The sequence below is a fragment of the Stegostoma tigrinum genome, chromosome 50, assembly GCF_030684315.1.
Source record: "Stegostoma tigrinum isolate sSteTig4 chromosome 50, sSteTig4.hap1, whole genome shotgun sequence".
NCBI lineage: Eukaryota > Metazoa > Chordata > Chondrichthyes > Orectolobiformes > Stegostomatidae > Stegostoma > Stegostoma tigrinum.
The window spans coordinates 1361736-1433824 of record NC_081403.1 but is presented as its reverse complement, the minus strand read 5'-3'; the positions used below and the strand labels follow the sequence as shown (position 1 = coordinate 1433824).

General features: G+C 49.2%; 1 protein-coding gene across 5 annotated transcripts; it reads left to right on the top strand.

Moving 5' to 3' along the window:
- Positions 1-25340: 25340 nt before the first annotated feature.
- On the top strand, positions 25341-66696 carry LOC125450104 (golgin subfamily A member 6-like protein 22). 5 transcript variants are annotated; one of them, XM_059643281.1, is made up of 17 exons: positions 25341-25527; positions 32924-33128; positions 39163-39300; positions 40179-40283; positions 42115-42165; positions 43420-43476; positions 44372-44458; positions 46348-46471; positions 46740-46870; positions 46974-47027; positions 47666-47740; positions 48565-48840; positions 49354-49629; positions 54688-54975; positions 56337-56612; positions 64704-64964; positions 66068-66696. In XM_059643281.1, the coding sequence occupies exons 1-17, from the start codon at positions 25433-25435 to the stop codon at positions 66455-66457; spliced, it is 2889 nt and encodes a 962-aa protein (XP_059499264.1). In that variant the 5' UTR covers positions 25341-25432; the 3' UTR covers positions 66458-66696. The 5 variants fall into 5 exon arrangements, with proteins under 5 accessions (XP_059499264.1, XP_059499263.1, XP_059499262.1 ...); XM_059643280.1 differs by lacking the exon at positions 25341-25527 and adding an exon at positions 25750-25871 and having other exon boundaries at positions 54691-54975; XM_059643279.1 differs by lacking the exon at positions 25341-25527 and adding an exon at positions 25750-25871.
- The last annotated feature ends 5393 nt before the right edge of the window (positions 66697-72089 follow it).

Genomic DNA, 72089 nt, shown 5'->3' with positions numbered 1-72089 from the left:
TGACGGGTACCTCAGGGTCACTGTCATTACTAGTGAAGGGTACCTCAGAGTCACTGTCATTACTGGTGACGGGTACCTCAGGGTCACTGTCATTACTAGTGAAGGGTACCTCAGAGTCACTGTCATTACTAGTGACGGGTACCTCAGAGTCACTGTCATTACTAGTGAAGGGTACCTCAGGGTCACTGTCATTACTAGTGAAGGGTACCTCAGGGTCACTGTCATTACTAGTGACGGGTACCTCAGGGTCACGGTCATTACTAGTGACGGGTACCTCAGAGTCACTGTCATTACTAGTGACGGGTACCTCAGGGTCACTGTCATTACTACAGACAAGGACCTCAGGGTCACTGTCATTACTAGTGACGGGTACCTCAGGGTCACTGTCATTACTAGTGAAGGGTACATCAGAGTCACTGTCATTACTAGTGACGGGTACCTCAGAGTCACTGTCATTACTAGTGAAGGGTACCTCAGAGTCACTGTCATTACTAGTGACGGGTACCTCAGGGTCACTGTCATTACTAGTGAAGGGTACCTCAGTATCACTGTCATTACTAGTGACGGGTACCTCAGAGTCACTGTCATTACTAGTGAAGGGTACCTCAGGGTCACTGTCATTACTAGTGACGGGTACCTCAGGGTCACTGTCATTACTAGTGAAGGGTACCTCAGTGTCACTGTCATTACTAGTGACGGGTACCTCAGAGTCACTGTCATTACTAGTGACGGGTACCTCAGAGTCACTGTCATTACTAGTGACGAGTACCTCAGGGTGACTGTCATTACTACTGAAGGGTACCTCAGGGTCACTGTCATTACTAGTGACGGGTACCTCAGAGTCACTGTCATTACTAGTGACGAGTACCTCAGGGTCACTGTCATTACTAGTGACGGGTACCTCAGAGTCACTGTCATTACTAGTGACGGGTACCTCAGGGTCACTGTCATTACTAGTGACGGGTACCTCAGGGTCACTGTCATTACTAGTGAAGGGTACCTCAGGGTCACTGTCATTACTACAGACAAGTACCTCAGGGTCACAGTCATTACTAGTGACGGGTACCTCAGGGTCACTGTCATTACTAGTGACGGGTACCTCAGAGTCACTGTCATTACTAGTGACGGGTACCTCAGGGTCACTGTCATTACTAGTGACGGGTACCTCAGAGTCACTGTCATTACTAGTGAAGGGTACCTCAGGGTCACTGTCATTACTACAGACAAGTACCTCAGGGTCACTGTCATTACTAGTGACGGGTACCTCAGGGTCACTGTCATTACTAGTGACGGGTACCTCAGGGTCACTGTCATTACTACAGACAAGTACCTCAGGGTCACTGTCATTACTAGTGACGGGTACCTCAGGGTCACTGTCATTACTAGTGAAGGGTACCTCAGAGTCACTGTCATTACTAGTGACGGGTACCTCAGGGTCACTGTCATTACTAGTGAAGGGTACCTCAGTGTCACTGTCATTACTAGTGACGGGTACCTCAGAGTCACTTTCATTACTAGTGAAGGGTACCTCAGGGTCACTGTCATTACTAGTGACGAGTACCTCAGGGTCACTGTCATTACTACTGAAGGGTACCTCAGGGTCACTGTCATTACTAGTGACGGGTACCTCAGGGTCACTGTCATTACTAGTGACGGGTACCTCAGAGTCACTGTCATTACTAGTGACGAGTACCTCAGGGTCACTGTCATTACTAGTGACGGGTACCTCAGAGTCACTGTCATTACTCGTGACGGGTACCTCAGGGTCACTGTCATTACTAGTGAAGGGTACCTCAGGGTCACTGTCATTACTAGTGACGAGTACCTCAGGGTCACTGTCATTACTAGTGACGGGTACCTCAGGGTCACTGTCATTACTGGTGACGGGTAACTCAGAGTCACTGTCATTACTAGTGAAGGGTACCTCAGAGTCACTGTCATTACTAGTGAAAGGTACCTCAGGGTCACTGTCATTACTAGTGAAGGGTACCTCAGTGTCACTGTCATTACTAGTGACGGGTACCTCAGAGTCACTGTCATTACTAGTGAAGGGTACCTCAGGGTCACTGTCATTACTAGTGACGGGTACCTCAGAGTCACTGTCATTACTAGTGACGAGTACCTCAGGGTCACTGTCATTACTACTGAAGGGTACCTCAGGGTCACTGTCATTACTAGTGACGGGTACCTCAGAGTCACTGTCATTACTAGTGACGAGTACCTCAGGGTCACTGTCATTACTAGTGACGGGTACCTCAGAGTCACTGTCATTACTAGTGACGGGTACCTCAGAGTCACTGTCATTACTAGTGACGAGTACCTCAGGGTCACTGTCATTACTACTGAAGGGTACCTCAGAGTCACTGTCATTACTAGTGAAGGGTACCTCAGAGTCACTGTCATTACTATTGACGGGTACCTCAGAGTCACTGTCATTACTAGTGACGGGTACCTCAGGGTCACTGTCATTACTACTGAAGGGTACCTCAGGGTCACTGTCATTACTAGTGACGGGTACCTCAGGGTCACTGTCATTACTAGTGAAGGGTACCTCAGGGTCACTGTCATTACTACAGACAAGTACCTCAGGGTCACTGTCATTACTAGTGACGGGTACCTCAGAGTCACTGTCATTACTAGTGACGGGTACCTCAGGGTCATTGTCATTACTAGTGAAGGGTACCTCAGGGTCACTGTCATTACTAGTGACGGGTACCTCATGGTCACTGTCATTACTACTGAAGGGTACCTCAGCGTCACTGTCATTACTAGTGACTTGTACCTCAGGGTCACTGTCATTACTAGTGACGGGTACCTCAGGGTCACTGTCATTACTACTGAAGGGTACCTCAGCGTCACTGTCATTACTAGTGAAGGGTACCTCAGGGTCACTGTCATTACTACTGAAGGGTACCTCAGGGTCACTGTCATTACTAGTGACGGGTACCTCAGGGTCACTGTCATTACTACTGAAGGGTACCTCAGGGTCACTGTCATTACTAGTCACGGGTACCTCAGGGTCACTGTCATTACTAGTGACGGGTACCTCAGGGTCCCTGTCATTACTAGTGAAGGGTACCTCAGGGTCACTGTCATTACTAGTGAAGCGTACCTCAGGGTCACTGTCATTACTAGTGACGGGTACCTCAGTGTCACTGTCATTACTAGTGACGGGTACCTCAGGGTCACTGTCATTACTAGTGAAGGGTACCTCAGGGTCACTGTCATTACTAGTGACGGGTACCTCAGGGTCACTGTCATTACTACTGAAGGGTACCTCAGGGTCACTGTCATTACTAGTGACGGGTACCTCAGGGTCACTGTCATTACTAGTGACGGGTACCTCAGGGTCTCTGTCATTTCTAGTGACGGGTACCTCAGGGTCACTGTCATTACTAGTGAAGGGTACCTCGCGGTCACTGTCATTACCAGTGAAGGGTACCTCAGTGTCACTGTCATTACTACTGAAGGGTACCTCAGGGTCACTGTCATTACTAGTGACGGGTACCTCAGAGTCACTGTCATTACTAGTGACGGGTACCTCAGGGTCACTGTCATTACTAGTGAAGGGTACCTCAGGGACACTGTCATTACTAGTGAAGGGTACCTCAGATTCACTGTCATTACTAGTGACGGGTACCTCAGTGTCACTGTCATTACTACTGAAGGGTACCTCAGGGTCACTGTCATTACTAGTGACGGGTACCTCAGAGTCACTGTCATTACTAGTGACGGTTACCTCAGGGACACTGTCATTACTAGTGAAGGGTACCTCAGGTTCACTGTCATTACTAGTGACGGGTACCTCAGGGTCACTGTCATTACTAGTGATGGGTACCTCGGGGTCACTGTCATTACTAGTGACGGGTACCTCAGGGTCACTGTTATTACTAGTGACGGGTACCTCAGGGTCACTGTCATTACTAGTGAAGGGTACCTCAGGGTCACGGTCATTACTAGTGACGGGTACCTCAGGGTCACTGTCATTACTAGTGACGGGTACCTCAGAGTCATTGTCATTACTACTGAAGGGTACCTCAGAGTCACTGTCATTACTAGTGACGGGTACCTCAGGGTCACTGTCATTACTAGTGAAGGGTACCTCAGGGTCACTGTCATTACTAATGACGGGTACCTCAGGGTCACTGTCATTACTACTGAAGGGTACCTCAGCGTCACTGTCATTACTAGTGACTTGTACCTCAGGGTCACTGTCATTACTAGTGACGGGTACCTCAGGGTCACTGTCATTACTACTGAAGGGTACCTCAGCGTCACTGTCATTACTAGTGAAGGGTACCTCAGGGTCACTGTCATTACTACTGAAGGGTACCTCAGGGTCACTGTCATTACTAGTGACGGGTACCTCAGGGTCACTGTCATTACTACTGAAGGGTACCTCAGGGTCACTGTCATTACTAGTGACGGGTACCTCAGGGTCACTGTCATTACTAGTGACGGGTACCTCAGGGTCCCTGTCATTACTAGTGAAGGGTACCTCAGGGTCACTGTCATTACTAGTGAAGCGTACCTCAGGGTCACTGTCATTACTAGTGACGGGTACCTCAGTGTCACTGTCATTACTAGTGACGGGTACCTCAGGGTCACTGTCATTACTAGTGAAGGGTACCTCAGGGTCACTGTCATTACTAGTGACGGGTACCTCAGGGTCACTGTCATTACTACTGAAGGGTACCTCAGGGTCACTGTCATTACTAGTGACGGGTACCTCAGGGTCACTGTCATTACTAGTGACGGGTACCTCAGGGTCTCTGTCATTACTAGTGACGGGTACCTCAGGGTCACTGTCATTACTAGTGAAGGGTACCTCGCGGTCACTGTCATTACCAGTGAAGGGTACCTCAGTGTCACTGTCATTACTACTGAAGGGTACCTCAGGGTCACTGTCATTACTAGTGACGGGTACCTCAGAGTCACTGTCATTACTAGTGACGGGTACCTCAGGGTCACTGTCATTACTAGTGAAGGGTACCTCAGGGACACTGTCATTACTAGTGAAGGGTACCTCAGATTCACTGTCATTACTAGTGACGGGTACCTCAGGGTCACTGTCATTACTACTGAAGGGTACCTCAGGGTCACTGTCATTACTAGTGACGGGTACCTCAGAGTCACTGTCATTACTAGTGACGGTTACCTCAGGGACACTGTCATTACTAGTGAAGGGTACCTCAGGTTCACTGTCATTACTAGTGACGGGTACCTCAGGGTCACTGTCATTACTAGTGATGGGTACCTCGGGGTCACTGTCATTACTAGTGACGGGTACCTCAGGGTCACTGTTATTACTAGTGACGGGTACCTCAGGGTCACTGTCATTACTAGTGAAGGGTACCTCAGGGTCACGGTCATTACTAGTGACGGGTACCTCAGGGTCACTGTCATTACTAGTGACGGGTACCTCAGAGTCATTGTCATTACTACTGAAGGGTACCTCAGAGTCACTGTCATTACTAGTGACGGGTACCTCAGGGTCACTGTCATTACTAGTGAAGGGTACCTCAGGGTCACTGTCATTACTAATGACGGGTACCTCAGGGTCACTGTCATTACTAGTGATGGGTACCTCAGAGTCACTGTCATTACTAGTGACGAGTACCTCAGAGTCACTGTCATTACTAGTGACGGGCACCTCAGAGTCACTGTCATTACTAGTGACGAGTACCTCAGAGTCACTGTCATTACTAGTGACGGGTACCTCAGGGTCACTGTCATTACTAGTGACGGGTACCTCAGGGTCACTGTCATTACTAGTGACGGGTACCTCAGGGTCACGGTCATTACTAGTGACGGGTACCTCAGGGTCACTGTCATTACTAGTGACGGGTACCTCAGGGTCACTGTCATTACTACAGACAAGTACCTCAGGGTCACTGTCATTACTAGTGACGGGTACCTCAGGGTCACTGTCATTACTACAGACGGGTACCTCAGGGTCACTGTCATTACTAGTGACGGGTACCTCAGAGTCACTGTCATTACTAGTGACGGGTACCTCAGGGTCACTGTCATTACTAGTGACGGGTACCTCAGAGTCACTGTCATTACTACTGAAGGGTACCTCAGAGTCACTGTCATTACTAGTGACGGGTACCTCTGAGTCACTGTCATTACTAGTGACGGGTACCTCAGGGTCACTGTCATTACTAGTGACGAGTACCTCAGGGTCACTGTCATTACTAGTGACGGGTACCTCAGGGTCCCTGTCATTACTAGTGACGGGTACCTCAGGGTCACTGTCATTACTAGTGAAGGGTACCTCAGAGTCACGGTCATTACTAGTGACGGGTACCTCAGGGTCACTGTCATTACTAGTGACGAGTACCTCAGGTTCACTGTCATTACTAGTGACGGGTACCTCAGAGTCACTGTCATTACTAGTGACGGGTACCTCAGGGTCACTGTCATTACTAGTGACGGGTACCTCAGGGTCACTGTCATTACTAGTGACGGGTACCTCAGGGACACTGTCATTACTAGTGAAGGGTACCTCAGAGTCACTGTCATTACTAGTGAAGGGTACCTCAGGGACACTGTCATTACTAGTGAAGGGTACCTCAGGTTCACTGTCATTACTAGTGACGGGTACCTCAGGGTCACTGTCATTACTAGTGATGGGTACCTCGGGGTCACTGTCATTACTAGTGAAGGGTACCTCAGGGTCACTGTTATTACTAGTGACGGGTACCTCAGGGTCACTGTCATTACTAGTGAAGGGTACCTCAGGGTCACTGTCATTACTAGTGACGGGTACCTCAGGGTCACTGTCATTACTAGTGACGGGTACCTCAGTGTCACTGTCATTACTACTGAAGGGTACCTCAGAGTCACTGTCATTACTAGTGACGGGTACCTCAGGGTCACTGTCATTACTAGTGACGGGTACCTCAGGGTCACTGTCATTACTACTGAAGGGTACCTCAGGGTCACTGTCATTACTAGTGACGGGTACCTCAGAGTCACTGTCATTACTAGTGACGGGTACCTCAGGGTAACTGTCATTACTAGTGAAGGGTACCTCAGGGTCACTGTCATTACTAGTGAAGGGTACCTCAGGGTCACGGTCATTACTACTGAAGGGTACCTCAGGGTCACGGTCATTACTAGTGACGGGTACCTCAGGGTCACTGTCATTACTAGTGACGGGTACCTCAGGGTCACTGTCATTACTAGTGACGGGTAACTCAGGGTCACTGTCATTACTAGTGAGGGGTACCTCAGAGTCACGGCCATTACTAGTGACGGGTACCTCAGGGTCACTGTCATTACTAGTGAAGGGTACCTCAGGGTCACTGTCATTACTACTGAAGTGTACCTCAGGGTCCCTGTCATTACTACTGAAGGGTACCTCAGGGTCACTGTCATTACTAGTGACGGGTACCTCAGAGTCACTGTCATTACTAGTGAAGGGTACCTCAGAGTCACTGTCATTACTAGTGACGGGTACCTCAGAGTCACTGTCATTACTAGTGACGGGTACCTCAGAGACACTGTCATTACTAGTGACGGGTACCTCAGGGTCACTGTCATTACTAGTGACGGGTACCTCAGGGTCACTGTCATTACTACTGAAGGGTACCTCAGAGTCACTGTCATTACTAGTGACGGGTACCTCAGAGACACTGTCATTACTAGTGACGGGTACCTCAGGGTCACTGTCATTACTAGTGACGGGTACCTCAGGGTCACTGTCATTACTACTGAAGGGTACCTCAGAGTCACTGTCATTACTAGTGATGGGTACCTCAGGGTCACTGTCATTACTAGTGACGGGTACCTCAGAGTCACTGTCATTACTAGTGACGGGTACCTCAGAGACACTGTCATTACTAGTGACGGGTACCTCAGGGTCACTGTCATTACTAGTGACGTGTACCTCAGGGTCACTGTCATTACTAGTGACTGGTACCTCAGGGTCACTGTCATTACTAGTGAAGGGTACCTCAGGGTCACTGTCATTACTACAGACGGGTACCTCAGGGTCACTGTCATTACTAGTGACGGGTACCTCAGAGTCACTGTCATTACTAGTGACGGGTACCTCAGGGTCACTGTCATTACTAGTGACGGGTACCTCAGGGTCACTGTCATTACTAGTGATGGGTACCTCAGAGTCACTGTCATTACTAGTGACGGGTACCTCAGAGTCACTGTCATTACTAGTGACGGGTACCTCAGGGTCACTGTCATTAGTACAGACGGGTACCTCAGGGTCACTGTCATTACTAGTGACGGGTACCTCAGAGTCACTGTCATTACTAGTGAAGGGTACCTCAGGGTCACTGTCATTACTAGTGATGGGTACCTCAGGGTCACTGTCATTACTAGTGACGGGTACCTCAGTGTCACTGTCATTACTAGTGAAGGGTACCTCAGGGTCACTGTCATTACTAGTGACGGGTACCTCAGGGTCACTGTCATTACTAGTGACGGGTACCTCAGGGTCTCTGTCATTACTCGTGACGGGTACCTCAGGGTCACTGTCATTACTAGTGAAGGGTACCTCGGGGTCACTGTCATTACCAGTGAAGGGTACCTCAGTGTCACTGTCATTACTACTGAAGGGTACCTCAGGGTCACTGTCATTACTAGTGACGGGTACCTCAGAGTCACTGTCATTACTAGTGAAGGGTACTTCAGGGACACTGTCATTACTAGTGACGGGTACCTCAGGGTCACTGTCATTACTAGTGACGGGTACCTCAGAGTCACTGTCATTACTAGTGAAGGGTACCTCTGGTTCACTGTCATTACTAGTGACGGGTACCTCAGGGTCACTGTCATTACTACTGAAGGGTACCTCAGGGTCACTGTCATTACTAGTGACGGGTACCTCAGAGTCACTGTCATTACTAGTGAAGGGTACCTCAGGTTCACTGTCATTACTAGTGAAGGGTACCTCAGGGTCACTGTCATTACTAGTGACGGGTACCTCAGAGTCACTGTCATTACTAGTGAAGGGTACCTCAGGTTCACTGTCATTACTAGTGACGGGTACCTCAGGGTCACTGTCATTACTACTGAAGGGTACCTCAGGGTCACTGTCATTACTAGTGACGGGTACCTCAGAGTCACTGTCATTACTAGTGAAGGGTACCTCAGGTTCACTGTCATTACTAGTGAAGGGTACCTCAGGGTCACTGTCATTACTAGTGACGGGTACCTCAGAGACACTGTCATTACTAGTGACGGGTACCTCAGGGTCACTGTCATTACTAGTGACGGGTACCTCAGAGTCACTGTCATTACTAGTGACGGGTACCTCAGGGTCACTGTCATTACTAGTGACGGGTACCTCAGAGTCACTGTCATTACTAGTGACGGGTACCTCAGGGTCACTGTCATTACTACTGAAGGGTACCTCAGGGTCACTGTCATTACTAGTGACGGGTACCTCAGAGTCACTGTCATTACTCGTGACGGGTACCTCAGAGTCACTGTCATTACTGGTGACGGGTACCTCAGGGTCACTGTCATTACTAGTGAAGGGTACCTCAGAGTCACTGTCATTACTAGTGACGGGTACCTCAGAGTCACTGTCATTACTGGTGACGGGTACCTCAGGGTCACTGTCATTACTAGTGAAGGGTACCTCAGAGTCACTGTCATTACTGGTGACGGGTACCTCAGGGTCACTGTCATTACTAGTGAAGGGTACCTCAGAGTCACTGTCATTACTAGTGACGGGTACCTCAGAGTCACTGTCATTACTACTGAAGGGTACCTCAGGGTCACTGTCATTACTAGTGAAGGGTACCTCAGGGTCACTGTCATTACTAGTGACGGGTACCTCAGGGTCACGGTCATTACTAGTGACGGGTACCTCAGAGTCACTGTCATTACTAGTGACGGGTACCTCAGGGTCACTGTCATTACTACAGACAAGGACCTCAGGGTCACTGTCATTACTAGTGACGGGTACCTCAGGGTCACTGTCATTACTAGTGAAGGGTACATCAGAGTCACTGTCATTACTAGTGACGGGTACCTCAGAGTCACTGTCATTACTAGTGAAGGGTACCTCAGAGTCACTGTCATTACTAGTGACGGGTACCTCAGGGTCACTGTCATTACTAGTGAAGGGTACCTCAGTATCACTGTCATTACTAGTGACGGGTACCTCAGAGTCACTGTCATTACTAGTGAAGGGTACCTCAGGGTAACTGTCATTACTAGTGACGGGTACCTCAGGGTCACTGTCATTACTAGTGAAGGGTACCTCAGTGTCACTGTCATTACTAGTGACGGGTACCTCAGAGTCACTGTCATTACTAGTGACGAGTACCTCAGGGTCACTGTCATTACTACTGAAGGGTACCTCAGGGTCACTGTCATTACTAGTGACGGGTACCTCAGAGTCACTGTCATTACTAGTGACGAGTACCTCAGGGTCACTGTCATTACTAGTGACGGGTACCTCAGAGTCACTGTCATTACTAGTGACGGGTACCTCAGGGTCACTGTCATTACTAGTGAAGGGTACCTCAGGGTCACTGTCATTACTACAGACAAGTACCTCAGGGTCACAGTCATTACTAGTGACGGGTACCTCAGGGTCACAGTCATTACTAGTGACGGGTACCTCAGAGTCACTGTCATTACTAGTGACGGGTACCTCAGGGTCACTGTCATTACTAGTGACGGGTACGTCAGAGTCACTGTCATTACTAGTGAAGGGTACCTCAGGGTCACTGTCATTACTACAGACAAGTACCTCAGGGTCACTGTCATTACTAGTGACGGGTACCTCAGGGTCACAGTCATTACTAGTGACGGGTACCTCAGGGTCACAGTCATTACTAGTGACGGGTACCTCAGGGTCACTGTCATTACTAGTGAAGGGTACCTCAGAGTCACTGTCATTACTAGTGACGGGTACCTCAGGGTCACTGTCATTACTAGTGAAGGGTACCTCAGTGTCACTGTCATTACTAGTGACGGGTACCTCAGAGTCACTGTCATTACTAGTGAAGGGTACCTCAGGGTCACTGTCATTACTAGTGACGAGTACCTCAGGGTCACTGTCATTACTACTGAAGGGTACCTCAGGGTCACTGTCATTACTAGTGACGGGTACCTCAGGGTCACTGTCATTACTAGTGACGGGTACCTCAGAGTCACTGTCATTACTAGTGACGAGTACCTCAGGGTCACTGTCATTACTAGTGACGGGTACCTCAGAGTCACTGTCATTACTAGTGACGGGTACCTCAGGGTCACTGTCATTACTAGTGAAGGGTACCTCAGGGTCACTGTCATTACTAGTGACGAGTACCTCAGGGTCACTGTCATTACTAGTGACGGGTAACTCAGAGTCACTGTCATTACTAGTGAAGGGTACCTCAGAGTCACTGTCATTACTAGTGAAAGGTACCTCAGGGTCACTGTCATTACTAGTGAAGGGTACCTCAGTGTCACTGTCATTACTAGTGACGGGTACCTCAGAGTCACTGTCATTACTAGTGAAGGGTACCTCAGGGTCACTGTCATTACTAGTGACGGGTACCTCAGAGTCACTGTCATTACTAGTGACGAGTAACTCAGGGTCACTGTCATTACTACTGAAGGGTACCTCAGGGTCACTGTCATTACTAGTGACGGGTACCTCAGAGTCACTGTCATTACTAGTGACGAGTACCTCAGGGTCACTGTCATTACTAGTGACGGGTACCTCAGAGTCACTGTCATTACTAGTGACGGGTACCTCAGAGTCACTGTCATTACTAGTGACGAGTACCTCAGGGTCACTGTCATTACTACTGAAGGGTACCTCAGAGTCACTGTCATTACTAGTGACGGGTACCTCAGGGTCACTGTCATTACTAGTGACGGGTACCTCAGAGTCACAGTCATTACTAGTGAAGGGTACCTCAGGGTCACTGTCATTACTAGTGACGGGTACCTCAGGGCCACAGTCATTACTAGTGACGGGTACCTCAGGGTCACTGTCATTACTAGTGACGGGTACCTCAGGGTCACTGTCATTACTACTGAAGGGTACCTCAGGGTCACTGTCATTACTAGTGAAGGGTACCTCAGGGTCACTGTCATTACTACAGACAAGTACCTCAGGGTCACTGTCATTACTAGTGACGGGTACCTCAGAGTCACTGTCATTACTAGTGACGGGTACCTCAGGGTCATTGTCATTACTAGTGAAGGGTCCCTCAGGGTCACTGTCATTACTAGTGACGGGTACCTCAGGGTCACTGTCATTACTACTGAAGGGTACCTCAGGGTCACTGTCATTACTAGTGACGGGTACCTCAGGGTCACTGTCATTACTGGTGACGGGTACCTCAGGGTCACTGTCATTACTACTGAAGGGTACCTCAGCGTCACTGTCATTACTAGTGAAGGGTACCTCAGGGTCACTGTCATTACTACTGAAGGGTACCTCAGGGTCACTGTCATTACTAGTGACGGGTACCTCAGGGTCACTGTCATTACTAGTGACGGGTACCTCAGGGTCACTGTCATTACTAGTGAAGGGTACCTCAGGGTCACTGTCATTACTAGTGACGGGTACCTCAGGGTCACTGTCATTACTAGTGACGGGTACCTCAGGGTCCCTGTCATTACTAGTGAAGGGTACCTCAGGGTCACTGTCATTACTAGTGACGGGTACCTCAGGGTCACTGTCATTACTAGTGACGGGTACCTCAGTGTCACTGTCATTACTAGTGACGGGTACCTCAGGGTCACTGTCATTACTAGTGACGGGTACCTCAGGGTCACTGTCATTACTAGTGACGGGTACCTCAGGGTCTCTGTCATTACTAGTGACGGGTACCTCAGGGTCACTGTCATTACTAGTGAAGGGTACCTCGGGGTCACTGTCATTACCAGTGAAGGGTACCTCAGTGTCACTGTCATTACTACTGAAGGGTACCTCAGGGTCACTGTCATTACTAGTGACGGGTACCTCAGAGTCACTGTCATTACTAGTGACGGGTACCTCAGAGTCACTGTCATTACTAGTGAAGGGTACCTCAGGGACACTGTCATTACTAGTGAAGGGTACCTCAGATTCACTGTCATTACTAGTGACGGGTACCTCAGGGTCACTGTCATTACTACTGAAGGGTACCTCAGGGTCACTGTCATTACTAGTGACGGGTACCTCAGAGTCACTGTCATTACTAGTGACGGTTACCTCAGGGACACTGTCATTACTAGTGAAGGGTACCTCAGGTTCACTGTCATTACTAGTGACGGGTACCTCAGGGTCACTGTCATTACTAGTGATGGGTACCTCGGGGTCACTGTCATTACTAGTGACGGGTACCTCAGGGTCACTGTTATTACTAGTGACGGGTACCTCAGGGTCACTGTCATTACTAGTGAAGGGTACCTCAGGGTCACGGTCATTACTAGTGACGGGTACCTCAGGGTCACTGTCATTACTAGTGACGGGTACCTCAGAGTCACTGTCATTACTACTGAAGGGTACCTCAGAGTCACTGTCATTACTAGTGACGGGTACCTCAGGGTCACTGTCATTACTAGTGACGGGTACCTCAGAGTCACTGTCATTACTAGTGACGAGTACCTCAGAGTCACTGTCATTACTAGTGACGGGTACCTCAGGGTCACTGTCATTACTAGTGACGGGTACCTCAGGGTCACTGTCATTACTGGTGACGGGTACCTCAGGGTCACGGTCATTACTAGTGACGGGTACCTCAGGGTCACTGTCATTACTAGTGACGGGTACCTCAGGGTCACTGTCATTACTACAGACAAGTACCTCAGGGTCACTGTCATTACTAGTGACGGGTACCTCAGGGTCACTGTCATTACTACAGACGGGTACCTCAGGGTCACTGTCATTACTAGTGACGGGTACCTCAGAGTCACTGTCATTACTAGTGACGGGTACCTCAGGGTCACTGTCATTACTAGTGACGGGTACCTCAGAGTCACTGTCATTACTACTGAAGGGTACCTCAGAGTCACTGTCATTACTAGTGACGGGTACCTCTGAGTCACTGTCATTACTAGTGACGGGTACCTCAGGGTCACTGTCATTACTAGTGACGAGTACCTCAGGGTCACTGTCATTACTAGTGACGGGTACCTCAGGGTCCCTGTCATTACTAGTGACGGGTACCTCAGGGTCACTGTCATTACTAGTGAAGGGTACCTCAGAGTCACGGTCATTACTAGTGACGGGTACCTCAGGGTCACTGTCATTACTAGTGACGAGTACCTCAGGTTCACTGTCATTACTAGTGACGGGTACCTCAGAGTCACTGTCATTACTAGTGACGGGTACCTCAGGGTCACTGTCATTACTAGTGACGGGTACCTCAGGGTCACTGTCATTACTAGTGACGGGTACCTCAGGGACACTGTCATTACTAGTGAAGGGTACCTCAGAGTCACTGTCATTACTAGTGAAGGGTACCTCAGGGACACTGTCATTACTAGTGAAGGGTACCTCAGGTTCACTGTCATTACTAGTGACGGGTACCTCAGGGTCACTGTCATTACTAGTGATGGGTACCTCGGGGTCACTGTCATTACTAGTGACGGGTACCTCAGGGTCACTGTTATTACTAGTGACGGGTACCTCAGGGTCACTGTCATTACTAGTGAAGGGTACCTCAGGGTCACTGTCATTACTAGTGACGGGTACCTCAGTGTCACTGTCATTACTACTGAAGGGTACCTCAGAGTCACTGTCATTACTAGTGACGGGTACCTCAGGGTCACTGTCATTACTAGTGACGGGTACCTCAGAGTCACTGTCATTACTAGTGACGGGTACCTCAGGGTCACTGTCATTACTACTGAAGGGTACCTCAGGGTCACTGTCATTACTAGTGACGGGTACCTCAGAGTCACTGTCATTACTAGTGACGGGTACCTCAGGGTAACTGTCATTACTAGTGAAGGGTACCTCAGGGTCACTGTCATTACTAGTGAAGGGTACCTCAGGGTCACGGTCATTACTACTGAAGGGTACCTCAGGGTCACGGTCATTACTAGTGACGGGTACCTCAGGGTCACTGTCATTACTAGTGAAGGGTACCTCAGGGTCACTGTCATTACTAGTGACGGGTACCTCAGGGTCACTGTCATTACTAGTGAGGGGTACCTCAGAGTCACGGCCATTACTAGTGACGGGTACCTCAGGGTCACTGTCATTACTAGTGAAGGGTACCTCAGGGTCACTGTCATTACTACTGAAGTGTACCTCAGGGTCCCTGTCATTACTAGTGAAGGGTACCTCAGGGTCACTGTCATTACTAGTGAGGTGTACCTCAGAGTCACGGCCATTACTAGTGACGGGTACCTCAGGGTCACTGTCATTACTACTGAAGTGTACCTCAGGGTCACTGTCATTACTAGTGAAGGGTACCTCAGGGTCACTGTCATTACTAGTGAGGTGTACCTCAGAGTCACGGCCATTACTAGTGACGGGTACCTCAGGGTCACTGTCATTACTAGTGAAGGGTACCTCAGGGTCACTGTCATTACTAGTGACGGGTACCTCAGGGTCACTGTCATTACTAGTGACGGGTACCTCAGAGTCACTGTCATTACTAGTGACGGGTACCTCAGGGACACTGTCATTACTAGTGAAGTGTACCTCAGAGTCACTGTCATTACTAGTGACGGGTACCTCAGGGACACTGTCATTACTAGTGAAGGGTACCTCAGGTTCACTGTCATTACTAGTGAAGGGTACCTCAGGGTCACTGTCATTACTAGTGATGGGTACCTCGGGGTCACTGTCATTACTAGTGACGGGTACCTCAGTGTCACTGTTATTACTAGTGACGGGTACCTCAGGGTCACTGTCATTACTAGTGAAGGGTACCTCAGGGTCACGGTCATTACTAGTGACGGGTACCTCAGGGTCACTGTCATTACTAGTGACGGGTACCTCAGGGTCACTGTCATTACTAGTGAAGGGTACCTCAGAGTCACTGTCATTACTAGTGACGGGTACCTCAGGGTCACTGTCATTACTAGTGACGGGTACCTCAGGGTCACTATCATTGCTACTGAAGGGTACCTCAGGGTCACTGTCATTACTAGTGACGGGTACCTCAGAGTCACTGTCATTACTAGTGACGGGTACCTCAGGGTCACTGTCATTACTAGTGACGGGTACCTCAGAGTCACTGTCATTACTAGTGAAGGGTACCTCAGGGTCACTGTCATTACTAGTGACGGGTACCTCAGAGTCACTGTCATTACTAGTGACGGGTACCTCAGGATCACTGTCATTACTAGTGCAGGGTACCTCAGGGTCACTGTCATTACTACTGAAGGGTACCTCAGGGTCACGGTCATTACTACTGAAGGGTACCTCAGGGTCACGGTCATTACTAGTGACGGGTACCTCAGGGTCACTGTCATTACTAGTGAAGGGTACCTCAGGGTCACTGTCATTACTAGTGATGGGTACCTCAGGGTCACTGTCATTACTAGTGACGGGTACCTCAGGGTCACTGTCATTACTAGTGACGGGTACCTCAGGGTCACTGTCATTACTAGTGAAGGGTACCTCAGGGTCACTGTCATTGCTAGTGACGGGTACCTCAGGGTCACTGTCATTACTAGTGAAGGGTACCTCAGGGTCACTGTCATTACTACTGAAGGGTACCTCAGGGTCACTGTCATTACTAGTGACGAGTACCTCAGGGTCACTGTCATTACTAGTGAAGGGTACCTCAGGGTCACTGTCATTACTAGTGACGAGTACCTCAGGGTCACTGTCATTACTAGTGACGGGTACCTCCGGGTCACTGTCATTACTTGTGAAGGGTACCTCGGGGTCACTGTCATTCCTGGTGGAGGGTACCTCAGGGTCACTGTCATTACTAGTGACGGGTACCTCAGAGTCACTGTCATTACTAGTGACGGGTACCTCACGGTCACTGTCATTACTAGTGACGGGTACCTCAGGGTCACTGTCATTACTAGTGACGGGTACCTCCGAGTCACTGTCATTCCTAGTGGAGGGTACCTCAGGGTCACTGTCATTACTAGAGAAGGGTACCTCAGGGTCACTGTCATTACTAGTGACGGGTACCTCAGGGTTACTGTCATTACTAGAGAAGGGTACCTCAGGGTCACTGTCATTCCTAGTGGAGGGTACCTCAGGGTCACTGTCATTACTAGAGAAGGGTACCTCTGGGTCACTGTCATTACTAGTGACGGGTACCTCAGGGTCACTGTCATTACTAGTGAAAGGTACCTCAGGGTCACTGTCATTACTAGTGACGGGTACCTCAGAGTCACTGTCATTACTAGTGACGGGTACCTCGGGGTCACTGTCATTACTGCTGAAGGGTACCTCAGAGTCACTGTCATTACTAGTGACGGGTACCTCAGTGTCACTGTCATTACTAGTGAAGGGTACCTCAGGGTCACTGTCATTACTAGTGACGGGTACCTCAGGGTCACTGTCATTACTAGTGAAGGGTACCTCGGGGTCACTGTCATTACTACTGAAGGGTACCTCAGAGTCACTGTCATTACTAGTGACGGGTACCTCAGGGTCACTGTCATTACTAGTGACGGGTACCTCAGGGTCACTGTCATTACTAGTGAAGGGTACCTCGGGGTCACTGTCATTACTAGTGACGGGTACCTCGGGGTCACTGTCATTACTAGTGACGGGTACCTCAGGGTCACTGTCATTACTAGTGAAGGGTACCTCGGGGTCACTGTCATTACTAGTGAAGGGTACCTCAGAGTCACTGTCATTACTAGTGACGGGTACCTCACGGTCACTGTCATTACTAGTGACGGGTACCTCAGGGTCACTGTCGTTACTAGTGACGGGTACCTCAGGGTCACTGTCATTACTAGTGACGGGTACCTCAGGGTCACTGTCATTACTAGTGAAGGGTACCTCAGGGTCCCTGTCATTACTAGTGACGGGTACCTCAGGGTAACTGTCATTACTATAGACGGGTACCTCAGGGTCACTGTCATTACTAGTGACGGGTACCTCAGGGTCACTGTCATTACTAGTGACGGGTACCTCAGGGTCACTGTCATTACTAGTGAAGGGTACCTCAGGGTCACTGTCATTACTAGTGACGGGTACCTCACGGTCACTGTCATTACTAGTGACGGGTACCTCAGGGTCACTGTCATTACTAGTGACGGGTACCTCAGGGTCACTGTCATTACTAGTGAAGGGTACCTCAGGGTCACTGTCATTAGTACAGACGGGTACCTCAGGGTCACTGTCATTACTAGTGACGGGTACCTCAGGGTCACTGTCATTACTACTGAAGGGTACCTCAGGGTCACTGTCATTACTACAGACGGGTACCTCAGGGTAACTGTCATTACTAGTGACGGGTACCTCAGGGTCACTGTCATTACTACTGACGGGTACCTCAGGGTAACTGTCATTACTAGTGACGGGTACCTCAGGGTCACTGTCATTACTAGTGACGTGTACCTCAGGGTCACTGTCATTACTAGTGACGGGTACCTCAGGGTCACTGTCATTACTAGTGACGGGTACCTCAGGGTCACTGTCATTACTACTGAAGGGTACCTCAGAGTCACTGTCATTACTAGTGACGGGTACCTCAGGGTCACTGTCATTACTACTGAAGGGTACCTCAGGGTCACGGTCATTACTAGTGACGGGTACCTCAGGGTCACTGTCATTACTAGTGAAGGGTAGCTCAGGGTCACTGTCATTACTAGTGACGGATACCTCAGAGTAACTGTCATTACTAGTGATGAGTACCTCAGGGTCACTGTCATTACTACTGAAGGGTACCTCCGGGTCACTGTCATTACTAGTGACGGGTACCTCAGGGTCACTGTCATTACTAGTGACGGATACCTCAGAGTAACTGTCATTACTAGTGACGGGTACCTCAGGGTCACTGTCATTACTACTGAAGGGTACCTCAGGGTCACTGTCATTACTAGTGACGGGTACCTCAGGGTCACTGTCATTACTAGTGAAGGGTAGCTCAGGGTCACTGTCATTACTAGTGACGGGTACCTCAGGGTCACTGTCATTACTAGTGACGGGTACCTCAGAGTCACTGTCATTACTAGTGAAGGGTACCTCAGGGTCACTGTCATTACTAGTGACGGATACCTCAGAGTAACTGTCATTACTAGTGACGGGTACCTCAGGGTCACTGTCATTACTAGTGACGGGTACCTCCGGGTCACTGTCATTACTAGTGAAGGGTACCTCAGGGTCACTGTCAATACTACTGAAGGGTACCTCAGAGTCACTGTCATTACTAGTGACGGGTACCTCAGGGTCACTGTCATTACTAGTGAAGGATACCTCAGGGTCACTGTCATTACTAGTGACGGGTACCTCAGGGTCACTGTCATTACTACTGAAGGGTACCTCAGGGTCACTGTCATTACTCGTGACGGGTACCTCCGGGTCACTGTCATTACTAGTGACGGGTACCTCAGGGTCACTGTCATTACTACTGAAGGGTACCTCAGAGTCACTGTCATTACTAGTGACGGGTACCTCAGGGTCACTGTCATTACTAGTGAAGGATACCTCAGGGTCACTGTCATTACTAGTGACGGGTACCTCAGGGTCACTGTCATTACTACTGAAGGGTACCTCAGAGTCACTGTCATTACTTGTGACGGGTACCTCAGGGTCACTGTCATTACTAGTGAAGGGTACCTCACGGTCACTGTCATTACTACAGACGGTTACCTCAGAGTCACTGTCATTACTTGTGAAGGGTACCTCGGGGTCACTGTCATTACTAGTGACGGGTACCTCAGGGTCACTGTCATTACTAGTGACGGGTACCTCAGGGTCACTGTCATTACTAGTGAAGGGTACCTCGGGGTCACTGTCATTACTAGTGAAGGGTACCTCAGAGTCACTGTCATTACTAGTGAAGGGTACCTCAGGGTCACTGTCATTACTAGTGACGGGTACCTCAGAGTCACTGTCATTACTAGTGATGGGTACCTCAGGGTCCCTGTCATTACTGGTGATGGGTACCTCAGGGTCACTGTCATTACTAGTGACGGGTACCTCAGGGTCACTGTCATTACTAGTGACGGGTACCTCAGGGTCACTGTCATTACTACAGACGGGTACCTCAGGGTCACTGTCATTACTAGTGACGGGTACCTCACGGTCACTGTCATTACTAGTGACGGGTACCTCAGGGTCACTGTCGTTACTAGTGACGGGTACCTCAGGGTCACTGTCGTAACTAGTGACGGGTACCTCAGGGTCACTGTCATTACTAGTGACGGGTACCTCAGGGTCACTGTCATTACTAGTGAAGGGTACCTCAGGGTCCCTGTCATTACTAGTGACGGGTACCTCAGGGTCACTGTCATTACTACAGACGGGTACCTCAGGGTCACTGTCATTACTAGTGACGGGTACCTCAGGGTCACTGTCATTACTAGTGAAGGGTACCTCAGGGTCACGGTCATTACTAGTGAAGGGTACCTCAGGGTCACTGTCATTACTAGTGACGAGTACCTCAGGGTCACTGTCATTACTAGTGACGGGTACCTCAGGGTCACTGTCATTACTAGTGAAGGGTACCTCAGGGTCACTGTCATTAGTACAGACGGGTACCTCAGGGTCACTGTCATTACTAGTGACGGGTACCTCAGAGTCACTGTCATTACTAGTGAAGGTTACCTCAGGGTCACTGTCATTACTAGAGAAGGGTACCTCAGGGTCACTGTTATTACTAGTGACGGGTACCTCAGGGTCACTGTCATTACTACTGAAGGGTACCTCAGGGTCACTGTCATTACTACAGACGGGTACCTCAGGGTAACTGTCATTACTAGTGACGGGTACCTCAGGGTCACTGTCATTACTAGTGAAGGGTACCTCAGGGTCACTGTCATTACTAGTGATGAGTACCTCAGGGTCACTGTCATTACTAGTGACGGGTACCTCAGGTTCACTGTCATTACTAGTGAAGGGTACCTCAGGGTCACTGTCATTACTAGTGACGGGTACCTCAGGGTCACTGTCATTACTAGTGAAGGGTACCTCAGGGTCACTGTCATTACTAGTGACGGGTACCTCAGGGTCACTTTCATTACTAGTGACGGGTACCTCAGGGTCACGGCCATTACGAGTGAAGGGTACCTCAGGGTCACTGTCATTACTAGTGATGGGTACCTCAGGGTCACTGTCATTACTGGTGACGGGTACCTCAGGGTCACTGTCATTACTAGTGACGGGTACCTCAGAGTCACTGTCATTACTAGTGACGGGTACCTCAGGGTCACTGTCATTACTAGTGAAGGGTACCTCAGGGTCACTGTCATTACTAGTGACGGGTACCTCAGGGTCACTGTCATTACTAGTGAAGGGTACCTCAGGGTCACTGTCATTGCTAGTGACGGGTACCTCAGGGTCACTGTCATTGCTAGTGACGGGTACCTCACGGTCACTGTCATTACTAGTGACGGGTACCTCGGGGTCACTGTCATTACTAGTGACGGGTACCTCAGGGTCACTGTCATTACTAGTGACGGGTACCTCAGAGACACTGTCATTACTAGTGACGGGTACCTCAGGGTCACTGTCATTACTAGTGACGGGTACCTCAGAGTCACTGTCATTACTAGTGACGGGTACCTCAGGGTCACTGTCATTACTAGTGAAGGATACCTCAGGGTCACTGTCATTACTAGTGACGGGTACCTCAGGGTCACTGTCATTACTCGTGAAGGGTACCTCAGGGTCACTGTCATTACTAGTGACGGGTACCTCAGAGTCACTGTCATTACTAGTGAAGGGTACCTCAGGATCACTGTCATTACTGGTGACGAGTACCTCAGAGTCACTGTCATTACTAGTGACGGGTACCTCAGAGACACTGTCATTACTAGTGACGGGTACCTCAGGGTCACTGTCATTACTAGTGACGTGTACCTCAGGGTCACTGTCATTACTAGTGACTGGTACCTCAGGGTCACTGTCATTACTAGTGAAGGGTACCTCAGGGTCACTGCCATTACTACAGACGGGTACCTCAGGGTCACTGTCATTACTAGTGACGGGTACCTCAGAGTCACTGTCATTACTAGTGACGGGTACCTCAGATTCACTGTCATTACTAGTGACGGGTACCTCAGGGTCACTGTCATTACTAGTGACGGGTACCTCAGGGTCACTGTCATTACTAGTGACGAGTACCTCAGGGTCACTGTCATTACTAGTGAAGGGTACCTCAGGGTCACTGTCATTACTAGTGAAGGGTACCTCAGGGTCACTGTCATTACTAGTGACGGGTACCTCAGAGTCACTGTCATTACTACTGAAGGGTACCTCAGGGTCACTGTCATTACTAGTGACGGGTACCTCAGTATCACTGTCATTACTAGTGACGGGTACCTCAGAGTCACTGTCATTGCTAGTGACGGGTACTTCAGGGACATTGTCATTACTAGTGACGGGTACCTCAGGGTCACTGTCATTACTAGTGAAGGGTACCTCAGGGTCACGGTCATTACTAGTGACGGGTACCTCAGGGTCACTGTCATTACTAGTGACGAGTACCTCAGGGTCACTGTCATTACTAGTGACGGGTACCTCAGAGTCACTGTCATTACTACTGAAGGGTCCCTCAGTGTCACTGTCATTACTAGTGACGGGTACCTCCGAGTCACTGTGAGTACTGTTGTCAGGTATCTTAACTCTAAGTATCCCTATGTTCTAGGCCACCAGTTCCCAACCCCAAAGTCTCTCTACATCTCAATCCTCCAAGTCTCCTTGACTCTTTCTTTTGTCTCAATAGTTCATGTATAATAAACTTGAGGATTTTGTTATGAGTTTCTGTCTTCCACATGTAGTCTTGCCCGTCCCGTCTCTCCAGTCTCCCTGAGATCGGAACGGGGTGGCTCACCTTGGGTCACTGTCTGGGGAAACATGAATCCGTCACTCGCTTCCCTTATTTGCAATTTGTTTGGATCCTATGTCTATATGCATATATAGATAGGGATCCTGCCGGCTACGCCATATTGTTGAAGAGAAGAAATTAATCACTCGTCAGATGTCCAGACTTTTAGGCAAAAAGATTTTATTTGTGATATCACGGAGAGTCAACACTGGCAAAAGGTCAGGTCTGAAGACTCCTACAAGCGCAAAAAAAGAAGCAGAATTTATGTAGAGGTATAAACAAGTTAAAACAAACAGCAAGGCAAGGTCATTACTGAGGCAGCTGGGCATACATTAATTGAAGCAGAATGTGGTGAAGATAAGAGCGTACAGATGCTATGACCTGTAGCTTTTTGCTCTTTATCCTACGTGACTTCTCAGTCTAGGGAAAGGCCAGGTGCAGTTACAGCAACATGTACTGTTTCATAAAGCGTTTCCCTGCTTCGTGCTCCTAGTCGTGTATTATTTTATCTCACTACTGCTCAGACTCAATTAAACAGTCTCAACATACAATTATTCCACACCCACATACATTCCTCTCTTTGTAATCTCATAAAGATCCTGTCACCTGAGGAGGGAGTGAAGGTGGGGTGAGGAGTGAGTGAGGAGTGTGCAAAGAGGGGCTGATGCGAGTGTAAGGAGGGAGTGAGCAGCAATGGGCTGTGATGTTAACTATGAGCTTATTTCCTTTGTGTTCCACTGATCCTATGAAGCTGAAACTTAACGTTTTAACTCGGTTTCCCTGACTGCTTTGTACCTGAGTCCCTCTGTACCTAACACAACGCAGTGTGCATTAACAGTGTACACTGCTCACTGTACTCTTGTACGTGAGTACCTGTGACAATTACAAAAACCTAAAATAAACAGGCTAGAAGTACAGTTATTCCACAAGGGTTCACTAAAGGATGCGTAGATCTACCTGCCATGCGTAACCTTTGTATTTCTATTCAGTCTTTCAGTATCATGATTCATAAATGTTTCTTTCTAAACTGTGCAATGTTTGCTGCCTTTGCTTGCTCAGGCAAGCTTATTTCCAGTCTTCTGGCTAATGATGGTAGTTTAGTTTTGGTCATGTCCTGCAACAATAACAGGGAAACTTCTGACACTTTCAAATACCCTTCATCAAATTCCAGTGCCGTCCAAAGTCGGTGGACAGTGTTTAATACTAGACCTCTGCTGTATGTGGTTCAAACTGCAGGACCTGAGTCCCAACTATGTAGCAAGACAGGGATAGCTAGCCAGGCCAAATGAAAATCACTAACATTCGATTTTCAGCAAACTTTAGGAACACTCAAAATTGCTCAATTCTTCCTGGACAAACTTTACAGTGAACAGATTGTAGACACCGATTTAAAACTTAAACAAAGATTAACCATTTCCTATTAATAATGTACTTTTAGTCAAACACATAAACAGAGAGGTAATCTAATGAAAGTCCACGATCGAAGCCCAGTCTTTTCCACACGCAGTTAAAGGAGACTATTAAAAACCAAGTGAAAAAACATTAATTTGCCAGGTCAATACTCATTTTAGCAGTGAAGACTGAGCACGGTTGATGGGAAGCAGTGTGGATCAAGCTTCAGTTTCAGTTTAAAAGAGTAGAGGCCGCATTATTTTGCACATAACCCCGTCCACTGCCTGTCCTAGGAGTGTTTCATAGGCGGGACAATATAGAGAAAGCTCTACTCTGTCTCTAACCTCATGCAATCCCTCAACTAGGAATGTTTGATGGTGGGGTCAGTGTAGAGGGAGCTTTACTCTGTATCGAACTCTGTGCTGACCCTGTCCCTGGGAGTGTTTGATGGGAGTGACAGTGTAGCGGGAGCTTTTCTCTGTGTCTGACTCCATGCTGTCCCAGTCCTGGAAGTGATTGATGACGGACAGTGTAGAGGAAGCATTACTCTCTATCTAACCCCGTGCTGTCCCTCGGAGTTTTTGATGGAGGGATAATGTAGAGAGAGCTTTACTCTATATCTAACCCTCTACTGTCCCTGTCCTTGGAGGGTTTGATCAGGTACAGGTGGGTAGAGAGTTACAGGTGGGTATGGGCGGTTTGGGAGTGACAGGGTTAAAGACAGTCAGAGAGCTGATGGACCGTTATTTGGAGATAGAGCCGGGAAAGTTTCGTTAACATTCCCTGTAAGGCCGGCCAATTGGTGTACTAATAGGACGGTGTTTTTCTTAGTCCTATCTTTCTTCTGTCCTAAGAGCCAATCTCGGTGTTGTTCTAGGGCCTCGGATGGATCCCATCCCCCTCTTTTCCATCTGTTTAACGAGTGAATGTCTACCTGCCATATATTGGTTAATGAGAGACCCTGGGGGTCCCCATTGATCTTCCTTTCCAGCCATGATAAATGACAGGTTTATACTCACGATTCCTCTGGTCTCGTGACTGCATTTACCCACCAGCCACGTCATCCAGCGATGCCTGTCATTGGAGTCTCTCTCTCTCTCTCTCTCTGCTGCCAGCTTCCTGCATGGAAATACTGAGCCGTCAGACCTTACATGGACAAATCACCCGGCTTGCAAACTTGCCAGAGTTTCCCTACAAGATCCTGCTCCTCCCCTCCTGCTTCCCAGTCCTCCGCTAAACTTTCCAGGCGAGTGTAGCCCCTCTCCGTGGGATGGCGGGGGGAGGTGGGGAGACAGGGAGGGGAGAAGGGAGGGGGAGGGAGGGGAGGAGACGTGCGGGGGAGGGAGACAGGGAGGGGGAGAGGAGGGAGACGGAGGGGAGAAGGGAGGGGGAGGGAGGGGAGGAGACATACGGGGGGGAGAGGAGGGAGACAAGGAGGGGAGAGGGGGGTTGGGGGAGGCAGGGAGGAGACAGAGACATGGATGGGAGACAGACTAAGGGAGACAGGGAGAGCGCTTGGAATCCAGCAGCGCCTCACCAAATTCCCGAAGGTTTTGGACACTGCCCAGTTCTCGGAAGTAGCTGTGTGAGGTATGTGGGGCATGAATGCTTCTGTTTTCTCTGAAATCACAGGCATATGTCTGAGTTTGGAGAAATTGAAAGTGAAACAGATGTCAATTACTGAGCCACACGTACATCACAATTAATCCTGCGTCATTCGTGTATTCTCACTCGTGGAGAGAACTGAGACAAACGGTGAGTGAGAAATCCCAAGGCTGGATGTGTCAGTGACCCTCTTCCTGCTCCCTTGCTGCCAGCCCAGGTTACCCCAGGTGCTTTCCAGTTGCTGCCTCCTCCGAATGAGAGTAAACCGGTTGATGTGGGGTATATGGATTTCAGCAAGGCGTTCGATAAGGTTCCCCACAGTAGGCTATTGTACAAAATGCGGAGGAATGGAATTGTGGGAGATATAGCAGTTTGGATCAGAAATTGGCTTGCTGAAAGAAGACAGAGGGTGGTAGTTGATGGGAAATGTTCATCCTGGAGACCAGTTACTAGTGGTGTACCGCAAGGGTCGGTGTTGGATCCACTGCTGTTTGTCATTTTTATAAATGACCTGGATGAGGGTGTAGAAGGATGGGTTAGTAAATTTGCAGACGACACTAAGGTCGGTGGAGTTGTGGGTAGTGACAAAGGATGCTGTAGGTTGCAGAGAGACATAGATAAGCTGCAGAGCTGGGCTGAGAGGTGGCAAATGGAGTTTAATGCAGACAAGTATGAGGTGATGCACTTTGGTAGGAGTAACCGGAAGGCAAAGTACAGGGCTCATGGTAAGCTTCTTAGCAGTGTAGATGAGCAGAGAGATCTCGGTGTCCATGTACACAGATCCTTGAAAGTTGCCACCCAGGTTGACAGGGCTGTTAAGAAGGCATACAGTGTTTTAGCTTTTATTAATAGAGGGATCGAGTTCCGGAACCAAGAGGTTATGCTGCAACTGTACAAAACTCTGGTGCGGCCGCACTTGGAGTACTGCGTACAGTTCTGGTCACCGCATTATAAGAAGGATGTGGAAGCTTTGGAAAGGGTGCAGAGGAGATTTACTAGGATGTTGCCTGGTATGGAGGGAAGGTCTTACGAGGAAAGTCTGAGGGACTTGAGGCTGTTTTCGTTAGAGAGAAGAAGGGTGAGAGGTGACTTAATTGAAACATATAAAATAATCAGAGGGTTAGATAGGGTGGATAGGGAGAGCCTTTTTCCTAGGATGGTGACGGCGAGCACGAGGGGACATAGCTTTAAATTGAGGGGTGAAAGATATAGGACAGATGCCAGAGGTAGTTTCTTTACTCAGAGTAGTAAGGGAATGGAATGCTCTGCCTGCAACGGTGGTAGATTCGCCAACTTTAGGTACATTTAAGTCGTCATTGGATAAGCATATGGACGTACATGGAATAGTGTAGGTTAGATGGGCTTGAGATCAGTATGACAGGTTGGCACAACATCGAGGGCCGAAGGGCCTGTACTGTGCAGTAATGTTCTATGTTTCTATCGGGTACAGTCATCGGTTGGAGGGAAGGGTGAGTGGTTAAAGAAACAGTTAACATCAGGCAGTGTACAGATCTCATCCCGAGAGAGAGGGGACTGAGGGGCACAGGTCAGGGTACAGGTATCTCCCTGAGAGAGAGGGGGTAGTGAGAGACACCAGTCAGTGTACAGATATCTCCCTGAGAGAGAGGGGGGGGGGGACTGAGAGACACGAGACAGGGTACAGATATCTCCCTGAGAGAGAGAGGGGGGACTGAGAGACACCAGTCAGTGTACAGATATCTCCCTGAGAGAGAGGATCAGACCAGTATCAAGTATGACAGACATGTAAATAATGCGTGAGAAGGCAACAGAAGCCCGGCCTCGGTGGATTCATCGGGGAGGCCTCTTGGGAATATCGCTGGACTTGTAATCCAGAGAGCGAAGTAACGTCGTGGGGACCTCGGTTCGAATCCCGCCAGGGTGAAAGGTTCAATGAATATCTGGAATTAAGAATCTGATGATCACCATCAATCCATTGTCAATTGTCGGAAAAAACCCATGTGGTTCTCTAATGTCCTTTTGGAAAGGAAACTGCCATCTTTTCCTGGTCTGGCCTACATGTGACTCCAGATCCACAGTGACGTGGTCGACTCATAACTGCCCTCTGGGCAATTAGGGATGGACAATAAATGCTGACAAGCGAGCGAAACACTCATCCCATTGTACCCATGCAGCTGTAGCAGTGATTGCAGAACAAGTCTTTATCCAAATTAGCTCTGGACTCTGACCCTTGTATTTGTGTAAGATGTCGACTGGACTGAGAACCTGTACTGGGGCACCTCTACACATTAAAGGTTCAAGTTCGGTTTGAGTCTCGTGTGAGAAGCAGCTGGTTCAGTTACCATGTATTGTAATAAAAGGCTCAGGGCCCCCACCTGATTGAGCTGAAACTGGTTGAGAAAGATTCCTGGAGAGTGGATCAGCATTTTTCAATAAGAAAATGGCCTCCTGACTGAAGTCCTAACTAAATTACCTGGAAGGTTTTCAGGAAGGTCTAGGGGCTATCAAAGGGGCTAAGGTCACCTTGCACACTGACCAGGAAGAAATTGGATAATTCTGCAAGGCTTCCCCGTGCCATTTGCGTTGTGTGCGAAGGTAGAAGCAGAAATCTGGAGGCTGGAAAGCAAAGGTATTGTCGAGCAAGTACAGATCGCTGATTAGGCTGTACCGATTGCGAAGCCCAGTGGTTTGGTTCACCTTTTGGGGATTTTAAACAAACGGTAAACTGCCCCATAAATGCCCCATCCCTTACATAGGTGGCTTGTACACAAAGCTGCCACAGGGGGCTGTCCTCCATGAAGCCAGACATGAGCTGTGTGGACCTGCAATTGCGATGAGATGAGAATTCCCAGAAGTTCCCACAATTAACCCCCGTTGGGATTTGTACCAGTATACAAGGCTGCCATGTGGGGTATCATCAGGCTGTGCCCTTTTCCAGCAGACGATGGTGAACGTTTTACAAGGTCTCCCCGGGGTCGTCATTTATCTGGATGACGTGCTAATAACAGGGAAGACGAATAAACAGCACTTAGAGAACATGGGCACTGTCCTTAGATGCTTCTCCAAGGTGGGTGTGTGCCTTAGAAGGGAAAAATGTGTGATGCAGGCCCCCCAAGTGAAATACTTGGGTTACAGAGTCAACAAAACCGTGTTACACCTGTTGGGAGATAAAGTGAGGGCGATCAAAGGTGTCCCAGCTCCCAGGTCTGTACCAGAGATGAGATCATTCCTTGGGTTAGTGAGTTATTACATATGTAACCAGGTCTCCATCCTAACGCATATATCAGCAAGTGTAAAAGGCTCAGCCTAGGAAATGGTCTCATAACCATGAAATAGAATAGAATATGGTTTATTGCCATGTGTGTTCCAGCACAGCATTACAGGGATACAGTGTAATGGTGCCATCTGAGAGACATATCTTGGGTACAAAAGAAGAATAAAAGGAAAAGTAGTAACGTTATTTACAGTGTTTAGAAATAAATTAGAAGTAAGGTAGTAAGAGTTAAAGAATTGACATTATAGACCTGAAATTCTTGATGACTATATTGTGTTGCAGCAGCTCAATGACAACATGCGCCAGGACGCAGGCTAACTATAGTCCCGTTCCCCTCCAAGCTGCAGTCCACACTGTGCGGGCATTCACCTGCACCAAAGCACGTTGCACTGCTCCGCGACTTGCTTTTCCTCTCGTGGATCTCCAGGTCTCGTCACGCCTTGTGCTGTTCCGGGACACACATCCCCTAACGCTGCTCTGGGACTTGCTTTTCCTCTCGTGGATCTCCAGGTCTCGCAACGCCTTGTGCTTTTCCGGGACACACATCCCCTATCGCTGCTCCAGGTCTCGCTTTTGCTCTCGTGGATCTCCAGGTCTCGTCACACCTTGTGCTTTTCCGGGATACACATCCCCTAACGCTGCTCTGGGACTTGCTTTTCCTCTCGTGGATCTCCAGGTCTCGCAACGCCTTGTGCTTTTCCGGGACACACATCCCCTATCGCTGCTCCAGGTCTCGCTTTTGCTCTCGTGGATCTCCAGGTCTCGTCACGCCTTGTGCTTTTCCGGGATACACATCCCCTAACGCTGCTCTGGGACTTGCTTTTCCTCTCGTGGATCTCCAGGTCTCGCAACGCCTTGTGCTTTTCCGGGATACACATCCCCTAACGCTGCTCTGGGACTCGCGTTTCCTCTCGTGAATGTCCAGGTTTCATTTTCCCTTGTACTTCCTCCCTTCCCCTCGCGCTGCTCCAGGACACGCTTCCCCTCACGGTGTTCCAGGGCATGAATCCCCTCGCGCTGCTCCGGGACACGCTTCCCCTCACGGTGTTCCAGGGCACGCTTCCCCTCGCGCTGCTCCGGGGCACGCTTCCCCTCGCGCTGCTCCGGGGCACGCTTCCCCTCGCGGTGTCCCGGAACTGCTGAAATGAGATAAAAACAGGAAATGTAAGAAAACGAACAGGTGCAGAAGAGGAGCTCTAAGTGGAGCCTCCTTGTCTACCACCATCTTGCCAGAAGCTGTCATTGTCTGAGCTTTAGGCGCACGATGCTCTCAAGGGAGATATGGCGCTGTTGGGCAATGCCTCCCCGTAAAGTATCGGGTTAGTGTTTACTCACAGATGGCCCAACGGAGAGGAACACCCAATCGTGTCTGCTTCCTGGACAGTTGGAGGAGGAAAGTTTTGGGAGTCAGCTTTGGTGTGAGAATATTCCATCAGGATGCTGGACATAAATCTCCATGAGGCGAGAGAGACAGTTTATTTCAGGGGATGACATTTTATGCAGGAACCACAGGAATTACACTTTGTGGGTAAGAGACATGGTTAACGCAGGGTCAGGTCCAGAGATGTACAAAGTTCAGGCAGGTCAGGCAAGTCTCAAACGGTGTGGGGACACCATGCTCAGCTCCTGGACAGCCTTTCTGACTGCTCCAGAGCTGTAGGTTCTCCCTCTCCTTCCAGTTCGAAGAGACCTCGGAGCATAAGATGGGCACAGCAGAAGCTGCAGCCTTGATCCCTTTATTGCCTGAAGAAGGGAAAAAGTCCAAGGTGCTCCAGGTGTAGGCAGCAGGCTGCAGTCTAGTACATTCTGCCATATCTGATGCTGAGTCGGAGAAACGGAGCCCGCTGGAAAATGCCCCAGGAGAAGCTACGAGAAGAAGAACAGGCCTATGTCCCTGGACTTATAGGGATAGCGATGTAGTGGATCACACAGAAAATGTGTTCCCTGTTTGGAGGTATTAACCTGGTCCAGTCGGGGAGCTGTGGCTGACCGGTATAAACAGGAGTGTCAGGGGATTCTGTCACTCTCGGAGCAAGCGTTAATTATGATGCGTGTCCAAAAGAAAGGTTGACTTGGTGACGGGATACCTGCTTCCATGGAGTTGTCACTTCGGCCTGGCCTTGTGACTGTGCTGCTGCCCAGACACTGCCCTGGGCTCCTGCCCCACGGGCTGGTGGTGCCGCACGGGCTGGTGGTGCCGCACGGGCTGGTGCTGCCCCATGGGCTGGTGCTGCTGCCTGGGCCCTTGCCAGACAAGACCATTGAGGCCTCCATGAAGGCAGTGACTAGTGTGGCCAGTCTGGTGTCATCGTTGTGGTTGCCAGGTTGTATGGTAATGCATTATTTTTCCTGCCATCTGAGCTGGTGGTGTACCTAGTCCTCGGGAAGTGCCTTGCTGCAGGTGAAACCGATTTAATCATTGAGCCTCTGGAGAGTACAGCCCAAAGGGTTGTGATCTTCAATGTTCTGCTCCTCATTTCCATTATATTCTCCTCTGCTACTTGTAGCTGCTGCGTTGTAGCGTGGTTAAGGATTGTGCCCAGCGCACGTGGACCGAAGGTCCTGAGCCTGAAGCCTGGGTACTCCTTCTGGTGCCATGGTTTTATTTGCATGTCCCAGGAGCAGATTACTGAGGGAATGTTTATGGTGCTTTGTGAAGGGATGGCTGCAGGCTCACCCCCAGGGAAGGAACAATGCCTTACCCTGGTGACAGGGAAGTGCTCCCCTACGCAGTGTTGCTGATGTGAAGACTACTGTAGCCAGCCTCAACATCACGGCAACAGTCACAATGCAGATTCCAGAACTTCTCAGTCCTTTGGGACGGGAAGTACACATAGAGTCATAGAGCTATACAGCACTGAAACACACCCTTTGGTCCATCTCATCCATTCTGACCAGATATCAAAAATTAATCCAGTCCCAAATCTGCCTCTCTTTTTGTCTCACTGATTGTAGATCTGGCTCCCCCGTCTAGTCACTGGAGAAAAGGGATGGCTGGCAAACTGGCTGGACAGGGCTGTTTCGAATGATACCGTACAGGAGCCGAGGACTGTTCATAAACCACCTCTTGTGGCCCTCTGTATTGCGGTGTGGCCAGTCCCTTTGACCCCTTCTCCTAGTTTTCTCACTAACATGCTGAGGATGTGGTTTGTTTCTTCTCTAGTGGGTCGCGGCAGAGGTTGGGAGTCTCCCCACGGAGGTGTGCGGTCAGTCGCAGGTGTGCCTCATCACCCCAGTTGTCGATTTCCTTCACCAGTAGTTCATGTCAAAGCTGGCAAAGAGGTGGTGTTTATCCAGGCTGGTGCTGCACACGAGGCACCATCGAATTTGGTGTGTCAAAGTGTCCGAGTGGCAGGGATCCCCTGTGAAGGGCTCTCAATGCAGGAGTCCTCCCTCTTTCCCTTGTAGATCCGGCGTGGAGGGTGTTGGTGTGTTAGATACACTTGTACCTTCCCCCCCACTCTGGGATGGCCGGGGTAATGGTCACGGTGTGTCAGATACACTATCCTTTCCACCCACCTCCACCCCCCTGAGGGTCCGGGGGGTCACGGTGCATTAGATACAATGTCCTGTCCTCTTTTTGAAATGTGCGTTTTGACCAGCTGCTTGCCTATTCTCGGTGATAATGGGAACTGCAGATGCTGGAGAATCCGAGATGACAAAGTGTGGAGCTGGATGAACACAGCAGGCCAAGCAGCATCTCAGGAGCACAAAAGCTGACGTTTCGGGCCTAGACCCTTCATCAGAGGGTCTATTGTCATGTCTATTCTCTATTTACTTTCAGGGAGATGCCTTCAGTCGTAAGTGAACCTCTGCAGCTTGTGCACATGTATCAAGATTCGTTGCTTCTCAATGAAGATGCTTTTCGAAGGTGTTTCTTCCGAGAGGATGTGAAGGATCGTCTGGTCTCTGTGATTTCCATCATCGGTGCAGAGAGGAAAGGAAAATCCTTTCTACTCAACTACCTCCTTCGTCGACTCAGTAATCCGGTCAGTAACAAACTACCATCACTTCATCTCCTACTCTGGCTCATGAACTCTGCTCATTTTATACCTTAGCAAAAGTAGGCAGAAACGATGGTATTTTCTGTAATATATATATATATATGTATACACATTTACCATGATATTTAAATTTGAAATTAATCCTTGTGTCCTCACATATCTACATACTTAGCTGAATCAATTTCTCTCACTCTGTCTTTCTGTACACCACAAATCTGTCCCTCTTTTTGTCTCACTGTCGATTATCAATCCTCATCTCAATCCTTCTCCAATTCACGATCCACCGACTAATCAGCTACTTGTCGCCAGCTGAATGTTCATTAGCTCTCACGTAGCGCTCATGTAGTTCTCATGTCGCGCTCATTTAGCTGTCACGCAGCTCTTGGCTACAGCTTCTCTGGACCTGCTCCTACTGCACTGGAGCCAGCAGCTGTGTAAACTGAGCTTATAAGTGAGTATCAGATTACTCACTGTCAAAATACACGCAGCACCCTTTGCTTTAAAATAAAACCTTTCTCATTTCAGCCCATCATGTGAATATAGAAGAAAGTAATAAGTCCCGGTCTTTACTTGTGTCAGATTTGCCTTTTGTCTTTGTCCCTAGTTCACTCACCACCTGCTGCAGACCCAGGACTTGACCAGCTTGATCAGTGCTAACATTGAAATCTCCCCAGCCAGAGGACGTTTTTTGCCCTTGCCATCCACAGTGCTTCCTCCACGTGTTGTTGGAGAATTCCTGATTCATGCCCTGGGACATAGACCTGTTCTTTTCCCTGTAGCCTCTCCAGGAGTATTTTCGCACCAGGTCGAGTTCCTCCAAATCTGCTTTGTGTGCTGTACTGTGGCCTGCCTGTTGACCCAGGAGCATCTTCACTGAAATTCGTCTCCTTCAGGTGGTAAAGTCTGCAATATCTGCCATGTTTGTCTCATCCTCAGAGGTTTCTTCAACGCTGAGCAGAGGGGGAGAACACACAGATTCTGATATCCTTGCTGGATATTCTGAGGAACTGGCTATGTTTTGCTCCTGGCCTGTTTTTGAGGTAGCAGCTTTCATGCGGTCCACGTGCTTGTTCAGGGCCGCCCCTTCTACCAAACCTTGCACACGGTGGGACCGGGCCTCACACTGACCCTGCCTTTTACCCACGCAGGGCCATGCCTGTAGTTTTGTCACCAAACTTCATCCCCTGAAGTAAACTTTGTCTCTCGCTTCGAGGAGTCTTGTGCCTGACTTTGACGTTCCTGATGCTGTTTGCTCCCCCCCACGACCGCACCACCGCCACCATCTCTCCCCACCTCCCACCACCGCTCCCGCCACAGCTCCGAGAAGATCAGATTTAACCTGGAGTGGAGTCTACTCCCCATTAGGAACTCTGCTGGATCCTCATCAAACAGGATCTGGGGCTGTTTGGTACCATTTGAAGATGTAGGCTGTTTCTTTAAGCCTGCCTTCAAATTTTGGACGACTCTTTCTACCAGACCAATGTGAATGATGGATGTTTCGGAGCTGCCCTTACATGGCTGTCTCTGGTGACTAAGAACATTGAATCCACAATAAGACTGACATTGTACACGTGTAACTGAGTTGAGGGTCTATCTGGCCATTCCCACAAATCTGGGGGAGCAGCTGCTGGTGACTGTTGGACTTGGTTGGCATCTGGGCACTGCCTCACTAACACAGCTATGTCTGCATCACACCCTGGCCACCATACATAGCTTCTCTCCAACATCTTCATTTTGGAAACCCCTGGATGAGCCTGCTGGAGTTCAGGCAGTGTCTGGTGGTGACGTTTGCTCAGGGGAATCACTCTTGCTCCCCATAACAATATGCAGTCTTCTCACGTGATCTAGTCCTGCCGAGTCCAGGAAAGTTTCAAACCTGTTCCGTTGCCCCCAGCACCACCAGCTGTTTTAGTTTTGCCAGGCCAGGGTCTTTTGTGTCCACAGTCGGATATTATCAGCAGTGACTGGAAGGGTGTCCAGAAAGTTTAAAACCAGAGTGGTCTCTTCCAGTGGTGTGTCTGCCAGTGGGAGGTGGCCCAAGGCATCTACATTTCTAACTTGGCCTCCCAGACGGTGTTCCAACTTGTAATTGTGTGCACTGAGAATGAGAGCACATGGCTGCATTCTGTCTGAAGCTATGGGTGGCTCGGCCTTGTCCTCTTTGAGTAGCCCTACCAGGGGTTTGTGGTCTGTTACTGTTACAAACGTACGTCCCTAAAGGCATTGATGGAACTCTCCCCATCCAAAGATGGCCGCCAAACCTTCCTTCTCTATCTGGGTATATGCGCGTCCTGCATCAGCCAAAGTTCGGGAAGCATACGGTGTCAGGTGTTCCTCTCTGACGGGCCATCTATGAGCCAACACTACACTGATACCATAGGAGAGGCATTGCATGTCAGTACCGCATCTCGCTTGGGATCATAGTATGTCCCTAAAGGCTATGTCTTGGCTATGAGAGCATTTCCAATGCTGACCCTTTTTCAACAGCGAGTACAAGGGCAGAGGCCGGGTTATGTATGATTTTTCTGTAATAACTCACTAATTCAAGGATAGACCTAAGCTCTGGTACAGACCTTTGGTCTCCTTCACTTTATCTCCCAACAGGTGTAACACGGTTTTGTTGAGTCTGTAACCTAAGTAGATCACTTGGGGGCCTGCAGCGCACATGTTTCCCTTCTGAGGCACACACCCACCTTGGAGAAACATCCGAGGACTGTGTTCAAGTTCTCTAAGTGCTCTTTATTGGTCTTCCCTGTTATTAGCACGTCATTCAGATAAATGACGATCTGGGGCAGACGTTGTAAAACGTTCTCCATCGTCTGTATTATCAAGTGCACAGCCTGACAATACCCCACATGGCAGTCTCGAATACTGGTACAAATCCCTATGGGTATTAATTGTGGGAACTTCTGGGAATCCTCATCTAATCACAATTGCAGGTACACACAGCTCACGTCCAGCTTCATGAGGGACAGCCCTCCCTCCAGATTCGCGTTTAAGTTCTCAATGTGAGTGATTGAGTATCTATCCAGCTGTGAAAAGCAGTTTACCGTCTGTTAAAAATTCTCCCAAAGGTAAACCAAACTGTCAGGCTTCATGATCGATGCGTCTGGTGCTGCCCATTCCGCAAACAATACTGGCTTGATGATCCCGTCGCTTCCCAGCCTCTGGATTCCTGCCCACGCTCTTACTGAGGCACGTGGCATCGGGTGAGCCTTGCAGAATTATGGGATTGCTTCCTGGTCAGTGTGCAAGGTGACCTTCGGCCCCTTTGATAGTCCCTGGACCTTCCTGAAAAACCTCCAGCTGTTTAATTAGGACTTTGCTCAGGAGGCCATTTTCTCATCACAAAATGCTGATCCAATCTTGGGGAATCTTTCTCGACCAGTTTCAGCCCAATCAGGTGTGGGCCCTGAGCCTTTTTATTACAATCTGTGGTAACTGAACCAGCTGCTTCACATAAGCGATCGAAACTGCTGTTGTGTCATTGAACTGTAAAGGTTCCCCGGTCTTGGTTCTCTTGCACAAACACAAGGGCACGCTCCCGGACATTGGCCTGGGAGGCCTCTGACTCAGTGTGGGCCTAGGGGACTAAGTTGCCATCTGAGTCATCACACTGACAGCAACTACAGTGGCCTGCTGGCCTAGATCCTCGAAAAAACTTTCACCATTTGGCCAAGGCTTGGCTTTGTTCTGGGGTTTGGCTGTGGGCTAACCTAGAGCCCCTCCGTTCAGAATAAATCCTGAGTGAGGCCATGCAATTGCCTTCCCTCAAGTGGTGTCCTCTAAGCTCAGTCAGACTGCTGAGAGTGTCCACTTCCATTGGAATACCCAGTAGCATGCATGGTTCACTTGCTGCATTTCCTAATCGCAAAGCCAGTTGTAGCTCTTGTGTGAAGTCCAGCTGGGCTTCAGGTAGTAAGTGCTTTTGTAGTGGTTACATCAGTAATCCCACACACCAAACGGTCTCTGAGCATCTCATTAACGCATTACACCGAGGTCAACTACCTCTGCTAGTCACCTTACCTTCATCAAAAATCCCAATACATATTCCCCTGGCTGTGGAACAGCCGACTTACACTGAGAGCATCACAGAATTAGAGGATGCTTAAGGTCATAATGTTCCTTAGCTGAACCTGTCAACTCTTCAAAGATCTTAGTGCCTGGTGCACCAGAGAAAGTGAGACTCGTAATGACCGAAAAGCTGCAGGCCCACAAGCTGTAAGGAGAATTACTCCTTGTTTTTCATCTGACCTCCATTGTCATTTGTCTGGAAAAAAATAACGTATCCGTTCCATACATTAGGCCAAATCTTTGGCAGGATCAAACACATCAGGCTTCCCAAATAACAGTATGATGCCAGAACTGCTTACCCCAACTCACAAGCCCTCTGTTGGGAGCAGTCCTCTTCAGGAGTGTGTTTTTCTCTTGTTGCTGTTGAAATAACTCGGCAGAGGCTGGTATCCGATCACCAAGCCACCTGTTATTTACACATTCATAGTTCATGACACAGGTCCAGCTTTGAGAATGAACAGAGCCCGTGACACAACTGTTCTTATCTGTCAGCCAGGACTCCCAGATTGGACCAGATTAGCAGCCCCAATCAGGGAACTCCTATTCTGTGAGATCCACTTGGCTGATCTCGTTCCAATCACCACCATGCTAACAGCGTGGGTCATTTCCCACACAGGCTACTGTTATCATGAAGGACTCTCATTCTCAGCCTCTCCCCTCACCCTTGAGCCATGATGACCCTCCAGCCTAGACCACCATCAGTTGTCTCTGTCAGATGAGAGAGCATCCCACATATCTGGTAAGATCACAGCCACTTTCCCTTCACTAGCGCCAACTTCAGCAGCAGACCACTGTGTATTGTTTCTACCTTCCCAATGGCCATTTGCTTTTCCAGTGGGAGGTAAGGTGTATGTGGCTGTGGGTGGGTGCAGCATGGGGTCCAAACCTTGCAGGCATCGGTCAAATTCCAGGCTCCAGATAGACTCTCAGCTTTACAATCACACAGCTCCTGGGAACATCCATGAAACAGCTACATTCAGTGGGTCATAGGGAAGGCAAATGGAAAAGTGAATGGAGAATAAAAGTTGGGAAGTTTTGTTAAAACTATACAAGGCTCTAGTCAGATGCACCTAGAATACTGTGAACAGTTTTGGGGCCCCTTATCTGAGACAGCCTGACTTTGAAGGCAGTTCAGAGAAGGTTCACTCAATCCGAGGTATGGAGGGACTGTCTTATTACGAGTATTGAGTTGGTTGGGCCTGTGGCCATTGGAGTTAGAAGAATTAGAGGCAACCTCCCTGAAACCGACAAGATGGGAAATTGGCATGGGGGTTCTGGCGAGGCTGTTTTCCCTTGTGGGAAGAGTCTAGGACCAGACAATATCAGCTCAGAATAAGTGGTCGCCCATTGAAGACAGAGGTGAGGACTTTCTTCTCTCAGATGGCAGCGAATCTGTGGAATTCTTTACAGCAGAGGGCTGTTGAGGCTGGGTCATTCAGTATACTGGAGGCTGACATGGACAGATTCTTAACTGGCAAAGAAATTGGAGCTGACGGGGAAAGTTGTGGATGGTCAGAACAACCGTGATCACGTTCAATGGAGGAGCAGGTGGGTGGGCTGATGGCCAACGGCTGCTCCAACAACCTCTGGCCTTATGGTAATTCTTGCAGTTAGATCTTAATTATCAAATTGGATTGACAACAATCTTTTCATGACCACCGTTGTGGGGATGGGTATTGCTCCAGCTGCCCTGGTGTGATCCAAGGCCTGATCCCAGGCCTTCAGTTGTGTCTCTGAGAAACAAAATACCTGTTTGCTTCCTCGAGGTCTCTCCCAGATGTTCGAGATTTGGAGTGACAACATGAGTCACCTACTCTCTCCGTATTCTCTGTCCTGACATCTGTCTTTACACAGGCATTCTGATCTGTTGAGTAATGCTATCACACCAGCCAGATGTGCTCAGAAAATTAAACCTGTCTGAAACTGGTATCGAATTCTCATTCAGAAATGCGAGGACCAGTCATGGATGGGAAAACAAAATGAAGATCTGAAAGGATTCGAGTACAGGCGTGGAACGAAGAGTACGACAAAAGGTGTTTTCATCTGGAGCGAGCCGTTCCTGATGGACACAGAGGATGGGAAGGTAGGTGAGAGCACATTCGATAGCGAAGGAGAAACATGTTCTCTCTCTTTTTATTGTGATACAGACAGCGGGTGGAGATGGGTCACAGCTACCAGACGGGATGAACTGAGGCATTGCTATACACTCAATGCTGAGGGACTACCACACTGTCAGAGGGCCAGGACTGAGGGAGTGGGCACTGTTTGAGGGTCAGCACTGAGGAAGTGCCGCATTGTCAGAGGGTCAGCGCTGAGGCAGCGAGCACTGTCAGAGGGTTAGCGCTGAGGGAGTGCCGCATTGTCAGAGGGTTAGCGCTGAGTGAGCGGGCACTGTCAGCGGATCAGCACTGAGAGCGCGGGCACTGTCGGAGGGTCAGTGCTGAGGGAGTGGGCGCTGTCGGAGGGTCAGTGCTGAGGTAGCGGGCACTGTTGGGGGGTTAGCGCTGAGGGAGCGGGCACTGTCGGGGGTTTAGCGCTGAGGGAGTGCCACATTGTCAGAGGGTTAGCGCTGAGGGAGTAGTCCTTTCGGAGAAGCTGGTCAAAATCCTGAAATCCCATCTGCAACAAGTGTCCGTAAACTCTTGTGCTCTCGCTCTGAGATGTACCTACCCATGAGTTCAACGCCTTGTGCACTTTTCTTAGTGTTTAATGATTTGTCTGTGCAGTTGATTTGCAGTCCTCAATCAAATAATACTCAGCTGTGGTCTTTCAAAGTCAGGTTCAGAGGTTAGGGATGCATTATAATAAGCCGGGAAGCTGGGTTGATAATCCTTTCCTGTCCTGTATTAAAGGAGGGAGAAGGGAAACTATTTCTCTGAATGAGGGAGAGAGGCTACCAGCAGAAATCAGGCCTGGAATGACAGGGAACCTGTTCATAGCCGGTTTCCATTTGTTTCACAGATGGCAGTATATTTGGTGGACACAGAAGGATGTGATAGTCATCAACGACAGAAAAGCCGAAGTGTTCAACTGTCAGCGCTCAGTATGTTGCTGAGTTCACACATGGTGAGTCAACCATGTTTCAATAAGGCGAACAGATCAAGGGAGAAAAAGAGAAGCAGATGATCCACTCTTGTGTATGAGAACATTCAGTGTGTGCTCAGTCAGACTACCGCTGTGTTACACCGGTCAGTGTGACACTCGGGGTGTGTTATACCGGTCACTGTGACACTCGGGGTGTGTTATACCGGTCAGTGTGACACTCGGGGTGTGTTATACCGGTCACTGTGACACTCGGGGTGTGTTATACCGGTCAGTGAGACACTCGGGGTGTGTTATACCGGTCAGTGAGACACTCGGGGTGTGTTATACCGGTCAGTGTGACACTCGGGGTGTGTTATACCGGTCAGTGAGACACTCGGGGTGTGTTATACCGGTCAGTGTGACACTCGGGGTGTGTTATACCGGTCAGTGTGACACTCGGGGTGTGTTATACCGGTCAGTGTGACACTCGGGGTGTGTTATACCGGTCACTGTGACACTCGGGGTGTGTTATACCGGTCAGTGTGACACTCGGGGTGTGTTATACCGGTCAGTGAGACACTCGGGGTGTGTTATACCGGTCAGTGTGACACTCGGGGTGTGTTATACCGGTCACTGTGACACTCGGGGTGTGTTATACCGGTCAGTGAGACACTCGGGGTGTGTTATACCGGTCAGTGTGACACTCGGGGTGTGTTATACCGGTCAGTGTGACACTCGGGGTGTGTTATACCGGTCACTGTGACACTCGGGGTGTGTTATACCAGTCAGTGTGACACTCGGGGTGTGTTATACCGGTCAGTGTGACACTCGGGGTGTGTTATACCGGTCACTGTGACACTCGGGGTGTGTTATACCGGTCACTGTGACACTCGGGGTGTGTTATACCGGTCAGTGTGACACTCGGGGTGTGTTATACCGGTCAGTGTGACACTCGGCGTGTGTTATACCGGTCACTGTGACACTCGGGGTGTGTTATACCGGTCAGTGTGACACTCGGGGTGTGTTATACCAGTCAGTGAGACACTCGGGGTGTGTTATATCGGTCACTGTGACACTCGGGGTGTGTTATACCGGTCAGTGTGACACTCGGGGTGTGTTATACCAGTCAGTGTGACACTCGGGGTGTGTTATACCGGTCACTGTGACACTCGGGGTGTGTTATATCGGTCACTGTGACACTCGGGGTGTGTTATACCGGTCAGTGTGACACTCGGGGTGTGTTATACCGGTCAGTGTGACACTCAGGGTGTGTTATACCGGTCACTGTGACACTCGGGGTGTGTTATACCGGTCAGTGTGACACTCGGCGTGTGTTATACCGGTCAGTGTGACACTCGGGGTGTGTTATGCCGGTCACTGTGACACTCGGGGTGTGTTATACCGGTCAGTGTGACACTCCGGGTGTGTTATACCGGTCACTGTGACACTCGGCGTGTGTTATACCGGTCAGTGTGACACTCGGGGTGTGTTATATCGGTCACTGTGACACTCGGGGTGTGTTATACCGGTCACTGTGACACTCTGGGTGTGTTATACCGGTCAGCGAGACACTCGGGGCGTGTTATAACGGACAGAGTGACCCTAGGGGTGTGTTATTATAGACAGTGTGACACTCGGGGCTGTTATAACAGACAGAGTGATGCTCAGGTAGTGTTATAACAGACCGAGTGACCCTCGGTGCGTGTTAAATTAGTCAGAGTGATATGGGGGTATGGTAGAACAGACAATGTCGCACTCAGTGAATGTTGTAACTGCATTATCTTTGCCAGAGTGTCATCCATATTTCTCCTTGTTACCTCTGATATTTGGTAATTTCATATCTTCTGATTGCTCTCTTTGTTTGCTTACACAGATTTTTAACGTTGCTTCGAAGATCAGTAAGATGGATCTGGAATATTTAGAGGTGCGCATGTCTTGCTCATTTCACTGATTGACGACTGCCCTGTTGTTTCTCTGAGATACCACGGACTGGCAGTGCTGGCGTCGGAGAATACACATTGTAGAGCTGGATGAACTCGGCTGGCCGGCCAGCATCAGAGTATCAGGAACATTGACGTTTTGGGTCGGGACCCTTCTTCAGAAATGTTGAGGCGGTAGGGAGCTCTGAATCAGAGCGAGGTGGAGTGGGTCTGGGGAAGGTAATTGAGATGGTGATGGGTGAGTGCAAGTGGGAAGTAGTGGGTTAGGAGGGGTAAACAGGTGGGAGAGAAGATGGACAGGTTGTGTCAGGTCAAGGAGGCAGGAATGAGAGGGAGGGTTGGTTGTGGGATGAGGCCAGAGTTGGGGAGATTTTGAAGCTGGTAAATTCCACATTGAGACCATTGGGATCCCAAGGCGGAATATGATGCCAGTTTGGAGGAGGCCCAGGATGGACATGTCACCTGGGGAGTGGGAGGGAGAGTTGAAATGGTTTATGACTCGAAGTTGTTGTTTGTCATGATCAGAACCTAGGTGCTGTACACAGTGGTCTCCGAGCCTCTGCCTGGTCTCCGCGATGCAGAGGAGACCACATTGGGAACAGTGGATGCAATATACCACAATGATGAATGTGCAGGGGAACCCCTGTTTGATGTGGAAAGTTTGTTTTGTGCCTTGGATGGAGGTGAGGAAGGAGGAGGTGTAGGGGCAGGTGTAGCACTTCCTGAGGTTGCAGGGAAAAGTGTCGGAGGTGGCGGGGCTGGTGGGGAGTGTGGAGCGGCCGAGGGAGTCGTGAAGAGAGCCGGCCTGCTCCTCTGATGCTTGTTACAAGGGCCCATTAACTTTCCCACCTATCCAGCCCACCCATCCCAGTGACGAACCCCACCACTCCCCACATTCACTCACCTATCATCTTCCCCAGCCCGACCCCTCCTCTCCGTACTTACTGCTGAGCTCCCTCCCCCATCCCCTCTCCCTTTTCTGAAGAAAGGTCCTGACCCAACATATCAACTTTTCTGCTCCTCTGATGCTTGTCACTTTTTCTCCGCTGCCTGTCTCCAAGACTCTGTTCTCAGCCTCCTCGCTGAATCAGTTAACACTCCCCCAGTGAGGGAGTGATCCTTCCCCGGGTGCTGACCAGGAAAGGCACTGGCTGTGTTCCTGGCCTGTTGGCTGATAGTACAGGAGGGTGACAGCATCGTGTTGGGAATGATTTGATGTTTTGTGTCTTGTTTTCCAGATGTTTTTGGACATGGCCCAACGGGTCGGAGAAGTTCTTGAACTGGATCCTACTCAGGTAATGCACGGTCTGATTCTTTGGTTCATGGAGTGAGACATGGAGAGAATTTATAGAGCACCTTCACAACTTTGTGACATCTCAGACTGTTTTACATCCAAAGGAACATTTCCCTGGTGTAGCCCCAGCTGTACTGTGAGGCAAAGGGGTGGCTAATTTCTGCAGAGGACAGTCCCACAAATAATGAGTGAGAATAACACAGAATTGATCAGTTTCTGAGTGATGCTCATGGAGGGGAATCACAGTTGGTGCCAGCAAAACATCACATTGCAGTGTTTTTAAAATGGGTGAGGGATTCATTTTAAATTTTTGTTCACCCAAACCATAAATTATTTTCACACACTGAAACTCTCACCCTCACTCAATCTCTGATACATGCACAGAAGCAGAGAAACACTTTGACATTCACACACACAATGACACATATTCACAGGAGGTGATGGCCTAGTGCGATTATCAATGGACTGTTAACCCCAAGACCCAGATAACATTCTGGAGACCTGGGTTCGAATCCCACCACAGGAGATGGTGCAGTTTGGTTTCAATAAAAAAATGTCAGGAATTAAGAAACTAATGATGACCCTGAATCCATTGTCGCATGTCAGGAAAAACCCATCTGGTTCACAAATGTCCTTCAGGGAAGGAAGCTGCCATTCTTACCTGGTCTGGCCTACGTGACTCCAGACCCACAGCAACGTGGTTGACTCGAACTGCCTTCTGGGTAATTAGGATTGGGCAACAAATGATGGCCTCAGGCCATTAATGAATAAACCAAAAACTCAATGAGTAAGTGAACGGCACACCGAAAGCATGCCATTTCGGTGGCTGCATTCACCAAGAATTTAAACAGAATGTCAACGGCACATTTGTGACGGCAACTTGTCTCTTTCACTAGCATCTGGATATCCTGGTACGTGACTGGGATCAGTGTGAGGACTATGGCAAGTGTCCTGGGAAGGAATATCTGGAGGAGGTGCAAACGGTAACTACTAGCATTGTGATTCCAATTGATGAATGGCAATGAGATACAGCTGGGGGATCATTTCAGCATTCTGAGTTGGTATGATACTGTTCGGGGAGAGAGAGAATAACTGTGTCAGAGGCTGGATTAACATCAATGGGGATACAGTCAGTAACACAGGGCGCTGGGGGGGAGAGGGGTTACTGAGTGACAGTGTGAGGGAGAGGGATTAACATCAGTAGGGATACAGTCAGTAACACAGGGCTCTGGGGGGGAGAGGGGTTACTGAGTGACAGTGTGAGGGAGAGGGATTAACATCAGGAGGGATACAGTCAGTAACACAGGGCTCTGGGGGGAGAGAGGTTACTGAGTGACAGTGTGAGGGAGAGGGATTGACATCAGTAGGGATACAGTCAGTAACACAGGGCTCTGGGGGGGAGAGGGGTTACTGAGTGACAGTGTGAGGGAGAGGGATTAACATCAGTAGGGATACAGTCAGTAACACAGGGCGCTGAAGGGGAGAGGGGTTACTGAGTGACAGTGTGAGGGAGAGGGATTAACATCAGTAGGGATACAGTCAGTAACACAGGGCGCTGGGGGGAGAGAGGTTACTGAGAGACAGTGTGAGGGAGAGGGATTAACATCAGTACAGATACAGTCAGTAACACAGGGCGCTGGGGGGGAGAGGGGTTACTGAGTGACAGTGTGAGGGAGAGGGATTAACATCAGTAGGGATACAGTCAGTAACACAGGGCCCTGGGGGGGAGAGGGGTTACTGAGTGACAGTGTGAGGGAGAGGGATTAACATCAATAGGGATACAGTCAGTAACACAGGGCCCTGGGGGGAGAGGGGTTACTGAGTGACAGTGTGAGGGAGAGGGATTAACATCAGTAGGGATACAGTCAGTAACACAGGGCGCTGGGGGGGAGAGGGGTTACTGAGTGACAGTGTGAGGGAGAGGGATTAACATCAGTAGGGATACAGTCAGTAACACAGGGCCCTGGGGGGGAGAGGGGTTACTGAGTGACAGTGTGAGGGAGAGGGATTAACATCAGTAGGGATACAGTCAGTAACACAGGGCGCTGGGGGATTGAGGGGTTACTGAGTGACAGTGTGAGGGAGAGGGATTAACATCAGTAGGGATACAGTCAGTAACACAGAGCGCTGGGGGGGAGAGGGGTTACTGAGTGACAGTGTGAGGGAGAGGGATTAACATCAGTAGGGATACAGTCAGTAACACAGGGCGCTGGGGGATTGAGGGGTTACTGAGTGACAGTGTGAGGGAGAGGGATTAACATCAGTAGGGATACAGTCAGTAACACAGGGCGCTGGGGGGGAGAGGGGTTACTGAGTGACAGTGTGAGGGAGAGGGATTAACATCAGTAGGGATACAGTCAGTAACACAGGGCGCTGGGGGGGAGAGGGGTTACTGAGTGACTGTGTGAGGGAGAGGGATTAACATCAGTAGGGATACAGTCAGTAACACAGGGCCCTGGGGGGGAGAGGGGTTACTGAGTGACAGTGTGAGGGAGAGGGATTAACATCAGTAGGGATACAGTCAGTAACACAGGGCGCTGGGGGGGAGGGGTTACTGAGTGACAGTGTGAGGGAGAGGGATTGACATCAGTAGGGATACAGTCAGTAACACAGGGCTCTGGGGGGGAGAGGGGTTACTGAGTGACAGTGTGAGGGAGAGGGATTAACATCAGTAGGGATACAGTCAGTAACACAGGGCTCTGGGGGGGAGAGGGGTTACAGAGTGACAGTGTGAGGGAGAGGGATTAACATCAGTAGGGATACAGTCAGTAACACAGGGCGCTGGGGGGGAGAGGGGTTACTGAGTGACAGTTTGTATGAGCTGATACGATGTCACAGATCTTCCCTGAGATTTTCCACCTTCTTTATGCAGGAAATTCAGAATTCTGAATGCCAATACACTGAACTGCTGTTGAAACAGTTATCGAAGTGTGAATGCTTCCTGATGCCTAATCCTGGAAAGAAGATCAGAACAAGTTCCACTGGACACTGGCAAGGTACATGGGGAAACGACCCTATGACACCCGTTTCGCCGAATGTGACTCTAAGGCAGTGAGGGATAAAAGGAAGTGTAACAGTGGCACCCCACCGGGAACGCTGTCTGCTGCCCTGTGACATTCCCTGGCCCTGGCCGATGGTGGGGAGGAGGACATTGTATCTATCACACCGTGAACCCACAGTCCCAGAGGTGGGGGGAAAACGCAAGTGTATCTAACGCACTGTGACCCAAATAATGTTGTTTAAAATGTTCATTTTTCCTGACAGAGATGGATGAGGATTTCCGGAATTCCCTTGATGGTTATTTCTCCTCTGTCCTACGATCTCTATCGACCAGTGCACGAAAAGATAAGGAGGGTTCATTCGTGTCTGGCTCCCAGTTCTTTGAACGAATTAAGGTCACTATGGAACCTCTGGCTGAACCATTGATTACAGTGAGGAGTTCTTCTTCATGATTGTGCATTGTGTGTAATCACCTTCTCTCTGTTATTTCCACAACAGCTGTTCACAAAAACTATTGAGAGACACTCAAAGCACATCACATCACCGCTCCAGGTGAGTTATTGTGTTTAACAAGGAAAGAAGTCATAAAATGATACAGGCTGAGAGACACCAGTCAGTGTACAGATATCTCCCTGAGAGAGAGAGAGAGGGGGGACTGAGAGACACCAGTCAGTGTACAGATATCTCCCTGAGAGAGAGAGAGAGAGGGGACTGAGAGACACCAGTCAGTGTACAGATATCTCCCTGAAAGAGAGAGAGGGGGGACTGAGAGACACCAGTCAGTGTACAGATATCTCCCTGAGAGAGAGAGGGGGGGGATCTGAGAGACACCAGTCAGTGTACAGATATCTCCCTGAGAGACAGGTGGGGGGGACTGAGAGACACCAGTCAGTGTACAGATCTCTCCCTGAGAGACAGGTGGGGGGTACTGAGAGACACCAGTCAGTGTACAGATCTCTCCCTGAGAGACAGGTGGGGGGGACTGAGAGACACCAGTCAGTGTACAGATATCTCCCTGAGAGAGAGAGAGGGGGGGACTGAGAGATACCAGTTAGTGTACAGATATCTCCCTGAGAGAGAGAGAGGGGGGGACTGAGAGACACCAGTCAGTGTACAGATATCTCCCTGAGAGAGAGCATGGAGGGACTGAGGGCCGCAACAAATAATACATTTTCATTGACTTTTCACAGATGATGAATGCTGTTTTGGGAATGAAGCTTCGAGAGAAGATGCGGGAGGATTTCCAGGATTTCTTTTCCTCAGTAGTATGTGCAGCTGTACCCAATTTGTGGCAACTGTGTTGAGAAAGCTTACTTTTATTTTGCAAAATCAGGATGCTCTTCTTCCTGAGATAATGGGAACAGCAGATGCTGGAGAATCCAAGATAATAAAATGTGAGGCTGGATGAACACAGCAGGCCAAGCAGCATCTCAGGAGCACAAAAGCTGACGTTTCGGGCCTAGACCCTTCATCAGAGGTGAAGTGTCTAGGCCCGAAACGTCAGCTCTTGTGCTCCTGAGATGCTGCTTGGCCTGCTGTGTTCATCCAGCCTCACATTTTGTCATCTTGCTCTTCTTCCTGAGTCTTGTTCTCTACTGTCAGTTTTGTAGGAGTCCCTGATGGAGGAAACAGCGTAGAAGGAGCTTCATCTTACCTTGTGCTATCCCTGTCCCTGGGAATGATTGATCCGGGGACAGTGTACAGGGAGCTTTACTCTGTATCTAACCCCGTGCTGTCCCTGGCCCTGGGAGTGTTTGGTGGCGAGTGGGGGACAATGTAGAGGAAGCTTTACTGTGTATCTAACCAGTGCTGTCCCTGTCCCCGGGAGTGTTTGATGGGGGTGGGGGTGCACTGTACGGGGATCTTTACTCTGTGTCTAATCCCGTGCTGCCCCTGTCCTGGGGAGAGTTTGATGGTGGGCAGTGTAGAGAGAGCTTTACTCTGTATCTAATCCTGTGCTGTCCCTGGGAGTGTTTGATGGTGGGGTGTGGGGAACAGTGTAGAGTGAGCTTTACTCTGTATCTAACCCTGTGCTCTCCCAGTGAGTGAGCCCTTTACTCCCCATTAAATGCGTGTGGTTTGATTTCAGGAGGAAGATGACGACGATATCTCTGTGATCCTGAAAACCTCCCCGATCTCAATGAGGAACCGTCTGGAGGTGAAGGCCGATGAGCTGAGGGAGGAATTTAAGCAAAAACTGGAAGTGAGTGAGGAGCAGAGAGAGAGTGAGGTCATGGAGTTGGATAGTCTCCTGAAGAAAGAGACAGAGAACTTCTGCAAGGCCTACACCAAACAGTTTAACTCAGCGATTGTCAAACTGAGCGAGAAGATGCTGAAGGAGTTTGAATGTTTCATCAAACAGCAAGTAACTCAGACAAAATGATCAACACTAGTTATTAGCAGTGTAGAAACGGCTGGATAGTGTACTCTGATACTCTGTATCTAACCCCGTGCTGTCCCTGTCCAGGGATGGGTTTGATGGGGTGGGACAGTGCAGAGAGAGCTTTACTCAGTATCTGTGACCCTGTGCTGTCCCTGTCCCTGGGAGTGTTTGATGAGGGGGCACAGTGTAGGGGGAGCTTTACCCTGAATCTAACTCCCTGCTGTCCCTGTCCCTGGGAGTGTTTGATGAGGGGGGATTGTGTAGAGGGAGCTTTACCCTGTATCTAACTCCGTGCTGTCCATGTCCCTGGGAGTATTTGATGAGTGGACACTGTAGAGGCAGCTTTACGGTGTATCTAACCCCGTGCTGTCCCTGTCCCTGGGAATGTTTGACTGGGGGGACATTGTAGAGTGAGCTTTACTCTGTATCTAACCCTGTGCTCTCCCAGTGAGTGGGCCCTTTACTCCCCATTAAATGCGTGTGGTTTGATTTCAGGAGGAAGATGACGACGATATCTCTGTGATCCTGAAAACCTCCCCGATCCAAATGAGGAACCGTCTGGAGGTAAAGGCCGATGAGCTGAGGGAGGAATTTAAGCAAAAACTGGAAGTGAGTGAGGAGCAGAGAGAGAGTGAGGTCATGGAGTTGGATAGTCTTCTGAAGAAAGAGACAGAGAACTTCTGCAAGGCCTACACCAAACAGTTTAACTCAGCGATTGTCAAACTGAGCGAGAAGATGCTGAAGGAGTTTGAATGTTTCATCAAACAGCAGGTAACTCAGACACACAGTGAACAAAGCTTTATTAGGGGACAGGGATAGCCAGGATGATCCCATCAGGAAAAGCAACACTGCATTCACAGGAAAGTGTGATTCAAATATCCAACGCCCCTCACAATTGTTCAGTTGTTCCTCACTGAACCTTTGACACACTGACCCAGTTCAGGGATCCATTAAAAAACATAAAATTACTGTGACTTGCCAGTCAATAACAGTTTCGGTGGTGACTTCACGAAATCCTTCATCAATGGGTTGTCTTACAGACTTAGAGGACCACATATCTGCTTGAATTGTGAAGCCACTACTTAATACAAACAGCCTCTGAGACCTTTGGGGAATGTTGCTACTTGCTTACACTGTGGGGTTCTTCCTCTGAATTTTCAAAGGTCAATAATTAGGGAATAACTTGTGAAGTCAAAGGCAAAAGCACAGCCTGTACTGGCAGCTTCGAAAGTAAAATTATCCCACGCACAAAACCCTGTCAGAGCCACTTTACTCTTAGATTTGTTTGTCCCTGAGCATTGCAACATCTCAGTGCCAAAAGATGTGATGTCCCACTTATCCTGGATTATCTTTGCAGGCCAGTTCCCAACAGCAACCAGCGATATGTTGTTCTCTCTGTAGAACATAGAACAATGCAGCGCAGAACAGGCCTTCCTTTAAACCATGCGGCTGTGTAAAGGTCAAGCCTCAATTCTCACCCTGATCCCCCAGTTCCACGTCACAAATGGGAAAAGTAAAAACAGTGATGGTCTCTAGAAAGTGTCCACCCTCAAAAGAGTGAAATGCCACTTCAATCCTGCTATTTTTGGCAACGTGAGTGCCATGAAAAGAAGAGGTAATATACAAAACTCACAATCATTCAAATTTTCCTCCAATGTCTTGGTTACATTTTTTAAGTTTCTACCAGTTTGTATTTGGCATCAAGCATCAGCAATTCCATTTCCTTTCTCTGAAGTACGTTCAATTTTCACATTAAAAATTGTGAAAACATCTCAGACTTTTTAGTTTTCGATCTCTTCAACAACATCAGCAGATTCTGAACAGTAAAAGCCAAAGTCTGCAAGTTTCCAAGTCAAACATAAACATCATAGTGGTGAAGAGCTGCCACAGCATCAATGCCTCCAGTTCGACAGTGTATCATCTCTTCTGATGTTGTGTCAAATTCTTGGGAAAGCAATACAACAGTTGTTCCTTTCCACCTTGTCATCCTGTCAGAGCTCTCAGCCCCAAATTGCTAGTGTCTGTCACTAATTTAACCAGTTTGTCAAAGTTTGGTGCAGTTATAACAGGTTCATTTCAGCACTTCCAGTTTTGAAAATGTTGCCTGGCATTTTGTTGTCCGTACCCATCTTTGTCTGGTTTTGTAGCAAGTTGGTTAAGGGTACAGCTGCTGCACTAAAATTAGGTACAAACTTCTGATGAAATCTGCACATTCCCAAAAACCCATTGTGTTTCACTTAGTTTTAGGGATTTGGGGAAGTCAGTCAGAGCCCTGAGCTTTGCTGTTCTGGGTGACACTGGTTATACAATGTCCCCCAAATACATCCTTTTTGTTCTCACACATTCATATTTTCCTCACTGCCTGACTGTAATTGTGGAATTCAATTTCCTAACTGTTCTATATGTCCCTTCCATGCAGTACTGTTTTCTACAATATCATCCAAGTAACCTACACAGTTAGGCACTTCAGCTATCAGATTCTTCATCACTTGTTAAACTGTGGCTGGAGAGTCTATAAATCCAAACGGCATAATCTGATATTGGTGCGATCCGTTGTGTGTGATCAATGCAACAATTTCCTTAGCTCTCATTGTCAATGCTATTTGCCAGTTTCATTTCAACAAGTCAATTTTATATCAGAGTTTCACACAACCAACTCTATCGATGCCATCTTTTAGCCTGGGAACAGGGTCTGAGTCTGTCTTCGCGATTGCAATAACTTTCCTACAGTCTACACATAATCCAATTAAACTATATGGTTCAGGAACCAATAGGACAGGAGAACACCAATTACTCTTGAGTTGGTTCGATCAGTTGATTCCCCAACACATGTTGCATTTCCTTTGCTGTTTTGGGCTGTTTCTCTGGGATTAACCAGTACACGGCTTTTGTTTTATTGGGTCCAAATAATCTTCATTGATATCATATACAGTTACTGTAGCATATCTAAGTGTATCTTTGTAAAGTTGGTTTGAATTTTCTGAGCAATTTCACCATATCTTACTGTTGACATTTCTCCAGGTACGATCATAGAGTGTCTGAAAGCTCTAATATTTCCAGATTAGTTCATGTAATAGTGGGGAGTTTTATTTTGGGAATTGTTCAATTCTCTTTGATTCCCATCATTTTTTTTCTCATATCCTCCTCTGGTTACTACTTGACACACCTATACGTTCTCATACAACACCAGAAAGTGCTGGAGAAACTCAGCAGGTCCGGCAGCATCTCTAGAAAGTGAGCAAAGTTAATATTCCAAGTCCAGTAGCTCCTTCTCAGAACACATCTGGAGCCGAAACGTTAACGCTGCTTTCTCTCCGCAGATGCTGCTGAGTTTGTCCAACGTTGTCTGTTTTTTATTTTGGATTTCCAGCATCTGTAGCTCTTTGTAAATTCTTATCACTTTCTGTACGATAACACTGTGCTAACACGTTCACATGATGTAATCAGTGCATTTCCTACCATCAGGAATATCAGTTAGATTTGTAACTTTTCTAACAGGAAGGGAAACTACTGGAGAAAGTTCTGAAGGAGAGCATTAACCTCCACTTGGAGAGGCAGGGCTTGATCAGGGATAGTCAGCATGGCTTTGTCAGAGGGAGGGCATACCTAACAAATCTGGGTGTATTTTTTTTGAAGAGGTGACTCAGTGTGTAGGTGAGGGTAGTGAACTTGGTGGGCTTTACTTCGATGTCAGCAAGGCCTTTCGCATGGTCCCAGCTGATAGGCTGATAGAGAAGGTAAAAATCTCATGGGATCCAGGGTAACTCGGCAAGTTACATCCAGCGTTATCTTAGTGACAGGAGACAGGGTGTGGTGTTCAAAGGCTGTTTGTGTGACTGGGGCCCGGTGTCTTTGTGGTGTATATCAGGGATCGCTGCTGGTTCCCCTCTTGTTTCTGAGATATAATAAGGATGAGAATGTGAGGAGCACTGTGCCGACAGTGAGGAAAATGGTGTTGGGTTGGAGGAGGATAGAAACAGATCGGTCAGATGGGCAAATCTTTGGGCAGATGGATTTTAGCCCTGATAAATGTGAGGTAGTGCTCTGTGAAAGAAGGAAAGAGAAGGGAGTACTCGATGCATGGCAGGATGCTGCTGATCTTGGTGGGGACAGAGGGATTTTGGGATACTTGCCCACAGATTCCTGAGGGTGGCATAGCAGGTTAAGGGCAGTTAGTATTGCCTTTATCGGGCATGTTGTGAATTACCAGAGCCAGGGGGTTATGTTGGAGCTAGAGAGGCGTTTGGTTATGCCACAGCAGGGAGTGCTGTGAGCTGTTCCCGTTCCCACACTATAGGAAGGGTGTGATTGTACTGGAGGGGGTGCAGCGGAGATTCTTCAGAATGTTACCTGGTCTGGAGCAGTTCATCTATGAAGAGGGGCTGGATCCGTTCAGGTTGTTCACTTTGGAGCAGAGAAGGCTGAGCGAGGTGGGAGAGGTGGCCCTGATAGAGGGCTCTAAGATTATCAGGGACATGGACAGGGTGAAGAGAAAGCAGCCTGTTCCCCTTGATCGAAGAGTCAGTAATGTGGAGAGAAATGTTAACATGGAAAGTAGGAGGCTGACCAGGCATACAGGGGAAAGTATGTCTTTCTCCAGCAAAATGGATTGTGTTGCTCCTGTATCTCTTGGGGTAGCTTTGGGTTGAGCGACATTACCTAAAGAAAAAGGGCTCACCTTTAGTCTTGATGAAACCTTCTTGATATCTCGCATCGACCTTACATATTTCTTTGTTCACAACTGAATTCACTTCATGCCTTTCGGTTGTAGTGACAGCTACAATCTCGTCCCTGCCATGACCTTCCTGAATTCCCTAACTCTGACTCTTTTTTACAAAATCCTCAAGATCCCACAGCGTTACCCCTCAACTCCCAACATTCCGAACAAGCAAGTCCCAGCTTATTACGAAAATAGTCCTTAGGCTTCCGTACTTCACTTCCACCCTCAGCACTTTCCTGATGTGAGGAGGAATTCTCTACTGTGCATTCCCATACACCAGCTAGCCACCTTCCTTGCACTCTCCCACTTTTATTTTTATCACATTTCTGAGAATGACAGAATGAATGTCTATGATCCGTTCAAAGTTTTCTGCCATTAAGGCTGCTTGTTGCTGCAGCTCACCTTTGGTCACTTTCAAAGCATCTTTAACATCACCTTGGTGTTGGGATACCCAGCCCAGGGCACACAGCCTCCAGTTCCAGACCCCTGCTGTACGTGTTTCAAACTCCACGGGCTGGGCCACAAAAGCGTTAGAGGACAGGGATAGACAGCCAGGCCAAATCAGAATCACTAACACTGGACATGCAGCAAACTGAAATTAAAACATTTAATAACACTCACAATTGCTGAATGGCCCTGTAACAAATTTTACAAACAACGCATCTCAGACACCAAGATTAAAACTTAAGACAAAAGTGAACAATTTGTTGTTAACAATATAAAGTTGAGCAGAACACAGATGAACAAAGAGGCAATCCATTTAATTTCAGGATCTTAGTTCAGCCTTTTCCAAGCACAGTTAAGGGAGAATTACAGAAACAAGATGAACACACTTTAATTTGCCGGTTCAACACCCATTTCAACGGTGAATGCTGGGAATATTGACAGAGACAGTTTGGTGAGAGATTGACTTTCTGCTTAAAAGTGCAGAGGGAGCTTTACTCTGCAGCTAACCCTGTGCTGTCCCTGCCCTGGGCGTGTTTGATGCGGGACAATGTAGAGGAAGCTTGAGTCTGCATCTAAACCCGTGCTGTCCCTGTCCCTGGGAGTGTTTGTGGATCTTAAAGCTGAGCATTGCTCTGAATTTAATCCCTGTTTGTTGGTTTCAGCAGCAAGATAACACGGCTATCTTGGAGACAGTGAAGACCACCCCAGAGTCGATGAGGAAGTGTCTGGATGAAAAGGCCCAAGAGCTGGTCAAGGAGTTTCGGTCACAACTGTTGATGAGTGAGGGTGTGGACGACGGGGAGAGTGAGAAGGGGGTCACTGAATTGGAGGAATGTCTGAATAAGACGATTGAGGAATTCTGCAGCACATATGGGAATACATTCGCCTCTGCATGTGACAAACTGAGGCGGCAGAAGCTGAAAGAGTTCAAAAGTTTCATTGATCAACAGGTAAATCACATAAAACACGAACAGAGCTTTTGAGTGGAGAGAGCTTTACTCTGTATCTAACCCTGCGCTGTCCCAGTCCTGGGAATGTTTGATGGGGGGACAGTGTAGAGGGAGCTTTAGTCTGTGTCTAACCCCCTGCTATCCTTGTATCTGGCAGTGTTTGATTGAGGAGACACTGTAGAGGGAGCTTTACTCTGTATCTAACCCTGTGCTGTCCCTGCCCCTGGGAGTGTTTGATGGGTGGACAGTGTCAAGGAAGCTTTACTCTGTGTCCAATCCCGTGCTATCCTTGTGTCTGGGAGTGCTTGATTGGGGGGACACTGTAGAGTAATACCCAACCTCTTCATGAGGCTGAGAATTCCACGGAGCCCTGACAGTCTGAGAGAAGAGATAACAAAATGTGGGGCTGGATGAACACAGCAGGCCAAGCAGCATCTCAGGAGCACAAAAGCCGACATTTTGGGCATAGACCCTTCATCAGAAAAGGGGGATGGGGAGAGGATTCTGAAATAAATAGGGAGAGAGGGAGGCGGGCCGAAGATGGATAGAGGAGAAGATAGGTGGGGAGGAGACAGACAAGTTAAAGGGGTGGGGATGGAACCAGTAGAGGTGAGTGTAGGTGGGGAGGTGATAGGTCAGTCCGCGGAGGACAGACAGGTCAAGGGGGTGGGATGAGGTTAGTAGGTAGGAAATGAGGTGCGGCTTGAGGTGGGAGGAGGGGATGGGTGAGAGGAAGAACAGGTTAGGGAGGCAGAGATAGGCTGGGCTGGGTTTGGGATGCTGTGGGGGAGGGGACGAACTGGGCTGGGTTTGGGATGCAGTGGGGGAGGGGACGAACTTGGCTGGTTTTGGGATGCGGTGGGGGAAGGGGAGATTTTGAAGCTGGTGAAGTCCACATTGATACCATTGGGCTGCAGGGTTCCCAAGCGGAATATGATTTGCTGTTCCTGCAACCTTCGGGAGAGAAGACATTGTTCCTCATCTGCGTCCTACCCCTGTATATTCAGACTGTGACTCTCTGGACTCCCCCAGTCATCACCTTTGTGTCTTTACCCAGTCTAGTCCTGTTAGATTTTTATAGATTTGGATCAGGTGTACCCCACACCCCTGACTCCATTCTCATCAACACCCAGTGAATACAATCCTCACCAATCCAGTCTCTCTTCATACATCATCAGTCCTGCCATCCTAGGAATCGGTTGCAGAAACATTCCTTGCATTCCCTCCAGAGCCAGAACATCCTTCATCAGATAAGGAGACCCAAATTGCACTCCCAGCCTCTGTCTGTGGGCTCACCCTGTACAATTGACATTCCTGCTCCTGTACACCCCCAATCCTATCACTGTCTCTGTCTTCCTCAGAAGCCAACTGTCAACATTAAGGCCAAGATTTTGAAGGACAATCCAGATTCCAGGAAGAACGTACTGCTACAAAAATCCAAGTTGCTGGTGGAGGAATTTCGATGTTCCCTGGGAGAAAGTGAGGCTGAAGTAGAAGAGGCAGTTACTGAGCTGGAGGAAGAGATGCAAGAACAACTCGAGAATCATCTGACCATGTATACGACAAGCTTTCTTAAGGTGGTAGAACTGCGAAAGGATGAGAGGCTGAACGAATTTCAAATCCTCTTGACGGAACAAGTATGTGATATTTCTGTTATGCTGAGTTTGTAACGGAAATGAGCAGAGAGCTTTACTCTGAATCGAACCCTGTGCTGTCCTTGTCCTTGTGAGTGTTTAATGGGGGGGCAATGTAGAGGGAGCTTTACTCTGTATCTAATTCCGTGCTGTCACTGGGAGTGTTTGATTGGGGGGACTGTGTAGAGGAAGGTGTACTCTATATCTAACCCCATGCTGTCCCTGGGAGTGTTTGATGGTGGGGAGCAGTGTAGAGGGAGCTTTACTCTGTATCTAACCCCGTGCTGTCCCTGGGAGTGTTTGATGGGGAACAGTGTAGAGGGAGCTGTACTCTGTATCTAACCCCATGCTGTCCCTGTCCTGGGAGTGTTTGATGGGGGGGAGACAGAGTAGAGGGAGCTGTACTCTGGCAAGGTTCAGAGGACAGAACGTTGTGAGAGGAAGTTTGGCAGAGACTGTTCCAGCCGGGAAAGGAGCACGAGCCTAAACGGCTTCTGGAAACTGTTGTTGGTGACGAACAGGTAAGTTTTGAGGAATTGTTATCGGAGCAGGGAGCAACATTAGTGTTAAAGGTGTTTGACATTGTAAGGATGAATTAAGTTAAAGGGCTAAGACATGACAGGAGCTATCCAAATCATAGTCTGTTCCTCTTATTCAATGTGGGAAGCCGGACATGTTCCCAGTGCCTGGGACCCACATATGTACAAGAATTGTATCCAGCTGCAGCTCCTGGAAGGCCGAGCTTCAGAGTCGGAGTGGCGTCTGGGGACAATGTGGAACATTCGCAAGGTGGAGAGTGTCATGGATAGCAGGTATAGAGAGGTGGTCACATTGCACACTGCGTCTCTGCAGGCAGGAAGGGAATGGGTGACCATCAGGCAGAGCAGGAATGCTAAGCAGGCAGTGTAGGGATCTCCTGTGGCTGTTCCCCTGCAAAACAGATGTACCGTTTTGGTGATAATGGGAACTGCAGATGCTGGAGAATTCCAAGATAATAAAATGTGAGGCTGGATGAACACAGCAGGCCAAGCAGCATCTCAGGAGCACAAAAGCTGACGTTTCGGGCCTAGACACAGAGTAAAGATCCCCGTACAGTGCACCCCCACCCCCATCAAACACTCCCGGGGACAGGGACAGCACTGGTTAGATACACAGTAAAGCTTCCTCTACATTGTCCCCCACTCGCCACCAAACACTCCCAGGGCCAGGGACAGCACGGGGTTAGATACAGAGTAAAGCTCCCTGTACACTGTCCCCGGATCAATCATTCCCAGGGACAGGGATAGCACAAGGTAAGATGAAGCTCCTTCTACGCTGTTTCCTCCATCAGGGACTCCTACAAAACTGACAGTAGAGAACAAGACTCAGGAAGAAGAGCAAGATGACAAAATGTGAGGCTGGATGAACACAGCAGGCCAAGCAGCATCTCAGGAGCACAAGAGCTGACGTTTCGGGCCTAGACACTTCACCTCTGATGAAGGGTCGAGGCCTGAAACGTCAGCTTTTGCGCTCCTGAGATGCTGCTTGGCCTGCTGTGTTCATCCAGCCTCACATTTTATTATCTTGTACCGTTTTGGTAACTTGTGAGGGGAATGGCCTCTCGGGGATAACAACAGCAGCTAAATTGATGGCACCTGCTGCAGGGGGTCGGAGAGAGATAGACATCAAAATGCTGCAGTTATACGGCATTTAACTGTAAGGGGAATAGATAGGGGTTTGGTGGTTACTGAAAAGAACGGAGCTAGTCTGAAACACGTGTTTCAACGTGAGAAGTATGATAGGCAAGGCACATGAACTTCGAATTTGCTTAGTATTTGGAACTAAGACATTGTTGCAAGGACAGAGGGATTTAGATGTTTCGGGTGCGATAGCAAGGGATGTAAAATGGGTCGAGGAGTTACATTATTGGCAAAGGAGTGTCTCAGCTGTACTGAGGGAGGATGCATCAGAGGGCTGTTGCAACGCGTCAGTGTGGGTAGAACTCAGGAATAACACTGAGAGTATACTACAGGCCTCCCGACAGCCAGCGGGAGATAGAGAGAATCATAGAATCCCTACAGTGTGGAAACAGGCCATTCGGCCCAACAAGTCCACACCACCCCTCTGAACAGCAACCCAGATTTCCCATGTCTAACCCACCTAACCTAAACATCCCTGAACACTACAGACAATTTAGCCTGGCCAACCCACCTAGCCGGCACATCTTTGGTCTGTGGGAGGAAACCGGAGCAAACCCACACAGACACAGGGAGAATGTGCAGACTCCACACAGTACAGTGACCTGAGGCTGGAACTGAACCCAGGTCCCTGGCGCTGGTGAGGCAGCAGTGCTGACCACTGAGCCACCGTGCCAAAATATGTTGAATATGTCGACAGATTTTGAAAAGATGTAAAAACAGCAGGGCTGTTGTGCTGGGTGATTTTATCTTCTCCCATATTGACTGGGACTCACTTAGTGTTGGGAGCTGGGATGGGGAGGAATTTGTAGAAACTATTCAGGCGGGTTTCTTGTTACAATCCAACCAGGGAACGAGGTTACACTGGGCCTGGTTTTGGCAAAGTGAGTGAAGTTTCAGTGGGCAGCATTTTTGGGAATAGTTACTATAACACGATGGGTTTTAAAACACTGATGGATAAAGATACCTGCCGTCCTCAGGTGAAGGTGTTAAATTGGAGAGAGGCGAGCTACAACAATATTAGGCAGGAACTGGAGAATTTTGATTGAAAACAGCTTTTTTGAGGATAAATTTACAATTGGACATTTGGGAGCGTTTCAGATGGTAGTTGACAAGGGTTCAGGAAGGGCACGTTCCTGTGAGAATGAAGCGTAGGTATGGGCAATGAACTTTAGATGACCAGAGATGTTTTCACCTGGTCGAAAAGGAAAAAGAAGCATATGTAAGGTCCAGGAGGATGGGAACTGATGAAGGCCTAGAAGTGTATAAGGAAAGTAGGAAAGAACTTAAAAAAGGATTTTGTTGAGGCCTAATTCACACAAGGATTTAAAAGGGCTAAAAGGGGTCATGAAAAGTCATTCGCAAACAGGATTATGGAGAATCCCAAGACTACTTATAGGTGTACAAAAAGAAAGAGTGTAACCAGGGTGAGGGTTGGCCCACTCAAGGTCAAAGGAGGGAATTTATGTGCGGAACCGGAAGAGGCAGGTGAGGACCCAAATGAATACTTTGTGTCAGTATTCACCCAAGAGAAGGAATTGGTGCAGGATGATCTCAGGGAAGGGAGTGTTGAGTCGCTAAACCAAGTTGCCATTAAAATGGAAGAGGTGTTGTGTGTCTTAAGAAGTATTAAGGTAGATAAGTCCCCAGGTCCTGATGGTATCTGTCCCAGAACATTGAGGGAGGCAAGAGAACAAATTGCTGGAGCATGGACAGACATCTTTGTATCTTCTTTGGCCACAGGTGAGGTCCCAGAGGACTGGAGAATAGTGGAAGTTGTCCCATTGTTTAAGAAGCGCAACAGGGATAATCCAAGAAATTACAGACCCCTGAGCCTCATGTTGGTTGTTGGGAAATTATTGGAAAAGATTCTCAGAGATAAAGTCTAGGCGCATTTTGAAGCAAAAGGACTGATTAGTGATAGACAGCATGGTTTTGTGTGGGAGAGGTCGTGCCTCACTAAGTTGATCGGGATTTTTGAGGAGGCGATGAAGAGGATTGATGAGGGAAAAGCGGTTGATGTTGTTTACATGGACTTCAGTAAAGCCTTTGACAAGGTCCCTCATGGCAGACATGCACAAAAGGAGAAGTCACATGGCATCAGGGGTGAGCTGAAAGATGGACACAGAACTGGCTTAGTCACAGGAAACAGAGGGTAGTGGTGGAAGGATGCTTTTCAGAATGGAGGGCTGTGACTAGTCATGTTCCACAGGGATTAGTGCTGGGAGGAGACCTGAGCATAAGGTTAGACAAGTTATTCTGCAGTTTTAAAGAACTGGGAATATTGCGTGCAGTTCTTGTCACCTCACCTCCAGAAGGATGTGTATGCTTTGGAGCGGATACAGAAAAGGTTTACCAGAATGTTGCCAGGTAGAGGGGAGTTTAGCTTTGAAGAAAGGCTGGATAGACTGGGAGATAGTAAGAACTGCCGACGCCGGTGATAACACAGTGTGGAGCTAGAGGAACACAGCAGGCCAGGCAGCATCAGAGGAGCAGGAAAGCTGATGTTTTGGATCAGTATCCTTCTTCAGAAATGGCGGATGTGGCAGGGGGATGGGGAGGGGAAGTGAAGTTTAAAAGAGATGTGCGAGGCAGGTTTTTCACACAAGGGATGGTGAGTGCCTGGAACGCACTGCCAGAGGAGCTGGTGGAAGCAGACACAATACTTCAACAAGCACTGGACAAATACACAAATAAGAAGGGAATACAGGGATATGGATCCTGTAAGTGAAGCCAGTTTTAGTATGGAAGGGCGAAATGTGTCGGTGCAGGCTTGGAGGGCCGAAGGGCCTGTTCCTGTGCTGTGTTCTTCTTTGTTCTTTGTATTTCCAAGGCTGTCCGTTTTTACAACAACTCCTAAAGATGCCAGGATGGATTCTTTATCCATTCACGGGATGAAGCTGTGGGTCTGGAGTCATGTAGGCCAGACACGGTGAGGATGGCAGTTTCCTTCCCTAAGGGGAATTAGCGATGGGTTTTTCCCCAACAATTAGCAATGGATTCATGGTCATCAAACAACTCTTAATTCCCAATTTTTATTGAATTCAAATTCCACAATCTGCCATGACAGGATTCAAACCCGGGTCCCCAAAAGTTACCTCTGTCTCTGGATGAACGTTGTAGCGATAATACCATTTGGCCATATCTCAACTTTTCTGCAGCAGCAAGCTGTGTAAATGGAGCCCATGGACGGAAGATTGGCTTTGTGACGGTCTGGGCTGTGCACACCACCTTCTGTAGTTTCTTACAGTCCTGGGCAGAGCAGTTACACCAGGCTGTTATGCACCCAGGCAGTTTGCTTTCACTGGTGCATCTGTAGAAGTTGGTGAGGGACCTAATGGACATACCAAACCTCCTGAGCCACCTGAGGAAAAGGAGACATTGTTGTGCCTTCTTGATCATTACATCCGTGTGTTATTCCAGGACAGGCCGTCAGTTATCGTCATTCTGAGGAACGTAATGCTGTTCACTCTCTCGACCTTGGATCACATTCACTTTATCTTCGTGCAGGTGTAACACAGTTTTAGCAACTCTGTAGCCTCAGTATGTCACTTGTGTGCCTGAAACACACAATTTTTCTCTTTAACCATACACCCACCTTAGAAAATTGTCTCCCGACTATATGGAAGTTCTTTAAATGTTTTTTTATTAGTTCTTCCTGTTAGCAGGACATCATCTAGGTAAACGGCGACCTGAGGTAAACCTTACAAAATGTTCTCCATGGTCTGTTGGAAAATGGCACAGCCTGATAATACCCCACATGGCAGTCTCAAATACTGGTACAAATCCCTATGGGTTTAATTGTGGGAACTTCTGGGAATCTTCATCTAATCACAATTGCAGGTCCACACAGCTCACGTCCAGCTTCATAAGGGACAGTCCCCCTGCCAGCTTATGTACTAATCCTCTGTTGAAGGGACTGAGTTTGTATCCAGCTGTGAAGAGCACTTATCGTTTGTTTAAACTTCTCCCAAAGGTAAACCGACCCATCAGGCTTCAAAATGTCATGATTACTGCTTCCCATTCTGCAAATTGAACTGGTTTGATGGTTCCTTCACTTTCCATCCTTCTGATTTCTGCCTGTATTTTGACCTGTAAGGCAATGGCAGCGGGTGGGCCTTGCAGAATCAAGGGCTAGCTTCCTGGTCAGAGTGCAAGGTGGCCCTTTGGCCCCTCTGCTAGTCCCAGGTATTTAATCCACTCAGGCAGCTATTTTCTCATTGAAGAATATTGATCCAATTCAGGTGAATCCCTCACACCCAGTTACACGCCATCAAGTTAGGGCCTGAACCCTTTCCTACAACCAGTGCGAACTGACCCGCTGCTTCTCAGAAGAGACTGGAACCAGAGTTGTCCCCTGAGTGTGTAAAGGTTCAAAGTTAAGGGCTGGAGTTCAAAGTGAATTTTATTAAATTCCGTTCTGTGATCACTGGTACGGCCACACCTACACTGTCGTCCCCCCCCCCCCCCCCCCCCCTTCCACCACCATCAAACACTCCCAGGGACAGGGACAGCACGGGGTTCGATACAGGGTAAAGCTCTCTCTACACTGTCCCCCCCCATCAAACACTCCCAGGGACAGGGACAGCACAGGGTTTGATACAGGGTAAAGCTCTCTCTACACTGTCCCCCCCCCATCAAACACACCCAGGGACAGGGACAGCACAGGGTTAGATACAGAGTAAAGCTCTCTCTACACTGTCACCCCCCCCCCCCCCACCATCAAACACTCCCAGGACAGGGACAGCATGGTGTTAGATACACAGTAAAGCTCCCTCTCTACACTGTCTCCCCCCCATCAAGCACACCCAGGGACAGGGACAGCACGGGGTTAGATACAGGGTAAAGCTCCCTCTACACTGTCCCCCCCATCAAACACACCCAGGGACAGCACGGGGTTAGATACAGAGTAAAGCTCTGCACCGTTATCACTCTCCATGACCATTTGAAAAGACCTTTGAGTTTATTGGTTTGATTTTGATGTTACTTCGCAATTAAACTGTTCCAAACCAGGTGTAGGTGGACTTTGCAGGGTAGGAGCTCTCCTGGATAATCACCTACATACAGTCCCATGAGTTATCGGAATCAGTTTAGGTGCAGTCGGACTCTCGCTGTCTTGTATCCACATGCTGTCAATAACTACAATGGCTAGGTGGCCTGGATCATGATGAAAATTTTAACCATTTGACTGAGGCTTGGCTTTGTTTTGGGATTTTGCTGTGGGCTGACCTCCAGTCTCTTTGATCAGGGTACGTCCTGAGTGAGGCTGTGTTACTGCCTGCACTCACGTGGTGTTCCCGAAGCGCAGTCGGCCCGGCGAGGACCCTGAAACTCACCTGCTTAACTTGTCACATTTTCCAATGATAGAGCTAGCTGCTGTGCCTGCTTGAAGTCCTGTTGGGTTTCAGCTAATTCTCACCTACGCGTAGATACATCATGAATCCCACATCCCCCATGGGCTCTCAGCATCTATCAAGGGGAACCCAAAGTCACAGAGTTCTGCCAGTTTCTCAACCACATCACAAATCCTGGTGCAGGTTCCCCTGGGTCTCGAATTGGTGAGTACAAGCCACAGCGTCTGGGAATTAGAGGAGCCTTGGAGGTCACGACATTCCCTGATTACATCAGTCAATTCCCGAAAGGTTTTTGTATCCGATGTCTGAGGGGAAAGATTAGGCTCCAAATGACAGGAAAAGCTTCAGATCCACGAGCTGTCATGAGAATGACTCAGTTTTCACCCGCCACGTTGTCAGTTGCTCGGAAAAAACATCGCATTCTTTTCACGTTCCTGGGTCCAGTCGTCAATGGCAGGATCAAACGAGTCAAGCTTCCCAAATAATGGCACAATACAAGCAATTCTTAGTGAAACTCAAAGACAATGATGAGCAGGTTTTAGCGAGTTTTGAGAAGATTTGTGGTTCAGGTTGAGATTCTGGATGTGAGTTTGCTCGCTGAGCTGGAAGGTTCGTTTTCAGACGTTTCGTCACCATTCTAGGTAACATCATCAGTGAGCCTCCGACGAAGCGCTGGTGTTATGTCCTGCTTTCTGTTTATCTGGTTAGGTTTCTTTGACCCAAGAATGGTGACAAAACGTCTGAAAACTAACCTTCCAGCTCAGCGAGCAAACTCACATCCGTGAGCAGGTTTCTTCAGAATTGTTTTATTCTCTTCATCACTGAAATAACTCCACAGAGGCCAGTATTCGTTCAGCAAGTCACCCTTTAATTATACATATCTAGCCCCATACTGTCCCTGGGAGTGTTTGATGGGGAAGGTGTAGAGGGTGCTTTACTTTCAGTTGGAACGAGGAAAGGTAACTTGAATGTGGATCCGAAGCCTTGAAGTTCCCTTCCTGGGAATGTTTGAGTTTGTCAAAGTGAACGTGCCTTTACTGTGTACATTTGTTTCTGTCCACGAGGACTTTACAAGCGATGCTGTGATACTGAGGAACAGTCCGAGTTCTGTCAGGAACCACCTGGACAGGAAGAGGCGTGAGCTTTCTGAGGACTTTCACAAGTTTCTGAGCGGCTACACAGGGGATGATATACCTGACCCAGAACAGCAACTGCAGGAAATGTGCCGAAGCTTCTTGAGAGGCTACGAAGTAAAGTTTAATGAGGCTGTTTCTCGAAAAACTAAGGAGAAGGTTAAAGAACTTACAAGATATTATAAACATCAGGTAATGTGGTTAACAATCTGGGAGCCTTACTCTGTATCTAACCCCGTGCTCTCCCTGTCCCTGGGATGGGGGGGACAGTGTAGAGGGAGCTTTACTCTGTATCTAACCCCGTGCTGCACTGTCCCTGGGATGGGGGGGTGGGGACAGTGTAGAGGGAGCTTTACTCTGTATCTAACCCCGTGCTGCACTGTCCCTGGGATGGGGGGGGTGGGGACAGTGTAGAGGGAGCTTTACTCTGTATCTGACCCCGTGCTCTCCCTGTCCCTGGGATGGGGTGTGGGGACAGTGTAGAGAGAGCTTTACTCTGTATCTAACCCCATGCTGTCCCTGTCCCTGGGAAGGGGGGACAGTTTAGAGGGAGCTTTACTCTGTATCTAACCCCGTGCTGCACTGTCCCTGGGATGGGTGGTGGGGCCAGTGTAGAGGGAGCTTTACTCTGTATCTAACCCCATGCTGTCCCTGTCCCTGGGATGGGGGGACAGTGTAGAGGGAGCTTTACTCTGTATCTAATCCCGTGCTGCACTGTCCCTGGGATGGGGGGGGGGGGGCGGGGACAGTGTAGAGGGAGCTTTACTCTGTATCTAACCCCGTGCTGCACTGTCCCTGGGATGGGGGGTGGGGACAGTGTAGAGGGAGCTTTACTCTGTATCTAACCCCGTGCTGCACTGTCCCTGGGATGGGGGGTGGGGACAGTGTAGAGGGAACTTTACTCTGTATCTAACCCGATGCTGTCCCTGTCCCTGGGATGGGGGGGACAGTGTAGAGGGAGCTTTACTCTGTATCTAACCCCATGCTGTCCCTGTCCCTGGGATGGGGGGACAATGTAGAGGGAGCTTTACCCTGTATCGAACCCCGTGCTGTCCCCGTCCCTGGGAGTGTTTGATGGGGGGGGGGGGACAGTGTAGAGGGAGCTTTACCCTGTATCTAACCCCGTGCTGTCCCCGTCCCTGGGGGTGTTTGATGGCGGGGGACAGTGTAGAGGGAGCTTTACCCTGTATCTAACCCCGTGCTGTCCCTGTCCCTGGGGGTGTTTGATGGTGGGGGGACAGTGTAGAGGGAGCTTTACACTGACTCTAACCCTGTGCTGTGTGTTTGCTGTACAGACTGATAGCCGCTGGAAGATCATGAGAAAAACATCGAAGGCGATGAGAGAAATCCTGGGGCGTAAGGCTTCAGCTCTGACGGAAGAGGCTACGAACTGCGTGACGGGAAATGAGGAAGAGAAGAGGATGGCGTCAGAAGAGATCCAAAGAGAAATGAGGGAGGAAATGGACACGCTGTGTGAAGATTATGATGATAAACGCAATCAGATGTGGCTAGATGTGGTGGAAACTGCCGTAGGAGTTGCTACAACAGTGTCAGTGCCAGTTATTGTAAAGTCAGGCAAACCCATTTCTGGCTGTGTGATGCTCATTGCTCCGGCAGGTACTGTGATAACCAAACTTGCCACCCAGAGAGCTGGTGGAACTAGGAAAAAACGCAAAGCTAATTGAACTTAAACCCAGAGCAGCACGCACTGTGTCATCAGCAAAACCAGGCACACTGCGGTAAAGTAACTTGCTGGCAATGTGAATGAGACATGTACTCCGCAAAAGCCATTCTCAATAAGTGCTCATTAACGCTGAAGTCTTTGCCAGGCGCTGATCTCTCCTTGCTGACAGTTTTAGAAGCTGACAGTGTTAAGAAACAGACTGCGTCCCACACATTACACTGAATAAAACATTTAAAATCAGCAATGATTTTCACTAATTAGTGTCTCAAAGAGGCAGGAAATTGTTGTAGAGTCAGAGCTGAGGGAGCGCTGCACTGTCGGAGGGTCAGCGATGAGGGAACAGGCACTGTCGGAGGGACAGCACTGAGGGAGCGGGCACTGTCGGAGGGTCAGTGCTGAGGGAGCGGGCACTGTCGGAGGGTCAGCGCTGAATGAGCAGGCACTGTCGGAGGGTCAGCGATGAGGGAGCGGGCGCTGTTGGAGGGTCAGCACGGAGGGAGCGGGCACTGTCGGAGGGTCAGCGATGAGGGAGCGGGCGCTGTTGGAGGGTCAGCGCGGAGGGAGCGGGCACTGTCAGAGGGTCAGCGCTGAGGGAGTGGGCACTGTCGGAGGGTCAGCGCTGAGGGAGTGGGCACTGTTGGAGGGTCAGCGCTGAGGGAGCGGGCGCTGTTGGAGGGTCAGCGCGGAGGGAGCGGGCACTGTCGGAGGGACAGCACTGAGGGAGCGGGCACTGTCGGAGGGTCAGTGCTGAGGGAGCGGGCGCTGTTGGAGGGTCAGCGCTGAATGAGCAGGCACTGTCGGAGGGTCAGCGATGAGGGAGCGGGCGCTGTTGGAGGGTCAGCACGGAGGGAGCGGGCACTGTCGGAGGGTCAGCGATGAGGGAGCGGGCGCTGTTGGAGGGTCAGCGCGGAGGGAGCGGGCACTGTCAGAGGGTCAGCGCTGAGGGAGTGGGCACTGTCGGAGGGTCAGCGCTGAGTGAGCAGGGCAGGTCGTAGGGTCAGCAGAGTTAGCAGTGAAACAGAGTGCGATAAGCAGAGAGAGAGACTGAGTGCAATAGGCGAAGATAGAGTGATGGAGGGAGTCAGAGAGAATTGGAGACAACAAGTGAAAGAGAGGCCTTTGCACAGAGAGAGCAAGTGACCAAGAGAGACAGAATGTAATAGGCACAGATAGAGAGAGAGCAGGTGGAAAATGAGAGAGCAATAGTTGGAGAGAGACAATGTTCGAAGGGATAGAGACCGATAAATGGAGATAGAGACAGAGAGAGAAAGACAGGGATAAGGAAAGAGAGAGAGGGAGACAGAGAAAGTGACCGATAGGGTGGAAATCAGGAGAAAGAAAGAGTGATGGGGGATACAGGGAGAAAAGAGAGATGGAGGCAGTGACGGGGGAGATAGGAGGAAAGAGAGAGAGAGAGAGAGACGGAGTGACAGGAGGAGATGGACAGAGACGGAGTGATTAGAGGAGAGTGAGATGGAACGATAGGGGGAGATAGAGATAGAGACGAAGCGAGGGGAGGAATAGAGAGAGGGAGATACAATTGGAGATAGAGATAGAGAATGAGCAATATGGTCAGAGAAAGATAAAGATGGAGTGATGAGGGAGAGAGAGAGATGGAGCTGTAAGGGGAGTTAGAAGAGAGACAGAGAGATGGAACAATAGGGGGAAATAGAGAGATAGGGATGGAGTGATAGTGGGAGACAGAGAGAGGGATGGAACAATAGGGAAGATAGAGAGATATGAAGTGATGGGGAGAAAGAGATAGAGAGAGGGTGATAGGTGGCGATGAAGAGAGAGATAGAGCAATAGTGGGAGATAGAGATCATGAAATGCAGAGAGAGAGAGAGAAAGAGTGACAGGTGGAGATGGAGAGAGAGAGTGACAGGTGGAGATGGAGAGAGAGTGACAGGTAGAGATGAAGAGAGAGATAGAGCAATAGTGGGAGATAGAGATCATGAAATGCAGAGAGAGAGAGAGAAAGAGTGACAGGTGGAGATGGAGAGAGAGAGTGACAGGTGGAGATGGAGAGAGAGTGACAGGTGGAGATGGAGAGAAAGAGTGACAGGTGGAGATGGAGAGAAAGAGTGACAGGTGGAGATGGAGAGAGAGTGACAGGTGGAGATGGAGAGAGAGATAGAACAATAGTGGGAGATAGAGATCATGAAATGGAGAGAGAGAAAAAGACTGAAAGGTGGAGATGGAGAGAGAGTGACAGGTGGAGATGGAGAGAGAGAGTGACAGTTGGAGATGGAAAGAGAGAGTGACAGGTGGAGATGGAGACAGAGAGTGACAGGTGGAGATGGAGAGAGAGAGTGACAGGTGGAGAGAGACAGTGACAGGTGGAGATGGAGAGAGAGAGTGACAGTTGGAGATGGAGAGAGAGAGTGACAGTTGGAGATGGAAAGAGAGAGTGACAGGTGGAGATGGAGACAGAGAGTGACAGGTGGAGATGGAGAGAGAGAGTGACAGGTGGAGAGAGACAGTGACAGGTGGAGATGGAGAGAGAGAGTGACAGTTGGAGATGGAGAGAGAGAGTGACAGTTGGAGATGGAGAGAGAGAGTGACAGGTAGAGATGGAGACAGAGAGCGACAGGTGGAGATGGAAAGAGAGAGTGATAGGTGAAGGTAAAGACAGACAGAGAGGGAGAGAATGTGAGAAAGAATTAGATGGAGAGGGAGAGAAAGAGGGAGGGAGACAGACTGAGGGAGAGGAAAGGACAGAATGAACATTAAAGTGAGAGAGTGTGTAATGGAGAAAGAAAACAAAGGAGACAGGCAAACAGTGAGAGAGAGAGAGGGAGTGTGTGACTGTGATAGAGAGAGAGAGGGAGTATGTGATGGAGACAGAGAGAGAGCGTGTGATTGAGAGAGGGAAAGGGACTGTGTGATGGAGACAGAGAGAGGGAGTGTGTGATAAAGTGAGACAGAGAGATGGGGTGTGTGCGATAGAGGGAGTGTGTGATAGACAGAGGGGGGTGGTGTGTGATGGACACAGAGAGAGAGTATGGTAGGGAGGGACAGAGAGAGAGGGAGTGTGTGATAAAGTGAGACAGAGAGGGGGAGTGTGTGATAGACAGAGGGGGGGGTTGTGTGATGGAGACAGAGAGAGTATGATAGGGAGGGACAGAGAGAGAGGGAGTGTGTGATAAAGTGAGACAGAGGGGGGGAGTGTGTGATTAGGACAGAGGGAGGAGTGTGTGGTGTAAACAGAGAGGGAGTGTGTGACAGAGACACAGAGAAAGGGAGTGTGTGATGGAGACGGAGACAGAGGGAGTGTGTGATGGAGACAGACAGAAGGAGCATGTGATGGAGACGGAGAGAGAGGGAGTGTGTGATGGAAGCAGAGAGAGCGGGAGTGTGTGATGGAAACAGAGAGGGAGTGTGTGGTAGAGACACAGAGAGAGGGAGTGTGTGGTTGAGGGAGAGACAGAGGGAGTGTGTGATGGAGGCACAGAGCGGGAGTGTGTGATGGAGATGGAGAGAGAGGGAGTGTGTGATGGAGACAGAGAGAAGGGGAGAGTGTGAGAGAGACAGAGAGAGTGTGTGATGGAGGCAGGGAGAGTGTGTGTGATTGAGAGAGAGAAAGGGAGTGCGTGATAGAGACAGAGAGAGAGAGGCTACTAAGAGACACCAGTCAGTGTACAGATATCTCCCTGAGAGAGAGAGAGAGAGGACTGAGAGACACCAGTCAGTGTACAGATATCTCCCTGAGAGAGAGAGAGGGGGGGACTGAGAGACACCAGTCAGTGTACAGATATCTCCCTGAGAGAGAGAGAGAGAGGACTGAGAGACACCAGTCAGTGTACAGATATCTCCCTGAGAGAGAGAGAGAGGGGACTGAGAGACACCAGTCAGTGTACAGATATCTCCCTGAGAGAGAGAGAGGGGGGACTGAGAGACACCAGTCAGTGTACAGATATCTCCCTGAGAGAGAGAGAGAGGGGGGACTGAGAGACACCAGTCAGTGTACAGATATCTCCCTGAGAGAGAGAGGGGGACTGAGAGACACCAGTCAGTGTACAGATATCTCCCTGAGAGAGAGAGAGGGGGGACTGAGAGACACGAGTCAGTGTACAGATATCTCCCTGAGAGAGAGAGAGGGGGGACTGAGAGACACGAGTCAGTGTACAGATATCTCCCTGAGAGAGAGAGAGAGGGGACTAAGAGACACCAGTCAGTGTACAGATATCTCCCTGAGAGAGAGAGGGGGGGACTGAGAGACACCAGTCAGTGTACAGATATCTCCCTGAGAGAGAGAGAGGGGGGGGGACTGAGAGACACCAGTCAGTGTACAGATATCTCCCTGAGAGAGAGGGGGGGGGGACTGAGAGACACCAGTCAGTGTACAGATATCTCCCTGAGAGAGAGAGAGAGGGGGGGACTGAGAGACACCAGTCAGTGTACAGATATCTCCCTGAGAGAGAGAGAGGGGGGACTGAGAGACACCAGTCAGTGTACAGATATCTCCCTGAGAGAGAGAGGGGGGGACTGAGAGACACCAGTCAGTGTACAGATATCTCCCTGAGAGAGAGAGAGGGGGGGGGACTGAGAGACACCAGTCAGTGTACAGATATCTCCCTGAGAGAGAGAGAGAGAGGACTGAGAGACACCAGTCAGTGTACAGATATCTCCCTGAGAGAGAGAGGGGGGAACTGAGAGACACCAGTCAGTGTCCAGATACCTCCCTGAGAGAGAGAGAGAGGGGGGGGACTGAGAGACACCAGTCAGTGTACAGATATCTCCCTGAGAGAGAGAGAGGGGGGGACTGAGAGACACCAGTCAGTGTACAGATATCTCCCTGAGAGAGAGAGAGGGTGGGGGGGGCACTGAGAGACACCAGTCAGTGTACAGATATCTCCCTGAGAGAGAGAGAGGGGGGGACTGAGAGACACCAGTCAGTGTACAGATATCTCCCTGAGAGAGAGAGGGGGGGACTGAGAGACACCAGTCAGTGCCCAGATACCTCCCTGAGAGAGAGAGAGGGGGGGGGGACTGAGAGACACCAGTCAGTGTACAGATATCTCCCTGAGAGAGAGAGAGGGGACTGAGAGACACCAGTCAGTGTACAGATATCTCCCTGAGAGAGAGAGAGGGGGGGGGGGACTGAGAGACACCAGTCAGTGTACAGATATCTCCCTGAGAGAGAGGGGGGGTACTGAGAGAGACCAGTCAGTGTACTGATATTTCCCTGAGAGAGAGGGGGGACTGAGAGACACCAGTCAGTGTACAGATATCTCCCTGAGAGAGAGAGAGGGGACTGAGAGACACCAGTCAGTGTACAGATATCTCCCTGAGAGAGAGAGGGGGGGACTGAGAGACACCAGTCAGTGTACAGATATCTCCCTGAGAGAGAGAGAGAGGGGACTGAGAGACACCAGTCAGTGTACAGATATCTCACTGAGAGAGAGGGGGGGGACTGAGAGACACCAGTCAGTGTACAGATATCTCCCTGAGAGAGAGGGGGGGGGACTGAGAGAGACCAGTCAGTGTACAGATATCTCCCTGAGAGAGATAGAGGGGACTGAGAGACACCAGTCAGTGTACAGATATCTCCCTGAGAGAGAGAGGGGGGGTTACTGAGAGACACCAGTCAGTGTACAGATAACTCCCTGAGAGAGAGAGAGAGAGAGGGG

Excerpts from the sequence above, each read along its gene's own strand:
- LOC125450104 (XM_059643279.1), top strand. The coding sequence starts at position 25,759 with ATGGATGGGAGACAGACTAAGGGAGACAGGGAGAGCGCTTGGAATCCA. Across the intron at positions 47,741-48,564 it reads AGGATTTCTTTTCCTCAGTA|GAGGAAGATGACGACGATAT; the intron begins GTATGTGCAGCT and ends GTTTGATTTCAG. Across the intron at positions 54,976-56,336 it reads AAAGTTTCATTGATCAACAG|AAGCCAACTGTCAACATTAA; the intron begins GTAAATCACATA and ends TGTCTTCCTCAG.